General features: G+C 38.2%; 2 protein-coding genes across 3 annotated transcripts; both read left to right on the top strand.

Annotated features, from left to right (window-relative positions):
- Positions 1 to 22,224: 22,224 nt before the first annotated feature.
- On the top strand, positions 22,225 to 24,881 carry LOC127093370 (probable fructokinase-7). Its single transcript, XM_051032293.1, has 7 exons — positions 22,225 to 22,471; positions 23,034 to 23,242; positions 23,401 to 23,613; positions 23,713 to 23,910; positions 23,990 to 24,130; positions 24,227 to 24,343; positions 24,431 to 24,881. The coding sequence occupies exons 1-7, from the start codon at positions 22,450 to 22,452 to the stop codon at positions 24,554 to 24,556; spliced, it is 1,026 nt and encodes a 341-aa protein (XP_050888250.1). The 5' UTR covers positions 22,225 to 22,449; the 3' UTR covers positions 24,557 to 24,881.
- Positions 24,882 to 34,172: 9,291 nt separating this feature from the next.
- Positions 34,173 to 39,882, top strand: LOC127092013 (uncharacterized). Of its 2 annotated transcripts, none has more exons than XM_051030783.1 (7): positions 34,173 to 34,359; positions 34,447 to 34,478; positions 34,965 to 35,062; positions 35,162 to 35,244; positions 38,725 to 38,802; positions 38,881 to 38,973; positions 39,110 to 39,882. In XM_051030783.1, the coding sequence occupies exons 1-7, from the start codon at positions 34,273 to 34,275 to the stop codon at positions 39,377 to 39,379; spliced, it is 741 nt and encodes a 246-aa protein (XP_050886740.1). In that variant the 5' UTR covers positions 34,173 to 34,272; the 3' UTR covers positions 39,380 to 39,882. The 2 variants fall into 2 exon arrangements, with proteins under 2 accessions (XP_050886740.1, XP_050886739.1); XM_051030782.1 differs by having other exon boundaries at positions 34,229 to 34,368.
- The last annotated feature ends 32,207 nt before the right edge of the window (positions 39,883 to 72,089 follow it).

The following is a 72,089-nucleotide window of genomic DNA, read 5'->3' as shown; positions in this document are numbered from 1 at the left end:
TATTCTATTGTGACATCGTGATCCATGTATGCCACGTCCAACACTCTCTGCAAAGCTTTACGGTGTGGCTCGGAGTTCATCAATAAAGATAGCACAGATATCTTTGATGGAGTTTGAAGCAGCTGATCTACAACATTATACTCGCTCCTCTTGATGAGCCTCAGCATCTCATCACAGTCCTCTCTCAATGTGCCATTCTGGCCAACAGGGACAGGAGCTCTAGGAATAGTGCCAGGTTTGTTAACAACAAGTGTCGGATTCGGAGAAGTAGACGAAATCCCTACAAGACGGGCAACATTATCAACAACATTAGTTTTTCTGGTGTCAGCCTGGGGTTTCGGCGCCGCCGAGAAAACACGACCACTGTGGGTCAAATCACTAACATCAGAAATACTTGTAACAGAAGTGGAGGGCAAAGGCACCTCCTTCCCATCTTCTAATGCAACTGCATTATATCGATAGGGAACAGCCTTGTCTGAAGAGTATGGAACAGGGGCAACTGGCTTAATAACGAGAGTAGGAGAGGCCTTTTGCTTGCTGCCATCATATCTAACAACAATAGGCTCGAGTATTCTGAAGACGGGGGATATAACATTAACTTCATCCTCATCACGATTCTGAAGTATCTCGATCACACCCTGATCCAGCATTTCTTGGATGTCTTTCCTGACTTGACGACATCCCCTCTCATTGACAGAGCATACACGGAAATTGTCATGGTCATGCTCATAATGACTGTATCCACATAACAGTTTATGCATCTTGACCAAAGATTGTCTGATATGGCTGACATATCTGACCTTGTACTTGTCAGGACAACCCTGAACGATATTAACAGCAGATTTCCCATGCTCAGGCAATGGGTTCTTCTTCACATTAGGACCTACGTCCTCGAAAAACAAAATACCTCTTCTAACAAGGTCTTGAACCTTGGTCTTCAGAGGATAACAGTTCTCCACATCATGTCCGGGAGCACCGGAATGATAAACACAGTGAAGCACGGGCTTGTACCACCACTGAGGGTTGGTCGGTACAGCAGGTGGGTCACGTGGAGTAATCAACTTCCTTTCAATCAATAAAGGATATAGCTCTGCATAAGTCATTAGAATTGGATCGAAAGTGACCCTCTTCCTATCATAGCTAGTGCTGGTTTGATTGTTGTTTCGAGGCTGGTAGGCCTGCTGTTGCGGACGATGTTGTTGTTGTTGATACTGTTGATGTTGTTGTTGCTGGTTCTGATGCTGATAATGTTGATTTTCCCTGAAAGCAGGTGCTATATGAGCCACCTGGTGCTGGGTACTGGCCGGGCGCACAGTCTTCCTCTTCACATAGGGTCTTCTTTGTTTGACATGGGAGGACACGGCATGTGCCTCTCCATCTTTCTTCTTGGCAAACGCCCCATAACGTTTGGCAGAAGAGCCTTCTTCTCTGGTCAGACGTCCTTCCCTGACTCCCTCCTCTAGTCGTATCCCCATGTTCACCATCTCGGTGAAGTCAGAAGGAGCACTAGTGATCATCCGCTCGTAGTAGAAAGAGCTTAAAGTCTTGAGAAAGATCTTCGTAATTTCTTTCTCTTCGAGCGGGGGCACAATCTGTGCAGCCAACTCACGCCACCTCTGGGCGTACTCCTTGAATGTTTCTTTCTCCTTCTGGGACATGGCCCTCAGTTGGTCCCTATCGGGAGCCATATCAACGTTGTACTTGTACTTCTTGACGAAAGCTTCGCCAAGGTCGTTGAAGGAGCGGATGTTTGCACTATCCAGACCCATGTACCATCTCAATACGGCACCGGACAGGCTGTCCTGGAAATAGTGGATGAGGAGTTGATCATTGTCAGTTAGAGTTGACATCTTGCGTGCGTACATCACAAGATGGCTGAGCGGGCAAGTGTTTCCTTTGTACTTTTCAAAGTCAGGAACTTTGAATTTGATAGGAAGCTTGACATTTGGCACGAGGCACAGCTCAGCAGCAGATTTGCCAAGGAGGTCATTCCCTCTGAGAGTTTTAAGTTCCTTGCGCAGCTCAAGGAATTGATCATTCATAACGTTTATTTTATCGTACACATCTGGGCCCTCAGATGGCTCAGAGTGATAAATGGTGTCATCAACTCTCAGCAAAGTATGCACAACTGGAGGTGGCACAACAAGGACCAGGCTAGATGACGGCAGAGAAGTAAAAGTAGGGGCGAGACCCTCTGGAACAAAATTAGCGGGCATCCGCTAGGGAAACCCAGCTGGCATAGCAGACAGAGCAAAATGAGCAGTGGTGGCAGGCACTCTAGAGGAAGCTACCTCTGAAATGACTGTCCTCTAGGGAGGAGTTGAAGGCGTTGGAGAATACTGGCTTTGGGCGGCTAAGAATGACTCCATCAGGGCAGTCAATCTTGCCACTTCCTCCTTGAGTTCTCTGTTTTCTTGCTCGAGGTGATCCATTAGCTTTGAAGAGTTGGCTCTGGTGTAGTACCGGTGCGTCAGCTTGTCTTCAAAATAAATGAAGAACACAGAGTTAGACCACTGATCAAGAAGCCTGGAACAAAACCGGCTTATGCATATGATGCATGCAATGCTTGTGCATATGATTTATTTTTAATCAGAGGAACTTTAGAGTTCTATTTGCAAATATCTGGAAAATATTAATCATCTTAGACATATATGGAATAATCATATCAATAATATCTGGAAAAATTTTACACCAAAGAAGTACAGTCTTGGTAACCAAATACAATACAAGAGAGAAGGAAAATGAACATCCTATGGAACCCTAGAAACAATCGTCCAAAGCTCTCAAGACTGGAAGATAAGCTGCACGAAGCCTCTTCACCTCTCTCTCATAGGCTGCCTCCATATCTGCCTTCTCCTTGGTGAGTCGATCATACTTCCTCTTCCAAAACCTGGATGACTGAGGAAGAAGAGAAGTAACCACATCATCAGGCTCTTCGATAACCTGATGCCTTAGAAACTCTATCAAAGCATCCTTATCTCTGAGTTGCTGAAGTAACTCCTCTCGCTCATGAACCCAAGCACACGAACAGTCTTCATCTCTCAACTTCTCTACTCCTTGGTTAGGGAGGGTTGAAGTCCCAACCATAACCATAGGTGTAGGTCTCGGGTAATCATAGGGCATGCGGTACTCAGAAGCTCTCTTCCTAACCCACGAGGTATAGGGTTCTAAAGCAATACAATTCTTTGGACCAAGCTCCTTCCTTCCTTTCCTATGAATCTTGCGCCAAGCGCTGACCATCCTGCCCTTCAAGTTTTAGGGATCTTTAACCTCTTGAAAGAACACACCTTCTAACAAAATGTTATTAGGTTTATCCTTTAGGGGGAACCCAAGCTGACGACGTGCCAAAATAGGGTTGTAGTTAATCCCACCACATGTACCAAGAAGAGGCACATTAGAGAATTCACCGCAAGAGTCAATAATCTGCATACCATCATATACACGGTTGTACCAAAAGATATCATCATTAGTGAGAGACATAAGTCTCTTGGACCACCGTAGACATCCTTTGTTCTCCTTGAAGGCGAGCGTCTGTGGCAAGTGCGAAATAAACCACTTGTTCAACAGAGGCAAACAGCACACAATGATACCATCACCCTTTGCATTCCTCATATGCAAAGAGAAATAAGTGTCACCCAACAGAGTAGGAACGAGATTAAGAGTAGAGAAAATCCTAATGGCGTTCACATCCACAAAATTGTCGATGTTGGGGAATAACACTAGCCCATAGATGAGAAGTACAAATATGGCCTCAAAGGCGTCCTCACTCATGGCCTTCCCAAAATAAGTAGCTTGAGCAATGAGGAAATCAGATGGGAGACCTTGAATTCCACCTTTGGTAGTCATATGAGCACCAATAATAGATTCATCTATATGCAACAGATCAGCAATCTCTTGGGAAGAAGGGACTCTCTCCAAACCACTGAACGGCAGCTGATCTAGGATAGGTATACCCACAAGGTAGGCATACTCCTCAAGTGTAGGCAAAAGCTGGAAATCCGGAAAAGTGAAGCAACCGTACAGAGGATCATAGAACTGCACGAACACACTCATCAGACCTTCATCCACCTGAGTAGCAAGAATAGACAGAAGCTTCCCATGGCGAGCTTTGAACTCCAAGGGGTCTAATACATAAGATGTCAAACTCCTTAACTCTTTCAAGTCGGGTTGTCTGAAATTGTACTTCTTCGTATTCCTTCTTTGCTTATCCATGTCTGAAAATTTTGCAAATAGACCTCTTAAGTTCCTTGAAAATTTTCTCATTGTTGATGATATGGATGTGTATGAATGCATGGATGCAACAATCACACTCAAGGATCAAGCAAATCACACCACACAAAGGTCACGGGATGGATCAAGTCATCCTTAATATCAATCACCCATTTTGGTGGATTATGGTTTACACCTTATCAACACCCAAGTTCCATTGATATTAAAGATATGCGAGAACGGATCAACCGTGAATCAAGGGTTTCTTGCAAGTCACGAGCATGGAGTCTCGGTTAAGAACCACCCAAAGGGAGTGTACTATGGTTAAACCTGACAATCATGTTCTACAAGAGATTCCCATAGTCATCATCCCATCTTTCGGATATTATCGGATAAACGACTACTCGTATTCCAAAAATATTCTCAAGAGAGACTCTTATGAGAGTAGTATCGCGTAACAACCGTATCAAATCTTACACTTGAACGACCTTTGCATTACGTCCTAAAATAGGCCAAGATGGGTTGGGTATCTAAAGTCCTTGGCTTCTAAGGCATATATTGGAAAGAGTAATGCCTAACCACGACTACTCGTGTGACATTATTGATCCCAACATAACCTCCACCAAGTGAATAGGCTTGCAAGTCAACTTGCTAAGGAATAACTCCACGCAAGTCAACAAGACTATGCCATTCTTCTATGATAAGTGCACTCGAGTTCGGGTATAGAACTTATCTCACAAGAGACCATCAAGCACACAAGCAATTGATATATCAAGCAATTCATACATTACAAACAAAACAGTCATCCCAAATTTGCACAAAAATATGTCACAAGTAATATAAACATACAATACAACAAAGGCAAAAAGTAGGCTAAACCCACTAGGAAAATGAGAAAATCCCCAGCAGAGTCGCCACTTTTTTGTATCGGGGTATTCGTTACCTTTAGATTTATTGACTAAATCAAAAGTAAATCATACAAGTCGAGTCGCCACCGCACTTCTATTTATCCAAAGGAAAGGTTAGAAAGCGAACAAAAACTGAGAAGTTTTATCAAATCAAAAACTAATAAAAATGTCAAAGATCTGGGTAAGGGGGTTGGTTATGCAATGGGAAGGTTTTAAGCACCCAAAACACCCTCAATACTCTAAGGGAGCCCTTTTTACCAATGTTGTATGGTAGGTTGGTATTTGTGAAAATATTTGTGCAAAACATGATTGGGGAGATGAGAAAAGAATATAGAAGTTATTTACAATTTTGGTGTTTGAATGGATAAACCCATTGCCTACGTACCATCACAAAAGGTAGGATCAAAACCTCGTAGTTCGGGGTAAAAATCTCAAAATATGGGGGAATTGATTTGGTCAAAAGCCTTAAGGTCTTTTGTTATCAAAGGGAGAAAACTCAACCTAAACCACAAATCCACCATGTGAGGAGAGCTTCAACATACTAGTGAGGGATCCACCCTATAATAAATATGGAAGGCTTATAGTCCAATCACTAAGGATACATGTGAGGTTTATATCAACCGTTATGATAACTCAAACCTAATAGCTAATGTTTATGAAAAGCTTTGGCAAAAGTGGCCATTGGAACCACAAAAACAATTTGAATGAGTTGTATTTACAAATGAAACATATTCACAAAATAAAGTCAAAGTTGACTTCAGATTCAATTCAAAAATAAGTGTTATGAAAAGAGTTTGAAAAATCAAAGGCATAATGCCCAGGTTTCTAATTTTGAAAGCAATGTTAATGTTTACGCAAAATAAGTCTGGCTTGGGTTAGAGTGGAGAGAAGAAGAGAAGGGCTAGGTCCTAAACATGCAAAGATGAGGGAAGAGAAATAAAACCACTTGGAGTTCCCTTCTTGAGATCATAAAGATGATCTAAGTTGCTCCTTTCCTTTGGACTTAGCAAGCAATAAGCAATTAACTCAAGCAATCAAGCTCCTAGGATCCTCCAATTTGGATTTGTCTCTCTTGTCTTGAATGCTCATGACAATGGTCCTTCTAAATAGCTCAAGTTTGATATCCCTATCACAAGAACACACAAATCAAAAGGTTCCACAATGCAATAAAAAGAATGGACAAAAGTGAGTTTAGAATTAGGAGTCCTTTCAATTCATCTTTCAAGATTAAGCATTCTAAAGGCATGAGGCCTAGTTGCTCTTTAACATGTTTAGCATTCTAAAGGCATGAGGCCTAATTTCTCTTCAACATGTTTAGCATTCTAAAGGCATGAGGCCTAGTTGCTCTTGAAACTCCATTTAGCATAGGTAAGGTCCTAAATCTAAGTCTTTTCTCCATTTTTGCATTAGGTTCACACAAACAAAAACAAAACAAGCACAAGGCAATAGTATATACACAATAATATGCTCAAGTGAGCAAAAGGCAAATGGCATAAACATAAACATGGGCTCAAGTGAGCAAAGGGAAAAGACAAATGAATTAATGAGCAAGAAATTAAATTGCATTAAAGTAAATTGCAAGAATTAAATGCTTGAATTAAAAGTTAGTAATTAGTAGTTAGTGTCAGTGTGCCATAAGGCAATTTAGCGCTATGTTAAGCAATCGTAAATGGACTAATGTAGTATTCACACCTATCTGAGGCCGGTCAATAAAACTATATGCAAATAAACACAAGTTAGAGATCATGACTAGTAAGCCAAGCTCCTACAACTTGTCATGCCAAAAGAAAAGAAGAATGACCTTGTATGGATTTAGGTTTTTTTGCTTGACCAAGAAGCAACCTATCTTTAATGCAAAGCAATTCACTTGATCTTTGATCAAGATGAATTTGATTTGGATCAAAGAAGGTTAAGCCTCTCATATGTCAAGGCTAACCACCAATCATTAACTCATTGGTCAAAAGAAAAAAAGAAGAAGAAGATGGAAATGGAATGTACAAAATTAAAATATCAAATAACATAACCAACACATATTGATCAATCATGAATGGAATCAACATCAATCAATGGTAAACAGAAGTGAGATGAAGCTTAGAATTCAAGAAACAACAAAAATATTTTTGGTATTTTTTGGAATTAAAATAATACTTGAAATAAAATGAACAAATGAAGGTCAAACTTCAAATCCAATTCAAATCAACTTGGAAAAGTCCAATTGAATCATCATAAGTCTAACATGGTCAAACAAGGTTTGACAAAAAATTTCATCATTTCATCATTTTTTTGAAAACAGAAACTAATTTTAAACAATTAAAAATGAAGAAAAATAACATAATTGGACTAAAATCTCAAATCAATTAAGAAATTGATGAGAATATTTTTTATAGGTTCATCATTATCCAAAGATGTTAAGAAAATATTTTTGGCATTTTTGAATATCAAAAATATTTTAAATGAACTAAAAACAATCAAAAATGAAATAATTCACAAAAAATATTAAATGGAATCACAAAAATAATTAAAAATCATTTTTAGAAACTAGAATTTAAGAGAAATTTTTTGCAATTGGTCCCATATTTTTGTGATTCCAAATAAAGAAGTTGTGAATTTTTAAAATAAAATGGAATAAAAGAAAATTAAAACAGAAATTAAAAATAGCAAAAATTTTGAGGCGTCAAATCCACTTCATTAATTGTCGTGGCTGATCTGGTGGATGAGAAGCGCGTGCTCATGGTGATCCTTAGTCAATAGCGTGGCACATGGTATTAAATAAAGTCATAACAATGAAACGCTAGGATTAGATCTGGGAACATGGATCCAAGGGCTGAGGCTAGGACGCATGGGGACGGTGGTGGAAACCACCGTCTTCTCCGTTGAGAAGGCCAGTTCCGGCCACCTGTTGCAGGTTTTCAAACCTCAACCATAGCACGTAATCTATACATCATTCGAAAACTGGGGTGATGTACATCACCCCTGTAACCTTAATTTCCACTCAAGATCCCTATAGAGGAAGAAATATGAGATAGAAAAATGAGGTGTTCAATCTGAACTTGTTCAATTCACAAAATTAAGATCACAAATCGATTGCCTCTCACATGAGGACTTCAGAGATGCCAACCAATACAAAAAATGCTCAATATCCAAAGAAATTCGAAGGAAAACAGTTGGAGTGAAAACCTTTGAAGTGCAGTTTGTGTGAGCTTGATCCAATCTAAATCTTCAGTGCAGCTTGATCTTGAAGTAACAAGGAAGCAAGGCTATGGAATTTGGAAGCCAAAGATCAACCAATGAAGTTGAAATTTGAGCTTGAAAAATGGAGAAAAAATTCAGAATTTCTTTAATGGAGGGTTGGGGAATCAGTTGTGCAGAGCTTCAGGCGCCTTTAGGTTAGTTTTCAAATGAAGCAAGCATGTGTATTTATAGCAAGAGCTGATGTAATGCATGATCAAACTCGTGTGTGCATGAACTTGGGTCCTCCATGCATGGGCCTGTACAGGCGCATGTGAGGCCCAAAACCAATTGCATTTGAGTGCTGAACACTAATGAATGAAGTTTGGACGTGCAAATGGCAAGGCAATGTAGTATGCAAGAAGATTTCACATGTTATGCATAATTGAACCCAAAACTTCACCTCTTCGAAAATGCCATTTGGGAAATTGAAACATATGCATGTGGGTAATGGTTGGAAAGGTATTGACATAAGGAAAAAATGTTATGTTGAACAAAAATCCATTTGGAGTTGGGAAAATATTGACAACCGGCCATGAAGTTCAATGTACAAAACATGTATATGTAAATTTTGCCAAAATGGACCAACTTCAAGCCCTTCTGTTTCAATGATGCGAGACTCAAATGACAAAACCTCCAACATAAACGTTGTAAATATTTTCAAGACAATCAATTTGGACTTAAATTTTGCATCATTTGGATTTTTTATGAGAAAGTTAGGGGCACTTGAAGTTGGATTTTTTCACATTTCAATGACTTTGGTCCAAAGTGACCTATAATGTTTTGTATTATCACATGTATTTATTTTAGGATTATGAAATTTTTTCCAACATAACAATTGAAGTAGACATCTTAAACTTTCCAATTAACTTGGTCTCACCTCAAAATCATAAAACATGAAGGAGTTAGGTCCTTGGGTAGTTGACCCAAAATTAGGGTTTCAGTCAAAATGACCTATAATGTTTTGAAATGAATGATGACTTTCCAAGTTTCAAATGGATTTTTGATGAACATGAAAGTTGTTCATATGGTTCTTAAGAACATTTTTTATCCTGAGGTTATCTTCATTTTAAAAACACATCAAAAGTTAGGTCTCAGTGGATTTCAAAATAGTCAGATGATTTGACTGATCAACTTCTCAAAGCCAAACTTCAAATCTTGATGAATGAATGATTGAGGATACTCGCATAGGCTCACATATGCATAAAATGATGAATGAAAGAACTTCCCTTGATTGTATTTGATCATGGGTTGAGGTTGCTTCATGAGCAAGGCACAGTTAATGCATAGTTGAATTAGGGTTTCCTTGGGAAACAATCCTCAAGCCCTTTTGGTTTATCTTGATCAAATTGACAAATTGGGATATTTGGGAGGCATATATGATGATTTAGAGATTTGGGAACCATTGTCATGCTTGCTTTCACTTTCATCTGGCCACTTCAATGGGTATAGGAGCCACCCTAGGAGCCTTGGATCATATGACTGCTTGAGCTTCAAAACAAACAAAGTTAGTGACATATTTTTGTGCTTTTGGTTAGTAAACAAAATAAGAAAAGCAATAATATAAAATTCAAGCATGCTTGGTTGTCTCAAACCAACTCACACAAGTTCCAACCCAAGGGTTAAGGAGCCAAGATGTTATGATCCTTGAGGCAAATGCAAAATGACCAATGATATGATGTCATGAGGGATCTTAGGGTCAAAATTAGGGTCTTATAGGTCTCCCTAGACCCTATCTCCTACAATTTTCACCATATCAAAATGATTCCAAGATAAAACTTACTCTAAATAACATTCCAAGAAACTTTCATGTTGAGACCTAGAGCTAGTTTTTCTTGGAAAATCATTTTATGTGTTGAAACATTATAGGTCATTTTGTTCAAACCCTAATTTGAAAGTCAAATTCCCAAGGTCATAACTTGCTCAATTTTTATGAGATGAAATATTTACAAGTTTCACAATCAAATTCAAGAGATCTACTTAAACTTTTATGTTTGGAGTGTGAGCTAATTCAACTTTTATGAGCATGTGATATGAGGTTACATTATAGGTCACTTTTGACCTATACCATTGATCAAGTGAATTTTCCAAACTTCAAAAATGCATAACTCTATCATTTCAAATTCAAATGATATGAAATTGGTGACCATTTTGAATTTCTTTGAAAGAGCTACAACTTTTATGAATACACTTTTATCATTTGAAGCTCACATAAAAAGTTAAGCAAGGTGGAATATTGAGACATATGGCTTGACACTTAGAAAAATTTTCAATATGTTAAAATTTCCAAACTTCCACCTCAAAATTCTTCAAGTTCCAAGCTCCAAATGGAAAAGTGTTGAACATGAAAGTTGTTCCTATTGATCTAATCTTTCTAAAAAGCCCAAATTCATACATTTTGGACAAGAAATGAATAGGCTGCGCATAGCTTGAACATGGTATCATCATTTGGCAAGATTGAACTTCAAACATCCATGCACAATTGCCTAGCATTCCAACATGACTTCAGCCTTGCTTACACTCAATTATGGATCAAATGGAGTGATTTCATGGGCTTGCACACGCCCATGCACTCATGCATCACACATTGCTAATTTTGGAAGTTCATTTCAAGTGTGCAAATATCAACTGAATTGGCTATAAATAGAGCTCCATATGCTCAGAATTTCACACACATTCGCGCCAGCTTTGATCCCAAACCTCTAACCCTCTCATTCCAAAGGATAATCCTGGGAATTTCACTTGAAATTAAGTTTGAATTCTCATTGTTTTGAGATTCAAAACTCCAGGGATCCAAGACATTTTGAGCATTCAATTCATCTTCTGCAAGCATTTGGAGTGAGATCAAGCACGAGCCAAGGCAAGAACAGTTGAATCCAGACCTACATTGAAGGTATTTTCCAGAAATTTTAATCTCTTCGATTCTCTCTCAATCTTGCTTAATTCTCTTGATTCCTTGGTTGTCTGAAGTCCTACCAATGTAGGCAAGAAGATTGAGTTGCTTTTAGGCCAAATCGAAGTAACTCAATTCATGTACCTCAAATTTCAACTCCATGTATCTCTCAATATACTTGGAGTTAGGATAAATTGAGTACAGATTCGTGCTCAGTGCCATTTTTACTTTGAAATCATGTCCTTCTTTTTAATTTTGGTGATGGTTATGACTGAACCAGTCCGGCGAGGCTCGCCTGAGAAGGAGACCGGAGTTGTAGCTCCGGTGGTGAGTTGGCGTGTTCACAGCCACGTGATCCTTTTGAAATGAAATAATCTCGTGCGTTGGTTTGAATTACCTTTCCTGTGGCGCGCTGACTCAGGCGTATCGTGGATTGCGCGTTTGTGACCATTTGATCTGCCACCTCAATTAATGAGGGAGATCAAGTGGTCCACATTTTTTCTGATCATTTAATTTTAATTTTAATCCTTTTATTTTCATTAATTCATATTAATTTTAATATTGATCCAAAAAATATGAGAGTTTCACCAAAAAATTTCAAAAAATTTCCTCTTTCATATTCTGAATTAAAATTATTTTTTGGATCATTATTAATATTTTTCATGATTTAATTATTTTTTTCATTTGTTTTTAATTGTTTAAAAATACTTTTAAATGTCCAAAAATAATGAATTTTTTTCTGCAAGGTCTTTTGACCTGTTTGACCTATGATAAATCTCATGGCCATTTCTTTGGTGTTTTGATGAGGTTTTAGGAATTGGACAAACCATATTAAATTTAAATGCCTTATTTTAGTATTTTTAATTTGATTAAATGCCAAATAATTTTGTTGACCAATTGCGATGACTTGTGGGTGTTTGACTATTGTTGTTGGGCTTTGGTCAAGGTTGATTTGACTTTGTTGAGTTAATATCATTGGATTTAGGGGATTGATGGAATGTACATTCCATCTCCCAAAATGAATGAATGATATTAATTTGGTAAAAGTCCTCCTTTAATCAATTTGTGATTTCATCCATTCCCTTCCCTCTTCATCTTATTCCCCTTCTTCATTCATTCATTCCATTTGGCCTATGATATCTCAAAATCCTAAGGCTAGTTGTTTGAAAAATTAACATGAGTATGGATGAGATTAGGCCACACATTTTGCATATTCTTTTTGTGTGTGGTATGTTTCATGAGCATGGTTCATAATACTATGTCTCTAACATGCATTAACACCAAAATTCTATTGTCCGACCTCAAATAGTTGTGACTTCTACATAAGTCCAATTACGATTGCTTAACATAGCGCTAAATTTGTGACACAAAAAGCATAAGCATTCTAGTTAGTGAGATTGTAAGTCTCATCTCTTTCATGGTATTGTGTGGAAACTTGGCCTTTTTTCCTTTCTTTGGAAGATGTCTTGGTTCAAGGATCCATGCTTGTGATAAGTGGGTTGAGTGTTCTCCAAAGAGTGTCTTAAAATGAAAAGTAAAAGAAAAAGCAATACTAACTTCTAACCTATTAACTACTAACTTTTAATTTCAAGCCCTTTACTTTAATGCCATTTAATTTTAGCTTTTATACATTTGCCATTATTCATATCATTCTAATTGTTTATGTTAATGTAATTTTCACTTTGTCCACTTGGACCATATTATGTGATATATTTTGTTTGTGTATACTTTATTGGTTTGTGTGGTCTTTGACCATTAATGTACATAATAACAACAAAAACCTTAAAAAACTTTTGTGTGGACTGTTGGCTTGATCTTGGACAAATGGACTTAGAATCTAGGCAACCTTCCTATGCTAAAGGACTTGGCCAATGCCAACTTATTGAGAAACCAAGTGCTTGCAATTTGAAACTTCATCTTACACATCATTCAATATCTCTCTAAGTTCATATGCAACATGATCATTGTGAAGCTGTTATTTTGAACCTGTGACTTGTGGAATTCATCTGTTACATGGGCTACTTTGAGGAAGATCATGGAATGGATAAGCTTGGATGTGGCCATCTTTATTTGATGCCTTGCTCTTCAAGATAATATAATTGTGCATTTGTGTGTTGCTTGATTCTAAAAGTCCAAAGGGAATTCTGGGTTTCTATTGACATTGTTGTCTATTGGATTGCTACCCATTTGGTCAGATCTTTTCAACTCTAAACTTTTAATTTTGTACATAGGATAGTATCTTCATCTTTTCCCCACTTCTTTAATTCCAAAATCTCTCCCTCCTTTTTCAAAACCTTCTTTGATTGAACTTATTTTGTTCTAAACTTTGACCACTTTTGCAAAAAGATAGAAACTTTGGCCTTATGCCATTGCATTTTCAAACTTATTTTCTTAAATCAAACTTGTAAATAAACTTAACTATACTTGACTTAAACTTTCAAAAAGCCAAAATGAACTAACTCACTCAAACCATTTTAGGCCTTTGTGCCTTTCAAATTTAATTTTTGTTAAAAGCAATGCATCCACTTTGAAATTTATATCATGAACTACGAGGTTTTGATCCCTCATTTTTATGTTGGCACGTAGGCACAAGACCGAAGGTCTTGCCAAACATAAAAATATAATTAATGAATTCTTTTCTCATCCCTCCATTCTATTTGTTTGTAAACATCACTTTATACCAAGTACATATGCACACAAAAAGGGCCCCCTAGGAGTACCTAGGACACTTTGGGTGCTAACACCTTCCCTCTGTGTAACCAACCCCCTTACCTGTGATCTCTGACTTTTTATTAGTTTTGATTTGAAAACTTCTTTTTTTTTGGGTTTTGTTCGTACTTTTTCCCTTTTCCCTTGAAAACAATAAAAGCGTGGTGGCGACTCTTGTTATTTGATCTCTAGCTTATCCATAGCTTGACGATCATGAATTTACCGCTACAATAGCCATAGAAATAGGACTAGTACCGGGTACCAAGTCAATAGTAAACTCAATATATCGCTTTGGTGGTAAATCACTGATGTCTTCAAGAAACACTATCATAAATTCACATAATACAGGAAGATCACGAAGTACTCCATTGCCTTTGGCTTCCAACGAAGCTAACATCAGAACACGTGTGCCTCATCCTTCACGAACTATCTCACTTCCTTAGCAGATACAAACATCAACTCATCACCTCCATCTAACTCATATTCATGCTCTGGAGGCAAGTCACATATATCTTCAAGAAAACATCAGGAATCACACATCACTTGCATATTACTAGCTGTCACATTTCTCCTCACTCTTCGAGAAGAAAATCTTAACAATACCTGATTGTTCTCCCTCAAAGACATCCCAATTGTACCAGCAGACAGGAATCTCGAATCCACATCCTCTTTGGGTTCAAGAAACCGCATCGACTTATCAAAACAATTGGTAAACACTTGTTTTAACTCCAACCAATTCATTCCAAGAATAACATCAACTTGTTCCAATGAAAGATAAACCGTACACATCTTTATGAAACACGTCAGGATATTCAACACACCATTGAATAATCTCTAGCCAAAACATCGCCTCCCCCTTACAAAGAAGCAAACAACAAGAACACCTGGCCATTTTCCCTCAAGGATCACACACTTTTGCTAACCGACACCATCCTCGAACCCGACCTCTCTTCGGGTTTAGGAAAAACACAATATTCTCAAAACAATTGAACTAGCCAGCATCACACTCTCGCATGCAACAACATGACATCCAATCACTCTATAGTTGGAACATCCAAGAGAAACATACGTTTCTCCCCCCACTTGTTTCATTCCCAACCTGCAAATAGAAAACAAAACAAGCATCAACAGTGTTTTTACACACATGCCACATACCAGGGAACAAACATAATTAAACAATATGGTCACACAGACCGACCTACTCTGATATCACTATGTAACACCCAAAAAAATGGCGCGTAATTATAAAAGAATTTAATTAATGAAATAAAATCACTTAGGGTGTCATTCACAATAATCATAGCTTACTCCATAACACGGGTTACAATAAAACATTTTTCTGCATACATTTGCACTTAGGATGTTTACACGACATCCAACTCATCTGAGCATGCATTGTCTCTCAGGAAATTTCAACATAAGAAATAATTCGCTCCCCAGTGTTACATATCAGAGCATAACCAAAGCTAACATGGATAAACTAAAATAAATAGCTTCAGGAGCTAACTTCCACTCACAACAACGTCCATACTATTGAGTATATGCACGATGCCCATATAAAGATAACATTCAACCCTAAAACCATATATGAAATCATCACCAAAAATATTTTATGGTTTTAAATTCAGTCATAAATATACCTATATCAATCACTACTTATATTCATATAATCATGATCTATATACTATACAATCCCTAAAAACTTCAAATATTATCAATGATAAACATACATGAACACTTTAGAACATAAATTTTATTCAGCAAATATCAACATTCATCATCAATCCAAAAAGAATTAAACATTCCCCTACCCCTATATTCATATCCCTATTATTGAACCGAATTCCCACCCTTACCTTATAATTTTCCAAAAAAAATCAAGCTTTTGATTATGGCTTCTCTTCCCTATAGCTCTCCTTAAGTTTTCCTTACTTTTCTCTTTTATTGTCTCCTTTTCTCCAATTCCAAAAGTTTCACCTCATTTCTCTCCTCATAAATCAAAAACCTAATATCTATCTTTCTAATATTCCATTAAGACCCAACTTATTACTAACTTACATTATTTATTTTAATTCTCCATAATTCACACTTTCCACCCCAAATTCATTATTTCCTTTTATTTTATTATGTCATTTAAGTAATAACACTAAAACACTATTTAATCAATTAAATAATCCTAAATAAATCTACCAACCTCTAATTACTCGTCACACTCTCTACCAAAGGGTCACCCACCCTTGTTGCCTTAATGTAAGACCCCAATTTTGATCCTAAGATTTCTCATGTTATCTCATCATTAACATTAGCTTTGGAATCACACCTTGACATTCTCTTTACCCCTCATTCATTGGGTTTGCATGGAGAGAAATCACCAAACACTTTTGATTGTTTCATACTTTATTTTTCATTGTTTACTAACCAAAATACCAAAAATATATCTATATATAGATTTGTCTCTTTTGTAGGTAGTATGGGCATCCACATGTGCCCTATCAAGCTCACAACTAGGGTTTGAGACCCTCATGGAAAGAGATCAATCAATTAAAGGTTCACATTGGTTCTAAATATCATATATGGATCCCCATGTTCTTTATTTGTCATTTTGATCAGGAATTCATCAAGAGTTTGAAGCTTGTTTTCCTTGGAAGCCCTAATTCATCTGGGTATCTTGTGTGACTTCCTCAGCAAGTTTCTTCAACAATTGGTCAAATATTTCAAGGGATACTTCATTAAACATCATCTTATGCATATACGATCATCCATGATCCCCAAAGATCAAGAGAACTTCAAGTTTGCAAGTTGGTTCAAAGAGGTTGACCAGAAAAAATCAATTGGTTAAATCTGGGGTTTCCTAGACCCTATCTCCTACAGTTTTTGTCATATGAAAATGATTCCAAGAAAAAAGTTATTATTTATGGTGAAAGATTATAGGTCATTTTGTTTGTGCCCTAGTTAGGAGGTTAACTTCCAAGGACCATAACTTGCTCAATTTTTATGATATGAAGACCATCCAAGTTTCATGATCAATTTAAAGATGTCTTCTAAAACTTTAATTATTTGATAAATGTCAAATTCAACTTGCAAGGGCATGTTCCAAGAGGAAACATTATAGGTCATTTTGGGCCATTACCATTTAACAAGCAATTTTCCTCAACTTCTAAAAGCCATAACTCCCTCGTGAAAAATCCAAATGATATTAAATTGGTAACCACATTGAAGAGGAATGAAAGAGCTACAACTTTTGTGAAGAAACCATTTTCATTTGGAGCTCATAGAAAAAATTATTCAAGGTGGAAGAAGTGGTCATTTGACTTTGTACTTAGAAAATTTTCAACCATGTTTGATTTCTCCAACTTCCACCTCAAAATTCATTATGATCCAAGCTCCAAATGTAAAAGTGTTCAACATCAAAGTTGTTCCCATTGATGTCACCTTTCCAAATCATCCAAGATCACTTCACTTGGACAAGAATTGAGGGACTTTCATATGGTTCCTTTGTTGGGCTTGTTTTGGAAATTTTTGCCTTTCAAATGTTTATTTCCTTTTGCATGCTTCCATGTGATGACTTCAACATCAATTGTATACGGATTGGAAGTGGATTGCATCATTGGTTAGGCTTAATTCAATCCCCATGCATCCATGCACAACATTGATATTTTTAGTCAAATTTCAAATGGTGCAAAAGTAAATTCCATAGCCTATAAATACAAGAGCATTACTTCAGAAATGACACACATTGCCCAAGCCTTGCCAAGCAAACTCAGAACCCTACTCCATAGAATTCCTTGAAGATTTCTTTGAAATCAAGTTTGAATTTCCCCTTATATTTTGAGATTTAAACTACAAGGATTCATTTCTATTTTCATCCCAATTGATCACAGCAAGCAAGAGGAGGAAGAACCAAGTGGATTCACATTGAGATCAAGCCAAATCACTGCTACCCAAAGGTGATTTTTCCAAAACTTCAAGCATTCGATTCTATCTCAATTCTCCACTACTCTCTTTGTTTATTGGTTGTATGAAGACCTACCACTGTAGGCAACAAGGTTGAGTTGCTTCGAGGTCAAATCGAAGCAACTCAGATCGTGTACCTCAAAATTCAATTCCTCATATCTCTCAATATATTTGGAATTGGACAAAATTGAGGCTAGATTCGAGATCCTGAGCTTTTTCTCTTTAAAATAATATCATTACTTTTCATTTTTGTGATGGTTGAGGGTGGACCAGTCCGGTGAGGTCCACCGGTGATGTGTTGGCGTGTCTCCAGCCATCTGATCTGTTTGAAACATTTTAATCTCAACCCTTCCTTTTGATTACCAAGCGTACGTGTGCATTGACTAAGGACCAGCGTGGATGACATGCGCGTGGCCATCAGATCTACCATATCAATTAATGAGGAAGATCTGATGGGCCTTGTTTCTTTTGAATTTCTGATTTTATGTTTAATCCTTTTATTTTATTTTATTCATAGAAATTTCATTTTTAATCCAAAAAATATGGGACTTTCCCCAAAAATCTTTAAATATCTTTCGTTTCCATATTTTGAATTAAAATCATTTTTGGATTAATTTGGATATTTTTTATGAATGAAATGTTTTTTGACTTATTTTTAATTGTTTTAAAATACTTCTGACTTTCCAAAAATTATGAATTTTTTTGTCTAAGGTCCTTTGATCTTGTTTGACCTAGGATAAACCCCTTGGCCATTTATTTGGTGTTTTGAAGGGATTTTAGGTTTTGTCCATTTTAAAATGCATTTTAATTCATTTTTAATTTGATTTTAATTGATTAAATGTTTAAAAATCATGTTGAGCCATTTTTGTGGTCTTGTGATGTTTGACTTTCTGTTTGACCTTGGTCATGGTTGATTTGACTTTTGTTTGATCAATACCATTGGATTTAGGGGATTGATGAAATGTACATTTCATCTCCCAAAATGAATGGATGGTATTGATCAGATGAAATTCCTCTCATGATCAATTTGGATTTCTACTTTCCCTTCTCTCTTCATCTTCATCCCTATTATTTTTCTAATCCATCATTGACCAATGATTTATCTAATGTCTAAATGCTAGTTAATTCATCAATGACCTTGTGTCAGATGAATCAACACAAGTCTGACTGAGATAAGTCTTCCCCATTTCTTTTAGTGTGTGGTATGTTTTAGGAGTTTGGTTCTTTGTACAAAATCTCTAACATGCATCAACATCTATATTTTTATTGCCCGGTCTCAAATAGTTGTGACTTCTACATAAGTCCAATTACGATTGCTTAACAGAAAGCTAAATTTGTCCCTCAAGACATATCATTCTAGTAAGTGAGATTGTAAGTCTCCCATTCTTCATGGCATTGTGTGGGAACTTGACCTTTTTTCCATTCATGAGAGTTAGTGGCATACTTGTTGATTTATCCAAGTTGGAGCCCTTCTCATGGATGATATCTTGGTTCAAGGATTCATACTTGTGAATGAATGTTTGAGTGTTCTCCAAAGAATGACTTAACCAATTAAAACTCATCACTAACATTTGACTAACCATTTAACTAATTGATTAATATTGCTTTACTTTCAAGTCATTTACCTTATGCACTTTAAATTTCAGTACCTTTATCATTCATTGTCATTTACATTTGATGCAACTTATTTATGTTTCAAGTCCTTTTCACTTTGCTCATTTGAGCCATATCTTGTGACTGTATATATTGTTTGTTTATTTTTGTTTTGTTTGTGGTCTTAGGACCTTAAAATACTTAATAATAACAAAAACCCTAAAAAATATCTTGGTGGACTGTTGGATTTGAGCTAAACTTTTGGACTTAGAATTAGGCAACATTCCCTATGCTAAAGGACTTAGCCAATGCCATTATTTGAGACTAAGCTATCCTTGACCGCCTTTCATCTGATGCAAGACCTTGAGTGCCTTTGATTCACCTGTCACTCTGTCTATATGCTTAATTGTTATATTGTTATCATTGTTTATGTCTGATGATTGTTCTGAGTTGATCAAGGAATATTTTATCTAATACATTGGAAGATATTGAAGACTGTCAGCTATTGGATTGCTTGCTTGGATATTATGGCTATCTTTATTTTATGCCTTTGTCTTTATTTGGTTTTCTTGAATATTGCTTATTGCCTGTTGCTTGTCAAAGTCCAAAGGAAAATGAGTTTCTATATGACATTCTTGTCTGTTGGATTGCATCCCATTGGTCAGATCTTTTCAATTCTTAAATTTTAATTTTTGTCTAGGGCAGTCTCTTCATCTCTTCCCACTTCTTTAATTTCAAAATCTGTCTCTCTTTTCAAAAACCTTCTTTGTTTGTGATTTCAAACTTAGACATGTTTAATGATTAGAAACTTTGGCCTTATGCCATGGAATATTTTAAAACTTTTCCTTAATCAAACTTGTGAATAAACTTAACCATATTGACTTTAATTTCAAAAAAAAAAAAGAACTAACAATCACATTCAAATCTTTGGCCTTTTGTGCCCTTTTCTTATTAAACTTTTGTTAAAATCAATTTAGCAACTTCTTTGAAGTTTTTACCACGAACTACGGGGTTTTGATCCCTCATTTTTATGTTGGTATGTAGGCATAAGACCGAAGGTCTTGTAAAATACAAAAATATAATTAATGAATTCTTTCCTCATACCCTCACTCTATATTTTATCAAACATCATTTAGACAAAAAAAACATATGCACACAAAAAAGGGCTCCCTAGGAGTACCTAAGACACTTTGGGTGCTAACACTTTCCCTCTGTATAACCAACCCCCTTACCTGTAATCTCTGACATTTTATTAGTTTTGATTTGAAAACTTATTATTTTTGGGGTTTGTTCGTACTTTTCCCCTTTTCTTTGGAAACAATAAAAGCGTAGTGGCGACTCTGGTTTTATTAACGTTAAATTTATCCATAGCTTGATGATCATGAATTTACCGTTACACCTAACACATCTCAATTATCACACAAATAATAATTAGATACACGCATAAAATTATAATTAATTAATATAAATAATTTCTAGAAAAATAGGGTGTTACACACACAAAAGCCAACCACATACCATTACCAAACCCAACAACAATGTCAATCCACCTAAATCCAACGACCAACCTCACAACGTCACCATACTAGATACACTCAACCACCAAACACCTAACCACACAACCAATTTATGTCACACACCCAAACACAAAACCAAAAGCATGACCCATACCACCAACAACCATATGCCGCCACCATATTTTACTATAGTCCTGATGATTCATACGATTCCACCTCATCCCACCAATGTACGCCTAAACATCACATCGCCAAAGCACCAAACCACCACATGACTTTCTTACACCACAAGAACTATTGATTCGTTTCTAAAACGATTCAATGTCTCAATTCAACCAACCAGCTCATCCACATGTAACTTAACCATAACGACCAAAGTACGACAACGTGGGCACCAAACTCGGTTACGACAGCGCCATTGGTGACATCCCCGACTATTGGGGAGAAATGATTGAAAATTTGTTAAATATGTCAGGACCCTCGCACCAACCACTTTTTTCTTAGGCCAATACCAGGAGACCTCAAACACCTAAGAAAAATCGTGGAAGACCTCAAAGGTAAGCGAATGCGCCGGGATGTGGAATCATGAGGCGTTACGATCGAGCGAGTCATTGATTTTCTGTTCAATCAGCAATTTAATTTTATAAAATAATATTATAGTTTTTTATTTTCTATTTTATTTTTAAAAAAATAGTTAAAATAATTAAAAAAAACTCAAACAAAATAATAGATATTGTTATGGCGCATGCTCCTACAGGATGCATGCATGCGCTACATGTAAAAGTATGTTAGCTAAATATGTCCTATATTTGATGACACTTATGAATAATTTCTGAATGTGTCATGAAACATGACTACTCCTTTTGTCACAATTTTTTTAATGTTAATTATTTTAGTACTATTATCTAAAATATAAGTTATTTTAGAAAATTAATTGAAAATTATGGTTATTTAAAAAGGGGGGGGGGGGGGGGGGTGTTTTGTCTTTAGTGTTAAATTTAAAAAGGTGACTAAATTGACTAATAATTAATTTAAATAAACAAAACTACAATTTCATAAATTTGAAAGATTAAACATTCCACCGACGTAATAATTAATTTATTTTGTCTCAATTTATTCAGTCAATATAAGAATCTTCAAAACAAAAAAGTTTTTTTTTTCTATAATAAAAAAAAGGAGGGAGTATCCTAAAAAAATAAATAAAAATACTATCCAGCTTTTACGTTTCCAACTTCATCACATGGTGTAGAATCTTCCCCTTTCAAGACAAAATTACAAATTTCCATGCTCTGAAAATTATCTCATTTTTCTCTCACTCGCATTGTATAGCATTGCATGATCCTTTCCTTCTCCGTGTAAACTCTAAACTATTATACTACGTTTGCAATTTCAATTCGAGACTCTGTTTCTTGGTTCCAAATTCAATCCCTTTGCTCAAATGGCTCAATTTACCCCCTCAGGTTTTTCATCTTTCTTTTCAATATTCATTACTCATTATTGTTATTGGGTTTATGGACGTATATTCTTTATCTGGGTTGGTTGGAACTTGGTTTTTTGAGGTAAAGATTGCATCTTTGAGATTTTTCTGATATTGGGTCTTGTTCTTGAATGAAATTTGATTCATAGGTCTATGTACTGTTGCAAAATAATTTGGGAATGCCAAAAAAATGAGATCAAATTAATGGGTCTAAGTTAAGTACCACTATTAATTATTCTGAAAAAAATGATTTTGTATTGAGCTTGTTTGTTAGTTGATGAACAGAACATGTGAATGATAAAGTTTAATAAATGGGTCTAAGTTTTGAAATTTTAGTTGTGATCTAGATCAGAAACTGGTTTGTCTCATCACCAATTCCATGTGAAGGTCATCATAGTTGGTAGTGGTTTTCATGTGAAATGGTTTATTTTTCTAGGCATTTAATATTATTTTATGTATAAATCTGTCCTATTTAGTTTAGTTTTCTGCAGTAAAATTTTGGGGACTCTGAATTCATGTTGATCTAAGGCTTACTATGTTTGCAGGTAAATCTGATGATTGCGTGACGGAAGGATGCGATGAAACAAGTGGACTGGTTGTTTGTTTTGGTGAGTTGTTGATAGATTTCGTGCCAACGGTGGGTGGAGTGTCTCTAGCTGAAGCGCCTGCTTTCAAGAAAGCTCCTGGGGGTGCTCCTGCGAATGTTGCAGTTGGCATCTCTAGGTTGGGGGGTTCGTCTGCATTTATAGGCAAGGTGTGTATATCTGTGCCTGTTTATCTAAACGGTTATTTGGTTTTTCGTTACTATCTCTAGGACTTACATGTTTGATTTGTTTGAATCTTCGTATTTAAGAAATTAAGAAATCGGTAATGTGTTAGGTTATATGAAATTGTATACTGTTTTCGTTTTAGGTTGGAGCAGATGAATTTGGTTATATGTTAGCCGATATTTTAAAGCAAAATAAGGTTGATACATCTGGCATGCGGTATGATTCTGTTGCAAGAACTGCATTGGCTTTTGTTACACTTAGAGCTGACGGCGAGCGGGAGTTCTTGTTTTTCCGAAATCCCAGTGCTGATATGCTTCTGCGTGAGTCCGAGCTTGATTACAACCTCATTGAGAAGGTGTCTTGAATTTCTGTGTCTATATATATTAAGATTCTTTATTACGATCCTAAAGAACCGTTGGTTTACGTCTGTGTATACTTTTAATTTCGAGTGCAGGCTAAAATATTCCATTATGGTTCCATCAGTTTGATTGACGAGCCAATCAAATCAGCTCATCTTGCTGCCTTGAGAATTGCTAGAGACTCTGATTGCATTCTCTCGTATGACCCGAATTTGAGATTAGCACTATGGCCGTCAGCCGAGGCTGCTCGTGATGGTATAATGAGCATATGGGATCTAGCCGATGTCATAAAGGTAAATTTCATTTGGCTAGATTTTTATTTTTCTGTTTTGTTTTGAGAATAAACCTTCCAGCGTTTCCTACGTATTGCAGGTCAGCGAAGATGAGATTACTTTTTTGACTGGCAGTGATGATCCTTACGACGATAATGTTGTATTAAACAAGCTTTTTCATCCTAATCTCAAGCTTCTAATTGTTACCGAAGGGTCAGAGGGTTGTAGATATTACACCAAGGTAAGGAGGTTCTTCTAGGTTCAATATTTCACAATTTTATTTTGTCGCGCAAGTAACCAGCGTTCAACGAATAGTGATTGATAAATTTGTGTGCAGGATTTTAAGGGAAAAGTCGGAGGTGTAAAAGTTAAACCCGTTGACACAACTGGTGCTGGCGACGCGTTTGTTAGTGGGATTCTCTATAAGATAGCTTCTGACCCAAGTATTTTCAAGGTAATTCAGATTTCTTTAGACATTCCGGTTGTTGATTCTGAGAAAGTTGAGAATGTTTGGAGTTGATGAAGTTATTTTATGTGGCAGGACGAGAAACGTCTCCAAAAAGCGCTATATTTCGCCAATGTATGTGGGGCAATCACGGTGACAGATAGAGGGGCAATTCCTGCACTACCTACAAAAGATGCTGTCATGCAGTTCAATGCAAAATAGCAACACTATTAACAGTTCTTCTGTTATAAAATGTAGTGTTTGTTTTTTAAGCTATAGTTTGGGTAACGCTGAGCTTGTTTTGTATCATTGTTGTTGATGCTGTATTTTTTCTGTTATATAATAAGTTCAATTTGAGTTGCTGTCACAAGCTATGGCTTATAGTTATACATAGCAGCTGAGCACACAGATTAGGGTTCAGAATCAGATTAAGATCTGTGATAAATCAAATGTGTACAATATAGAAAATTGAAGAAATGATAAATATCTTTGTTCTTTTTTGTAAAATACACAGATTTGGATAATGATATGAAGTTCACATGAATCACATCACATGCATGTTACTTTTGACAGAACACTTTGTATAGTACCAATGCAAATATGACATGGATGGTTCAAGGATGTTGAACTTTTTTTTAATGTTAAAAGGCCAATTAAAATAAGTCCGTATTGTTTGAGATTCGAAGTTAAAGATATTTATATACAACACTTATACTCTTCAATCTAATAAGGCCTTTTTTCTAAAGGATAATGGCGCGACGATTTTTCACATATAAAGCGAACAATATTTTATAATCACCATGCAAATTCGAGATCAACTCGAACATTGACATCTTCTATGATAAGATAGACTCACATATTTGAGGATTGCACTCGGCCCTTTCTCTTCCCTTGACATCTTCTATGGTAAGGTAGACTCAAATTGCACTCTGCCTCTTCCCTTCCTTGTGCTCACACTCTATTCCTTAGTCGATATTAATTTGTGTGTTATACTATGCCACTTCTTACGATTTTGTTTTTACGATTTTGTTTTACTCCTTCAATTTACACATTTGCAATTTAAATGTTATTATAATTTTTGTCACAATTTTTTAAAAAAATAATTATTTAGCCCGTAATTGGATTAGATAATTTCTTCTGTGACATATTTCTAAAATTGTAAAACAATACTAATTTTTTATTTATACATGATTTTTTTTTTAATTCAGTATCTAACCTAAAGATTGAGAATCAATCCCACTAATAAAGGTTCAATTGAAGTATGAGTTAATCCAAAAAAAAAAGTTATTAGTAAAGACTTGAATTCAAACTAAAAACTAAAAATCTAAAGAACAACACTCTTTTAAGATTCAAACATTTACCATAAGGAAATGTTTTACAAAAATAATCTTGTTTTTCAAGAAAATTCCCAAAATAATCCTGTTTTAAAAAAAAACCCAAAGTATCTCACTTTTAGGAGGAGACGCCAATCCAATTGACGACTCCTCTTAAAACGCCAATTGGATTGACTAGGGCACATGGTGCAGCCAATCCAATTGGTGCCCATGTGTATCAGTTGAAAGGAGGCGCCAATTGGATTGACACCTCAGTGTAAAATGCATTTTTTTTGTTAAAAGGTCTACGCGATACATAATTTTGAAATAGGACCAATTGATATTAATAAAAAATCCCGTTTACACAAAAAAGTCTAATAGCGATGACCAGGATCACCTAACTGACCTCAGGGCCCACATCCCCTAGCTACCCGACTCTAACCCGCGTTGATGATTCATCACTGGTGTTTGAGCATCTGAGGGTCCAGGAGCATCACTACCAACTACAGGAGATGACCTGTTGAGATAGTCAGACAAATCGACATAGTCTTCAGTATGCATAGAAGGTGTACCGTCATATCTGAGTTCATGACCCATGCCAAAGTAGTTGGGTTGCGTTTGACTCATTGGTGGGCGACCGGGACGGTTGAAGGGAGACATGGGTGTGAATGATGCGTCGAGGAAAAGTTGGAAAGATTGTTGGGGTGTTTGGTAGAGATAGGGTTGTTGGAGGTTTTGGTTTTGTGAGGTTTGGGCTTCTTGGCTATGGTAGGAGAAAGGGCGGTTAGTGTTGAATGATCGTTGGGTGTTTTGGCTAAGACGACTTTGGTAGGGTGATGTGTTGGGTGCGAAGCGATGTTGAGTCTCTGGTTGATGATCAATTTGTTGGTGGTGGTATGAGGTATGCTCTTGGTATTAGGGTTGGGTGTATGACATGTTTGGGTTGTATGTTTGTGTGTTTATGGAACGAAAAGTTTGACAGACAGGGGGTTGTGTGTATTCGGTCTAACAATGTTATTGGGGTTAGATGTTGAGGTGTCTGATGTGTAAGTTTGTTGGGGTGGGTCATGCAAGTTCATATCCTCGGCGATGAACTGAAAACCAACCGATCTGTACCAAGCCATATAAGTACGACTTGGTTTTTCTTCATTTGGCATCACTGCGTCAGTTAAGACATGGTCATGGTGGTGCTTCCATTTGCGACACTCAGATCCTGCGAAGCTTTGCCATGGATTGAAGTTTCATTGGTCGTTAACTTTGCGCATATGCCATTTTCCTAGGCTTGCTGGGGGATCTGGGATGTTTTGGGGCATACCGAACTGAAACTTCACACGATCACTGTTGTGCATCTCCACAGTTGTGAATCTTATTATCGGTGTGCATGCAGTACATACGGCTGCGTCTTCAGCGTTGACTTCATGGTCATGATCCAAATTTAGGTATGGACGCCAAATGAACTGAAATGTGAAAGTAACTTGGATTATAAACTTGGTAGAAGAAGTTAACAAATTATAACGAAATAATGAGGTTATTATCCTTACGTCTGTCGGTCGAAGGTGATCCAACAGATTGCGATACTGGGTAATATAATGTCTAGGACATCTGTTATAACTCATACCACGTGCCAACCATCTGCACCAAAAAGGTAAAAATATTAGTTAGAGATAATAATCGTTAAAGAAGTAAGTAAATATATAGAAATTTAAATAACCTACTTTTGTGCATACGAGAATGTGAAATGGTTGTTGTTGATGAGTGCTAGGGACGGTAGTCTTGACCAACCTCATGCTTGGAGCAAAAAAACACATCCAGAAAAGGTAGATGTATCTTTTTGTGAGTTTTTACACAAAGAGCTATAAAGATAGGTCAGACAAGTGGATCCCCAAATGTAACTTCCTATTCTATCTACATGTCTTAGTAAAGGTAAATACATAATATGCATACTAGAACCACTATCTTTGGGAAATAAAAAAGAACCAATTAAAAGCATAATGTAACACCTAGTTTTTATTATTCAAGCATCTTCGGTAGAATGCTCATCTAAGTGTAAACTGTTATAATATGACTTAAGGCGTGAAAGGAGTATACCTTGACCTCTTGAGTTATCATCTAACAAATCAGTCTCCAATAGGTCCATGCAAATTGAATTTGCATAGTTGGTTTTACCATTTATAGCCTTGCCTTCAATGGGCAGTCCCAAAAGCATGTAGATGTCTTCTAACGTCACGGTACACTCACCGATTGGGAACCAGAGTGTGTGTGTTGTAACACCCTTCTACCCCAAACGACATATTTAAATAGATTATCAGAGTACAACATGTAGAAGAGTTTACATTTCTTAAAACATAACACTTATCGCATCACAACATAAATATTATTATTTATTTTATTAAAACTTCGCAGCGGACAACAACATAAATATTATAAAAATGTTTCAACATTATCTCAACAAATTAGTCATCATAAACAACGTAAATAATAATAATAATTTAGCTATCGAATCCCATAATCCCCGGTGTCACATGACCAGAGCATTTGACTCGACTCTGTAGAATAACTCTACACTTATTCCTGGAACCTCAACAATATCTACTCCGCTTTATCTGCACATTGATCATCATAGATGAACATAAACACATGCAGAAGGGGTGAGAATTACATTATTAAATAATAATATAACGACAGAAATATAAACATAAATATATTTCACATATGCCAACACAATTCATCATAATCATCATAATCCATAAACTCATGAACATCAACAACACAACACATCAAATGCAATGCACACACCCATGCATGACTCAACACGACTCGGTATACCCATTTTGTGACCAACTACAGGATCACCACTCCCAGATTCATCACCATAGAATCCGAGTTCCCCGTAAGGAACCAAGCCTCTCAACAAGCCCGGAGTCAACAACATCACTGGAACTCAGTCCGTTCATCACTAGGCATCGGCCTTTCATGAATGCATGCACACCAAGCATGCATCATAATCAACATAGCAACAACAGCATCATATAGTCATTTTATCATCATCATTAACACATTCTATCACAAAGCATATCACATCATGCCACATAATCAAACACAGTATTATCACACTCTACTAATACCTATACTATTCTAAACAACGGGAAATGAACCCCACAACATCATACCTCAGCTAAGCACATCCCTCAGCCTAAACAACCAAAAACTGCACGACCACTGTTAAGGAAAATCACAATTCTGCCCATACGCGTACTGCCTATGCCCATACGCGTATTGCCCAAACCTGGCCAAGTCCATACGCGTAATGCCCAAATCCATACGTGTATGCTACGCGTACCACACCTTCGTACGCGTACCAACAGAGACACTTTCACGTTCAAAACCTCATCTCTTTCGCTCATACGCGTATGACATACACCATACGCGTACCACATCCAGGGATACGCGTATCACACGCGTATGGCGCGTACCAGCGCCAAAACTCCCTTTCCTAAGCCCTCCCATACGCGTATCGCCTAGTGCCATACGCGTATGACCAGAATCCAGTTTTCCAGATCTGCTATGGGTTTTCTCTACTACGAACCTGTCCAATTCAACCGTTCACAGTCCCAATTTCACACCAAATCACTCATATCACCTAACACGAAACATCCCCTATTCGATTTCACAAATCCTAACATCATTACATATAATTTCTACGAATTCCTTCGATTAAAATCCCAATTTCGTTCATCTAACATTTCACCAATTTCAGCATATTATTAGTTAATAAGGTTCAGACCCCTTACCTCTTTGGATTGAAGGAAGCTCCGAGTAATCTTTGGCCTTTTCCTCTTCCTTCTCTTTCTCTTCAGCGTTTCCCTTTTCCTCTGACTCTGAGACACAATACGTGAAAAACCAACTCTGAGTTCTCCTTTTGGACCTTTTTCTATCCAATTTCCACTTTTACCCTTCCACTCTTCATATTCCACTTATTTTATTTATTTAATTATTATTAAAATAAATAACATCTATAATAATAATAAAAATAATCCAATAATTCAACCTTATTTAATTAAATTAATAAAATAATTATTAACTCAATTAAACAATTCTCTTATTTAAATCGGGGTGTTACATGTGTCTCGAGACGCCATCTTTCGCATAAAGCAAGAATGAATTTATTATCTACCGACCAAGACATAATTTTGCTTATATGTCCAAAACTGGCGAGTTCAACATAAGATTGAATCATCGGGTCCATGTGGGCATATTCGTGGACCCGAGTACGGAACCTTGAAACATCCTATAAAAGAAAGAACAAAAAAATTTACTAAATTGATATGTTATTAAAAGGTACTCTATTAAAATAAATAACAAAACAATAAAACGCTTACATAAGTTGTTATATTTGCAACTGTTCCTCTGTGCGATTCGCCCATTGTGAGGATAGACATCTTGTCGGAGATGAAAGCGGTTGGTGCAGATGAAAGCGGTTATTGCAAATGAAAGGTTTGATATTGTAGAAGAAGTAGTGAGTGATGGTGTGGAAGAAGTGTTGATGGTGGGGATGAATTTATAGGCAAAAGTTTGGAGCATGGAAAATTGTGTTTGCATGTGGTAGCCAAATGAATTGGCGCCCATGTGCATTTTGTACATGGTGTCGCCATTCAAATTGGCGCCTCCATAGATACATGCATGACACACCTAGGCCTAAATGCTTGGTTACGATGTTTGCATGCATGCAAGACATGGTGTCGCCAAATGGATTGGCGCCCATGTGAAAGGATTGTAAGGAGGCGCCAATTCATTTGGAGTGTGTGCTTGCATGTGTGACACGTGGCTTTCCCCTTTCTTGCATGCTGGACATGTCACTTCAGACTAGCTTGCATGTTTGACACATCATTTCAGACTAGCTTGCATGTGTGACACATCACTTCGAACTAGCTTGCATGTAAGACAAATCACTTACCTATTTAAGTGTCTTACTATCAACATCCAACACTCAACACACATTCATCTGCACCAGAAATATTACAATGTCATCTTCACCGAAATATAGTGTCAATGTTCACTAGAATGGTTAAACATACGAGTCTGAGTTATACAAATTTTGTTTTCGAAATATCGATATTATTTGACTTACGATCAAGAGAAATGCAACCTTCTTGCATTTGAAAAAAAGAATACAATCTTATATATGATCGGGTATTGTGTCAAAGATCACGTATCAAAATCCAATATTTTTTGAGAATAATCAATGCAAGTTTTTCCCGCTTAAGGTACGAGATGATGAAGATGTTGAATACATGTTTGTTAGTCATGAACATTCTGGATGCAATTATATTGAGTTGTATATTACTCTTCAACCATGTATACCACCTCAGCAGTCTCAAATAATCAATCAGGATGAATCTGGTGAGTTTGATCCACAATGCTCAAATGACGTCAACCCAGAAGCAGGAGAAGAAGTGAACGTCGTTTATGAAGAAGAAAAGGAGACCGAGATACATGTCGATCATATGTTGAACAACGACATTGAAGATGATGATCAACCACCGCCAATACCTCCTAGTCATGTCTACAATCTGCCTTAACATATGACAAACATGCATCTGCATGACGGTGAAATATCCAACAGTGTTTTCTATAACCTGTATCCACGATCAGAAGGCGAGTTAAAGGTGGGAGACATGTTCCGCACCAAAGAAGAATGTGTGCGAGCTATCAAAAAATTCCACATGAACAACTCTGCTGATTTTACAGTGAAATGCACTGATTCGAGAAGATATGTCATCGAATGTCGTAACATCCTTTATAAGTTTCAGTTGGTTGCGTCTTATAAAAAGAAAAACGACTGTTGGGAGATAGCTTCAATAAACCCACCTCATAGTTGCATTGCAACTAACGTTGAACAAGATCACCATAAATTGAGCATTGCATTGATATGTCAAGACATTCTGCCGTTGGTTAATAAAGACCCATCAATGAAGGTGGGTATAATTATAGCCCATATCAGAACAAGATATAATTATACTCCATCTTACAAGAAAGCCTAGATTGCGAGGACAAAGGTTGTTGAACAGGTATTTGACAATTGGGAGGATTCATACAAAGAATTGCCACGGTTTTTATGGGCACTAAAAACATATGTCCCAGGAACTGTGGCAATTATGGAGACATTGCCAACAATGATGCCAGACGGAACCTATGTTACAGGTAATAGAATCTTTCACCGTCTCTTTTGGGCGTTTGACCCATGCATCAAAGGTTTCACATTCTACAAACCTATTATTCAAATTGATGGCACTTGGTTATACGGCAAATACAAGGGTATTTTGCTTATGGCGGTTGCACAAGACGGCAACAAAAATGTCTTTCCCATTGCCTTTGCTCTAGTTGAAGGTGAAACAGATGGTGGATGAGGTTTCTTTCTTCGACATCTCAGAACGCATATGGCTCCACAAACCAATCTCTGTTTGATTTCTGATAAACATGCTGCCATTGAGAGTGCCTACAACAACCATGACAATGAATGACATGATCCTCCTTCTATCCATGTCTATTGCATTAGACATATTGCACAAAACTTCATGCGTGCAATAAAAGATAAGAATCTTCGCAAGAAGGTGGTGAATGCTGGGTATGCTCTAACTCAATCGTCATTTCAATATTATCATGATGAAATTAGACTGTCTAATGAAGACGCATGAAGATGGCTGAATAACATACCAGTATAGCAGTGGACAAGGGCATTTGACGAAGGTTGTCGATGGGGCCACATGACAACGAACCTTGTGGAATGCATGAACGGGGTATTCAAAGGAATTAGAAATCTGCCAATAACCGCCTTGGTAAGATCGACATATTATAGGTTGGCTTCTACTTTCGCAACCAGAGGTGAAAGATGGAGTGCGATGTTAATGTTTGGGCAAGTATTTAGTGAGTGTTGCATGAAAGTCATGAAAGAGGAGAGCATCAAAGCTAGCACACACGCTGTAACAATCTTTGACCGTCATAAGCAAAATTTCAGCGTCCAGGAAACAGTGGACCATAGCGAGGGGAGATCAAATTTAGCCTATGCTGTTAGACTAAACAGAAGTTGGTGCATATGTGGAAAATTTCAGACCTTCCGCATTCCTTGCTCCCATGTCATTGCAGCATGCACATATACTCGTCAAGACGCTTACAACAATTTATCTGATGTGTACAAGGCCGTCACCGTCATGAATGTATATAATAAAAGCTTGTCGGTGCTACAAATGGAGGAATACTGGTCTCCATACGAAGGTGATATAGTTTGGCACAACGACGAGATGCGTAGAAAGAAAAAGGAAGGCCAAACAACACACGTATCAGGACAGAAATGGATTCGACAGATAAAATTCTAAGATTATGTAGTATCTGTCGTCAACTAGGATACAACAAGAACAATTGTCCCAATCGAGGAGCATCATCTGGGTCATAAGCTTTTTGTAACATTGTATTTCTGTAACCTTCAATTATTATATATCATAAAGTTTTTGTTACAACAAGGTTCACAACAAACATCAGTACAAAATAAGCTAACTGAAAACAGAAATATTTCTAACTGATTATAACAATCAAAGTGATGTCGTCTCGACCGAACATCATTTCCCTAACATTCTTATCAGTTTTCATTCGCACCCAACCAAAGATACTGTCGAGTCTCTCAATACTTCTAATTTTTTCCCCTTCTGGTATTTTTCCATCTAACCAACGAATCAGCTTCCTCTTCAGTTGATCGAACATAGTGATGTTCCAGAAGAGCATCAGCATCTGAGGTTTGTCTCTCGCATAAATCACCTTTCCGTATCGGCGACGAACACCAAACATGATTGCCAAATGATGAAATGAGATGTGGAAAAATGATTCACACAACACATCTATTTATAACAAAAAAAATTGCATTTTACATTGAGGTGCCAATCCAATTGACGTCTCCTTTGTAAAAATATACATGAGCGCCAATTGATTTTGGCTGCGCCAATTGGATTGACTGCACCATGTGCCCTAGCCAATCCAATTGGCGCCTCCACTCTATTTTTAAGAGGAGTCGCCAATTGGATTGACGCCTCCTCCTAAAAGTGAGGTACTTTGAGATTTTTTTTAAAATCAGGGTTATTTTGAAAATTTTCTTGAAAAATTCGATCATTTTAATAAATAAGATCATTATTCCCTAGAGAATTTTTTCAAAAGATATTTGTTATTAAAAAAGAAAAATCATGCATTATTTTAAAGCCATAGATTTTTTAAAATAAAAATATTAGGCGAGGAGAATGTTGTGTGTATACTAATACAAAACTCATTTTTCATAATTGATAATAGTAGTTAGCATAAAACAAGAAAAATGCAAAATCGTGTATGATTTTCTATTCTTGCTGCGTAACGTGTGTGCAAGTGCAAAACGAGAGAAGGACTAAATCGTCCATTACAATAACTAATTCAACACTGCAACGCCATCTTCTCACACTCCGTTTTCCCTTTCGGTTCGGATCTTCAAATCAAACCGCTCCTTTTCGAACCGGACGTCGGTGAACACGGTCGAACCGGGTTCCTACCGCGACGGCACTGACGGTGGCACGCGACGGAGTTCTGTAATGCTATTGATCTAGTTCCTTAATGGCTTCTAACAACCCTTCGCTTCGCCCTGAGATCGGACCTGATGGTCTCGCTAGAGAAGCTTCCGTCATCGGCTATACCGAGAGGGTTCTCTTTGTCTCTCTCTTCTCACATCTCGTTTTCGAATCTGTAACTGTATAGTTGTTCATTGATTTTCTTCTGATTTTGTTGCAGATCTTCGAAGAGGAGCAGCTTCAATTGCATAAGTAACTTCTCTGTCTGTTTCTGTTCAATCAACTTGTGCTGCATTATCAACTTTTTAAATGTGCCTGCACTTATTCACATTGTTTCAATTTAGGTCATTTTATTATAATGTTGAAATCAAATGTAATGATATATATGGAGTTTTGTATGCACTACAAGGTTTCTACCGGTAGAATGTATGCCATGGAATTTAGAAAGCGGTTGTAATTTAGTATAAAATATGTAGATCATGGAGCGAGAGCTCAGTTAGTTAGTTTACATATACAGAACTAGTGTCTATTTTGGGGATTCAGTTTTTTAAAGTCTGAGCAATTATTCTTATGAATTATAGAGACAAGTAAAAGTAGATGCTTTTTTTGTAGTATTGTTAATATAGAATGATGAGACACCTTTATTTATTGCCCCTGAAAACCCTTTGTAGCCAATCAAGTAACTATACTAAATCACCTTAGTCTCTTTTGTAATTATTGTCTTATTATTATTTACAGATATATTCAAGAAAACTATTCAAAAATCCGCAATGTGGAGCGTGAGCTTGCGAATCTCACGCTTGAGATGAAACTTACAGCCGGGCCCAAAAAATCAGGTTTCTGAAAGTTATTGTTGCTCCTTCCATTATAAGTTTAAAAATGTTGTTATAGTGAAATGACTTTTCTTTTCTTTTCTACATGGTGCATATTTTAAGCACTTGAACATTTGAGGAAGAAAATAGAACAATCAACAGAGAAAATCCGTCTAGCCAAGTTAAAAGAAGAACAGGCCCGGAAGGTATTTACCTTAATGTTCTCCATGTTTCTCCTGCTATTTTCGTGTTAACATTTAAATGGTGTTGTGTACTGCATTATGACAGCAACACTACCCTCTGTTAGAAGAATTCTCAATATCACCCATGATTCTCTTGGATTCTATGTGAAATATTCTGTTATTGATTGAATTAGTCATTACAACTGAGTTGAATCTATTTATAGATCTTTCCGACAACTTGTTGTAGTAGGTCATGATCTAGCACTGACTCACACATGTCAGTCAGTTTGTTGGGTTGCTTATAATTGTTTCTATATATGGTAGACAGTTAATTACAAGGTACTACATTTTGGTGATGAGTATGTGGGGTATATAGGGTGATGTAGGATACCCTGCTGATTCCGGAATTGAGTAAAAGGTTTAAAGGTTTGAATTCTCCACCCAGTCAGTTTGAAGGGGGAGTTGAGTTGCAACCATTGTTTTGAATTGTTGAAATGTGGTGAGAGCATCTGACTTTCTTTTTATTTGGTAAATCCATGTAAATCTGGTGTGTACATCGATGAAGGTGATATAATAGGAGAATCAATGATGGATGTGAAAGGTGCAAGCCCCATATATCACTATAGACTAGTTCAAAAATTTGTGTAAATGGTGATAGAAGAGTGAGATAGTATCTATGAGATTTACCTAGACAACAAGAAGTGCAAAAATCATTTGTGCTTTTATTATTGAAGGGAATATTGCAAGATTTGAGTTCAAGGTGTTGAACATCCACACTTGGATGTCCAAGCCTAGAATGCCAGGTGGAAAAAGAAATAGCATTTTCTGTTGATGCATTTATAACAAGACTGGTAGAAGAAGAAATTCTAGTCCAGTTTGACTGAGCAGGCTAGGAAATTGTAGAGGCCATCCCTTTCAAGCCATCCTTTGAGAAGAATCTCATTGGAAGTCTGACATTTAACAAAACATTGATTAGGATGGAATTCAAAGTAGACTTAATTGTTTTTGGTAAACTGACTAACACTTAGTAGATTTTTGGTGAGAGTTGGAACGTGTAATAGATTATTTCAAACTAACTGAAATTTGGAGTTTAAAGAAGAATTGAATTTTGTGGAACCAGTTGAAAGGACAGACAAACCTTGGCCATGTGCCTATGATTAATCTCATTAGGACCTCTAAAAGGTGACAATTGTTGGATGTTCGTTGAAGGTGACATGGTGAGATGCATCTGAATCAAGGTACCAATTCACTGCACTTGCAGAATCAGAGTTGGCCATCGTTGCCTCTGGCTTGCTTTTGGGGGCACCACTCATAAAAGGCATCATGGGAAATTGAGGGAAATTAGGGTTGATTTTTGAGGAACCAGTTGAAAGGACAGACAAACCTTGGCCATTGCTTGTGATAATCTCATTAGGACCTTCAAAAGGTGACGATTGTTGGATGTTCATTGGAGGTGACTGGTGAGATGCACCTGAATCAAAGTACCAATTCACTGAACTTGCAGAATCAGAGTTGGCCATCATTGCCTCTGGCCTGGGTTAGGGGGCACTAGTAATAGAAGGCATCATGGGAAATTGAGGGGAATTAGCGAAGGTAGGCATGGAGAATAGCTGGCTAACATGGCATAGATGAATGTCGATAGATACTACCAGTGGATGGAGTTTGTGTGCTAGCAGAAGACCAAGGAGAGCTATAGGAGTTAGGGTTATAGGAATTACCCTGTGAGCTTTGAGCTAGAGGTGCATGTGGCATGTAATCTCTTTTGAAGTGATTGAAACAAATGGAAGCATCATGACCAAATTTATGGCAAACCTGGTATTGAATGGAACAACGACTACCACGTCCTCTGCCACCATGACCACCATGATGAGACTTGCTACCTCTCATTAATGAACTAAGTAGAATGTCATCAGAGTTTCTGACTTGGATGTCATCAAAATCAGAGATGGAATTTGCATTGTGATCAAAAGCAGGACTAGTAGATGATGCAAGTTTTACTTAAGGCAGAGATAGTTTCTTGAACCTTTCAGGGCGTGTTTAATGTCCAAGGAGAGTTTCTACTTCTTCTATGGAGATGGAGCCAAAATTTCCACTAATCAGGGATATAGGGGATTCAAAATCATGAGGAAGTCCTTCAAGTATAACATCTAAGTGTTCACGAGGTGAGATTGACTCACCAATTGCGTGAATGGAGCTTATGATTGAATCGATTTTGAGCAACCTTCAAGCCTTTAGTGTCTGAGTTCAGAGCACAGTTGGCATAATTTTGCATTAACATGCTGTTGGAAATATGCATGTATTTTATCCTAGAGTCGCCGCGAGTGTTTGTATCGTAGGACGTGACATATCTTTGGAGATTGTAGATTGAAGCCAAAGGAGTTGATCCTATTGCTCCCAGACTTTGAATTCTTTGGATATTGAGTTTGATTCTGCATCTGCAATCGGTGCAAGCTTGATAGGAATCTTAGGGTTAACAAGGTAGTCATGAAGCTTGTGAGCTTGGATCACTAGCTCGACTTGTTGACACTTTAGGAGGCAGCAGAAAACAAAGTGGGCAAAGACGAAGAATGCAATGTCAGCAATGGCGCCGGCAGTGACGTGGTTGTGAGCACTGTATCGAGATTCTGAGAAGAGATCATTGTGAGGCTCAACTGATACCATGTTAGAATTCTCAATATTGCTCATGATTCTCGAATCAGGTCACGGGCTAGCACTGACCGACACATCTCAGTCAGTTTGCTAGGCTGGCTATAACTGTTTCTAACTGTGTTAGACAGTTAGTTACAAGGTACGACTACTATGCATTAGGTCTGCAGTAAGCTCTCATGAGCTTGCTGCTGTTAGTTAGACTTGATCTATTCCTCTAATACCTTCTACCATGACTTCAGATCTTTTCACTATATGTTAATAAACTCCTGGATGATTGTTAAGTGCTCAAGGCATTGATCTGTTTTCGTGTTGATATAAGTAGTATGCATTTTGACTGGCATGTTCTGCACATTTGTCATTCATATTTACCGAGTAAAGCTAGACGGTGCATCAAGATATATTCTTACTCAGTAATGATCACATCAATAGGAGAGAACATTTTTAAACACATTAGTGATCAGTCCTGATAACTCAGTGCAAGTTTTATGAAATTTACATAAGTAGTTTCCCTCATCCTGTTTTTTTTTTTTATTTGTTGAATGAGGAATACTATATTCATTAAAATAAGATCTCTAAATCATTATTTGTGTGAATAACAAATAAATTGACTGGCTATTTGTTTTCTTTTTCATTTGCTTTTTTCACAGTCCTATGTTCCCATTATTAAGGTGAGCACAAGATATTGGTGTGGTACTGTACTAAATACCATCTAGAACACAAGATCTCTGAATCATTTGTTTTTTTCAATCTTATGCTCCCGTTCGTAGTGTGAGAGATTTGATCCACTAAAATATCAATGAGTATTGCCAAATACCTTTTAAAATATAATTGATGTCTTGAGTGCTTGTGCTGCAGGCATTGGAATCAGCTGAGCAAGCAGTTAAGGATGAGGAAGCGATAAAGGAGAAGCTATGTGAAGATTTGAGCAATTTGGTAAATTGATTGTTGAATAAAGATATAATAATATGCCTACTTTTAAGCTGGTTGTTTGATACTAACAATCTTATATAGGTTCAAGAGAGCAGTCAGTCTCAGTTTTCTCGGCTGGCGGAATTAAAAAGACGATTGGAAGCTTTGAATCCAAGTCACATAACAACTAATCATGTATGTTTTTCTCGCTTTATAAGCATTATTACAGCTGTATAGTTATTGGTGTTTTTCTAAGCTATGCACCTAATTTGTCCAGTCATATTTCGTATTAGACAAGTAAATGTTAAATCATGCACTTGTATTGTGTTAGGATGGGAGATCAGAAAGTACTTCTCAGGATAGTTCCTCTAATCCCAACGCCAGGGAATCAAGTGGGGGATCAGCAGCAAGTGTTAATACTGATCAAAGTAATGGTCAAAAAGTTGCAGTGACAGATAGACCTAATCAGCAACCTCCTAATGAAGGCGAAGGTAGAAATAAAAAGAAAGTCAACTTCCAATTAAAAGGAAAGGGAATCGGTGCTGTGTCCAAGGGTAGATCTTCTGCTCATGGCTGGACTGGTGCCGGCTTTGACGCATGAATTTGGTATGTGGCAGAATAATAGAAGATATCACTGCTACATATATTTTGGGTGTGAAGTCAATTCTTTCTGTACCGGGTATATCATCCTGTCCTCCATTCTTCTTGCTAAATTGGAAATGTTGTCTTCCCTCAATTAGCCAATTGTATTATTTTTCGCCGCAGTTGGTTGACATAGTGATTGACCTTGTGGCTTGGGTTTGATAAATTTGTGAAATCCTCTGCTACAACTTTCAGGCAAGAAAATATCAATATGTTGAGTTGGATTTGCCTTTAGTTATGCAAGCTAACACACATATGTTTTACCCGATAAGTCTTCTGTTATCTTCCTTGTGGTTATATCTGATGAAACAACTGTTGCTGCTTCAAAGACAATGAAGTCAGATCAACTGTGTTTGGATAAGGAGAATCTAGAGTGAAAAAACCGTTGTGTGTGATAGAATTCTACTATGGGATTGTACATTTTTCATTCATTTCAATCTTTATCGTTTACGGGTTTCTCTATACAGTGATGGGGAGGGAGATACACAAAATATGTTCATATTTGACGATGATGAAGGTGGGTTTCAGCAAATGGGAGTGACTTTAATGATATATTTTGTTTACTCCTAAAGAGGAAACTGTAAAAAACTAGTCACTGTTTTTTTTTTCAAAGAGGAGAGAAATAATTTAAAAGCTATTTTTTATATGAAAGGAAATTATATGAAGAAACAAAACGAGGCGAGTTTGCTCATCTTACATCACCATCTATAAGAGAAATTTTCAAGCTCGCGAATAATAATCATCAAAGCCCCGTAGAAGTAATAAAGTTAATTGGTTACCCACAAAGAAAAGAAAAGAATGTCTGAAAATGATGTGCCTCTAAAAGACCAAATTGTATCTTTCATAGTTCATATACTGAATTACCATTCTTAGTAATCGTTAAGTTCCACTCAAGCCACTGCAAAATTTGCTCCAAACATATGGGAATATTTGATCCTTCCAAAAAAGTCTTCACTTTATCGGTCTCTAACCACGTGAATGTAAGTTTCATGATATAAAAATCAAACTTAGTATAAAGATTATCACTAGACAATATAAAAGTCAAACACAGTGATTAATTCCAAAATATTTCTCTTCTAGTCCCCTTTATTTTTCTTCAACCAAAAGCTATCTTATGTAAAAAAAGCACTCCTATAATTAGCTATGGATTTCAAATGAGAAATGGGAAAATGAATCCACAATATCATATTTATGTTAACGATTTGAAGTACTCAATTATACTTATGATGTGAATCCTACTTATGAAGGAGGGAACAAGAGGGCTTTATGGTGCGGAATGAGTGAAAAGTGAATGCCTTATCAACTTTAAGGGTTGAAATACTTATAGCCACGATTCACGGGTTAAGTTGTTGGTGAAAAACCGATTCCAACCCAACTGTTTGACCAAGAACATGGAGATATGGAGACTTAGCCTCCCCTCCTTCATAGGAAGAGAGGTTCCTCCTTGAAGTTATAACAATGACGTTTTTTTTCCTCCTATGATGTAGCAAGACTCGTCTTTGTGTACCCTCAGCTAGGCTCATACCACATTGGGTCAGGTGACCCATGCCCCAGGAGAAATGGTATTGGGCCGACGACCTATGCCCTAGGAGAAATGGTATTGGTTAGACGACCCACGCCTCCTAAGGTTGCCCTAACTTTCCTTATGCTCTCTTATGCCATTTTAAGGTCGAACATGACATGTATCGGTCTCTTCCAAGACTAATCAAAGTTATCTCAGTCCATATTCTCTGAAGCAGAAGACCTAAGAAGAGTGAAGTGATATAAACTAGATAAACAAGAATCCCTTTCTAGAGGGGCGAGTCCCTCAAGCGAAACTTTAAGGGTGAGTCTCTCAAGCAAGATTTGGAGGACAAGTGCCTAAAGTGTGAGAGAAACATGAAGCATTTAATGCTTTGTTATGATGAGTTTGTTTTGGAAGACGCAAATGATGCGAGACATTGGTCAAATTGCTGCGTGAATCTGGGTCGTGGGATGTTCTGCCACCCACTAGTAGGCGTAAACCTAATGCTTGGTAATAAAGGCCTACTCGGCATATGTGCATGGGTTTATAAATAGGCGAGTCTCAACGTTCTTTCCACTTCCTTCTCTACACCTAATATTCCTTCCATTAAGAAGTTGTCTTCTTCACGTTCATCCCTACCATTATCATCAATTGACATACTCAGGTATTGAATCTTTTCTTCTCATTTAACTTTTCCTTTTTCTGGGAATGACGATTATTAGAGAGTTAGATAAAAATAACATCATAAAACCTATTACCCGCAACAGAGTTTTGGAGAAGTTAAGACACTATGTAGAGAATGCGAGGCAGCTTAATGGGATGGTTGACTATAACCTTGTAAAGTTAAGAATGCTTGGCAGTTACGATATAATTTATGATTATAGTAGTAATAATGATAATATTTTTCCATATTCTTTCTTAGGACAAACAATACCACTAATGACATCAAGTTCTTCAAAACGCCCGGGCGCCGAGGATTTTCGAACTTTTTCTACAATTGAGGATAAGATGATTTCCTTTCGTAGGAACATAAATCTATCTAGTTTGAGCGATGACGAAGATATTGTACTAGAATTCCATTCCGAAGAGGAGAAGGTTAATATGACGCCCCCCATTAACTCTAAGGGAAATGTCTTATATATGTATATCCCCATTACTTTATGACTTAGGGGTACTGATTCTCTTTACCGTGTTTAAGTCCGAGATCCTTTGGACCAGTAATGTCACCCTATCTCAAATATTTTGAAACGGATAGGCATTTATAGGGTGTTTTAGATTCTCAGTAACCATCTAGAAGTCGCGCCTATGGTAGGCATCTTTTTCTTGTTCAATGAAACTAAGACTGCAAGCAATGGTGGTTGGGTGACCTTAGTTTCCCTTCTCGGGAGGGTTCTCTTCACCCTTACTTTGAAAAAATACAAGTAATGTAAAAATAGGTTTATGAGAGTAAATATGCGAGATAATCGTTCCATGGCGATGATTGAGAAGATCCGTGAAAAATAATTTCCACTATATTGGACGGATGACCCTGTGTCAATGAAAGAAATTCAACCACGTCTTCTTGAGCGAGACAGAGAAGTAATGTTGAAGGACTCACAGAAGATGCACTCACCCAAACCTAGAAATCATTGAAGTCCACTATTGAAAAGCGTGATAATGCGATGCTGAAGGAGTCGTTGAAGAGTTAAGATGAATCCTCCAAGAAGCTTGGAGAAGAGCTTGCCTAAGTAAAAGACAAGCTTGAAATGTTGAAAGAGTCCACCCAAATAAACTTTATTTTCAAGAAAAAGTTGGAAGAGGATTTGGTCGATGTTAAGGGCGAGGTAGTCGACACTGCTGATAAGGCTATTGAGAGGGTCAAGGCGCAAATAGCTCACCTCTACCCAGACCTGTATTGGAGTGAGCTTGACTTATTCAAAATTGTTAAGGATAGTTAGCTGGTGGATGAGAAAGATGTACTTGATCAATAGTCTACTCCATTAAGAAGGAGAATATCAATACCCCAAAGACCGATAATATCAATAAGTAAGGGCTCATTCACAAAGAAGGTGAGTCCATCCCACCCAACTCTAGGCCTTTGCTTTGTTGTTGTAATTTAGTCCCTAGAAAATCCTTATGTATTTTCGTAACTTACTTATACTGTTTCCCTATGTAGGTGTTTTTGTATTATTGCCTTTTGTGGTTTTCAAGTAAAATTATTTATGCCTTTGGGCAATATGCTTATCAAGTTTTAGTTTTATTGCTTTTCTATTATTCATAGGTTAAAGGCACTCAATATGGCATAGTCCTGAGGGGAAATGACAACTTTCATTATGTTGAGATTTCCTCTTAGAGTGGCCTTAACTCCTCATAAAAAATCCAATAAAATATCATGTTAAGGCAACAACGATTCCTCATCAGAATTCGAGCATAATAACCTAATAAAGAGGTAATGGTTCCTTATGGGAATCAACAAAAGTGCACTAATAAGGCGACAATGATTCCTCATTGGAAATCAAGCGAAATAGTTTATTGAGGTGGAAATAAACTTATATTTGGGCCGGTATTCCCACCATTGCTGATGTTACTAAGGTGACCCGTAGTGGACGTGTGTTTGGGCCGGTATTCCCAAAGAATGTGGAGGATATATCTGTTAACAAGAAGATGGAATTGCCTGTAGTAGAATCTGTTAGTGCTCCAAGGTGTCAGTCTGATGAATCCAGCGGCTTGAAGCTTAATGATGATGATGAGGTACTTAGACTGATCAAGAAGAGTGAGTTCAACGTGGTGGAGCAACTGCTCCAAACCCCCTCGAAGATCTCAATAATGTCTCTGTTGATGAATTCAGAAGCACATAGAGAAGCACTGCAGAGAGTTCTAGAGCAAGCTTTCGTGGAACATGATGTTACGGTGGATCAGTTTGATCATATTGTGGCTAACATCACTTCCTGTAATAATCTCGGTTTCTGTGATGAAGAACTCCCTGAGGAGGATAGGAATCATAACTTGGCTCTACATATCTCCATGAATTGCAAAGATGACGCTTTGACCAATGTACTAGTTGGCACCAGATCTTCGTCGAATGTGCTGCCAAAGTCAACATTGTTGAAGCTATCATATCAAGGAGCGCCTATGAGATATAGCAGCGTAATCATCAAGGATTTTGATGGTTCACGCAAGACAGTGATTGGTGAAGTGGACCTTCCAGTGAAGATAGGTCTAAGTGACTTCTAAATTACTTTTCAAGTAATGGATATCCACCCGACCTACAGTTGTCTGTTGGGAAGGCCATGGATCCACAAGGTAGGAGCTGTTACCTCCATGTTGCATCAGAAACTCAAGTTTGTCAAAAATGGGAAGCTAGTTATTGTTGGCGGGGAGAAGGCACTGCTAGTCAGCCACCTGTCATCTTTCTCTTATGTTGAAGCTGAGGATGAGGTTGGAACTTCATTCCAAGCCTTATCTATTTCTGTTGAAATGAAAGTTGGGGCACCCATGTCCTCATTTAAAGATGCAAGGAGGATTGTGGAAGAAGGAAATGTTGATCAGTGGGGGCGAATGGTAGAGGTCTCCGATAACAAGAACAAATCCAGTTTGGGTTTCCAACAAGGTTCGACAACTGTTAGATCAGAGGATACGCAACTCAGTTTCCGTAGCGGAGGGTTCATTCATGGAAATGAACAACACTTAGCTATTGTGCTAGGGGATGATGAAGAGGAAGATTGCACCAATTTTATGACGCATGGAAAGGCTTGCAACAATTGGACTGCTGTTGATATTCCTGTTATTATGCATCAATCTAAGTAATTGCTTTTATTTGTTTTTGAAAATCCTTCTCCTATGCCTAAGGGAGAAGTGAGCATAGTTTGGGAATTTCAAATTGGTCATTAATAAAATATAATTTTATTCATCCATATCTATGATGTTTTGTTTTTACTTTTCGCTTTATTATGAAAATGGTAATCACAAAAAAACATAAATAAACAATATAATTGTCCATCTGCATAATATTTGGTCACAAATTAATAAAAATATCAAATTATTATGCAGGTTGGTTTCTAACCCCATTGAATACAATGATCCTTCTCCTTATCCAAAATTTGAATTCCCTGTGTTTGAGGATGATGAGGAAAGTGATGAAGAAGTGAGTGATGATTTGTCTCGTCTTCTTGAGCATGAAGGAAAAGCCATTCAGCCATTCGAAGAGTAGATTGAGCTAGTCAACTTGGGTTCCGAAGATGAGGTGAAGGAAGTCAAGATTGGGTCTCGACTGTGTCCAGATGTTAAGAAGGGGTTGATTGATCTTCTATGAGAATATTCAGATGTGTTTGCTTGCTCCTATCAAGACATGTCTGGTTTGGATTCTGAGATTATGGAGCATATATTACCGTTGAAGCTAGAATATCCGCCAGTCAAGCAGAAATTGAGGAGAACGCATCCTGATATGGCAGTGAAGATCCAAGAAGAAGGGCAAAAGCAGATTGATGCCGGTTTCCTTGTGAGTGCCGAGTATCCACAATGGGTGGCCAATATTGTGCTTGTGTCGAAGAAAGATGGAAAAGTCCGCATGTGCGTCTATTATAGAGATTTGAATAAAGCCAGTCTGAAAGATGATTTCCCTCTGCCACACATTGATATGTTGGTAGACAATACAACTAAATTCAAAGTCTTTTCGTTTATGGATGGATTTTCCGGATATAATCAGATCAAGATGGCACCCAAAGATATGGAGAAGACCATATTCATTACACCTTGGGGAACATTTTGTTATAGAGTGATGCCTTTCGGTTTGAAGAATGCTGGTGCAACTTACAATAGGGCAATGACTACTCTTTTTCATGATATGATGCAGAAAGAGATCGAAGTTTATGTTGACAACATGATTGCTAAATCCATTGATGAAGAGGAACATGTTGAGAATTTGTTGAAGCTATTCCAACGTTTGAGGAAGTATAAACTCCGCTTGAATCCCAATAAGTGTACTTTTGGTGTTCGTTCTGGTAAGTTGCTGGGCTTTATTATCAGCGAAAAGGGTATTGATGTTGATCCTGCCAAGGTCAAATAAATACAAGAGATGCTTGCACCCAAAACTGAGAAGCAAGTCAGAGGTTTTCTCGACTGCTTGAATTATATCTCAAGATTCATTTCACACATGACTGCCACATGTGCGCCTATATTCAAGCTTATTCGGAAAGATCAGTCTTGTGATTGGACCGAAGATTGCCAGAAAGCTTTTGACAGTATCAAAGAATATCTGCTTGAGCCTCCAATTTTGTCTCCACCTATTGAAGGAAGACCGTTGATCATGTATTTGACTGTGCTTGAAGATAGGATGGGTTGTGTTCTTGGTCAGCAAGATGAAACTGGAAAGAGAGAATTTGAAATTTACTACCTCAGTAAGAAATTCACCGATCGTGAGACTCGGTATTCTATGCTAGAGAAGACTTGTTGCGCATTGGCTTGGGCTGCTAAGCGTCTGCGTCAATATATGCTGAATCGTACCACTTGGTTGATATCAAAAATAGATCCGATCAAGTATATATTTGAGAAGCCTGCTTTAACTGGGAGGATTGCCCGTTGGCAAATATTGTTATCAGAGTATGATATCGAATATCGATCTCAGAAAGCGATCAAAAGTAGTGTCTTGGCTGACCATTTGGCTCACCAACCAATTGAAGATTACCAGTCAGTGCAGTTTGATTTTCCTGATGAAGAGATCTTGTACCTGAAAATGAAAGATTGTGATGAACCATTGCTTGAAGAAGGGCCAGAACCTGGTTCCCGTTGGGGAATGGTATTTGATGGAGCTGTTAATCAGTATGGTAATGACATTGGGGCAGTGATTATTACTCCTCAAGGCACGCATTTTCCATTTACATCTAGATCGGCTTTCAAGTGTACAAATAATATGGCAGAATATGAAGCTTGCATTATGAGGCTTGAAGAGGCCATTGATCTCAGAATCAAGTATTTAGATGTCTATGGAGATTCAGCTTTGGTCGTGGATTAGATCAAAGGTGAATGGGATACGAACCAACCCGGTTTGACACCATATAGAGATTACGCAAGGAGGATGTCGCATCTCGAAAAATACGATCCCTCGTGATGGACGCGAAAAATATTTATGTTCGAACAGAGTCGCCACCGAACTTTATTTATCCCAGTGAAGGAATAGGAAAATATCAATAAAACCTTTAGGAAATAGAATAATGGTCGTCGCAACCATATTCGGCTTCGGGAGTGGATTACGTAAGGGGAAGGTATTAGCACCCCTTACGTCCGTTGTACTCAACGGGAACCTTTTAGTTCTAATTTGCGTTTCGAGTGTTAATTTATGTTTGTTTGTTATCTTTGGGTTATAAAATATTAAAAATAAAAGTGGATGAGAACCTCAGAAAGGGAAAAGGGAGGTTTTTTATTAGTGTGCTCGCGAAGATACAGTAATCTCCTGCATACGTATCCTTATGGTGTAATAAGGAAGTCAGAGCATTCGTAGTTCGGGGAACTATGGTTTGTTGGTGTCTTTTAATGAATGACTGTTTAGATCGCATCCTAAAGGCTAAACGTTGGCTTGTCTACTCTCGGCGGAGGCTTAAGCATTTGTTTGTTGTGCGCATCAGAAAGGATTAAATAGTGTTCTTTTTGAAAAGAGTTTTGATCACACGAGGGTGACAAGTGGGATTAATATGTTGGATGTTTTGATTGGTTGATATGTTTTTGGTTGGATGACGATCACTCAGATAGTCGAGTAAGACAACTCGTATCCTAACAGTCGGGAAAGGGAATAAAAGACTCTAGACCACTTTCTTTTTCATCCTTAATTATAGAAAGGATTTGATAATAATTAAGGTGTTTTAAATGGATGACGAATACTCGGATAATCGAGTAAGACAACTCGTATCCTAATAATCGGGAAAGGGAATAAAAGACTCTAGATTGCTTTCTTTTTTCATCTGAGTGATTACGAAAATAAGTTTGCGTATGGTTGATGTATTTTAGCATGAACGACAAATACTTGAATGACTGAGTAAAACAACTCATATCCAACATTTGAAAAGAGGAGTTGAAAACTCAAGACCATCTCCTTTTTCGTATCGTTTGTTAAGAAAATGATTTGATTAGGTTGTATGTTTGCGGAAAAATGACAATAGTTCGACTAACTGAGTAAGAGAACTCGTATTCAACCTATTGAGGAGAGAAGTTGAAGACTCAAAGTCATCTCCCTTTTCATTTAGCTTACTGTGAAAATAATTTGATTTAGTCGGGTTTGAAAGTTGGTATAGGAACGACAATTATTTGACTTACGGTATAAGTTGGTGAAAAATGACAATTGTTCGACTGACCGAGTAAGAGAACTCGTATTCAAACAATTGAGGAGAGAAGTTGAAGACTCAAAGTCATCTCCTTTTTCATTTAGCTTATTATGAAAATAATTTGATTTAATCGGGTTTAGAAGTTTGTAGAGGAACGACAATTATTTGAATAACCAAGTAAGAGAACTTGTATTCAAATAGTCATGGAGAAAAAATTGAAGACTCAAAGTTATCTCCCTTTTAGTTTCTTGTTATAAAAGGATTTGATTTGTTTGTGCTTAAATGGATTAGAAATGACGACCATTTGACTAACCGAGTAAAAAAACTCGTATTCAAATAATCGAGGAGAGGAGTTGAAAACTCAAAACCATCCCCCTTTTCATTTTCAAATGAAGTGTCGTTTAGATGTGATTAAGTATTTTAATTTAACTTTCGATGTCGGATCGAGGTTTTAAAAATTGCATTCTTGTGAATGAATTGAATTTATTTAGTGAATGGTCCATTTAATCGATTAATTAAAACCGAGTAGGTCTTATTGTAAGAAAGCCCAAGAGTACGCCATGTGAGGTTGATGGCGATGCTTTTACAAGCGATCGACTTACATAGGTGTTTTGAAAAACGGGCTCGACTTTGAATCGAGAGGTTTTATTTGAAATCGGCTCGGATTATTTTAAAATCGATGAAAGCGACGTGATTTTGTCACAATTATAACATATTATTTTGTGTACGCTCAAGGTTCAATATAAACAAATAGATAAAGAATAATCATGCACATACACTCCTTAAGATAAATAAACATCTAAATTATGAAGGTCATTTGTGATTCTATAGTCAATTAATTAATTGGATGTTTAACTAATTATTTTATTTTAATTAAATAATAAGTAGTAACAAAAAAAAAAGAATATAACCAAATAATTAAATATTAATAATGATAACAACCATATAATTGTGTATTTATTTTTTAATAATAATAATAGTAATATAATTACATATTTACCATATATATATATAAAAAAATATTAACAATGGTATAATTATAATTTCGAAAATAAAATAAAATAATATTAACAATAGTATAATTATAATTTCGAGAATAAAATAAAATAATATTAACAATAGTATAATTATAATTTCAAAAATAAAATAAAATAATATTAACAATAGTATAATTATAATTTCAAAAATAAAATAAAATAATATCAACATTAGTATAATTATAATTTCGAAAATAAAATAAAATAATATCAACAATAGTATAATTATAATTTCGAAAATAAAATAAAGTAATATTAACAATAGTATTTGTTCTATTCTAAGCTATGGGGGTGTGAACAATCGGGGAACATGGGCCTAAGAGCAAAGGAACAACCCATGAAGGGTCTGGTCAAACTTGTTGACCTAGGAGGCTTCTTTTTCTGAACGGTGACAAGTATCCAGGGTTGGTGACACACCTCACCGCCACCTCACCAATATCAAACACGGTTAAAAAAGAAAATAGGAAAATAAAACGTCATTTATTCAAAAGCTTTTCTCTCTCTTCGTACCAAACTCGAACGAAAGGGCTCTGTACAGAGCGCCTCCTTTCACGAACCCTAAATTTCTTCTCTCTTGGAGAAGACGATCGGAGGCGGCGGCTCACGGCGGAGCCTCCGCTCTTCTCCGTCGCTTCACTCTCTCTCTTCCCTAACTCTGTTTCATGAACCACTTCCCTCTTTCTCCTTCTCATAAGTTCGAGCCACACGACATAAAATCATACGAAAACAAACTCAACCGAAAAATCTACAAAAAGGGAACCCATGGAGGAAGATAGAGGTGAATCATTTACCAAATCGGAAGTTCTGAAAATCTTCGGGTTCGGTGAGATCCTCCGGATGCCGGCAACGGTTCTCTTCGGCGAGCGACTCTTCAGTGAGGTGAACTACCTTCCTCTTGCTTTTCCGTAAGTTTTTAGTTTTTTTTTTGAGAAATTTCTTGTTGTTGTGTTCTTTATGGTTTTTGAAAGAAAACTCTGTTTGTGTTTAGGTTGTTCTTGATTTTGGGTTTTGAAGAAAAATAACTTTGGTGTGTTTATGTTGTTCTTGATTTTGGGTTTTTGAAGAAAAATAACTTTGATGTGTTTATGACTGTGTTTGCTGTTATGTTTAGAGTTTCTTTTTTGAAAAATCTCTTACTGTCATCTGTTGTTCTTAACGCCTCATCCACGTTTTATGAAGAATTTTATCAGTTTTAAAAAACTCTTTTCTTTTTCAATTTGTCATCCCAGATAATGTGGGATTTGATTTGTTCTTATTTAAGCCATTGTTGCAATGCCTTTTCAGATGTTCCAATTAATCCTCTGGATAAAGCTTTGAACTTAGTAATTTGATTAGTCGTTTTTTCAGTTTTTTAAGTGCTTTTAAAAAGTGCTTTTTAAATAAGCTATTTTTCTCTGCAGGTTTCAGCTCTGAGGTGGCTTTGATGGAATGGGAAGAAAAAAATAGGTTGTAGGACAGTACACTTGGAGGCGTGCTAGTCTTGGCCATTAGTATTACGGACCTTTTTGCAGCAAATTCTACTTAGTTAAAATATAACTATTTAGTTTAGTTTTTTTTTAAGGACAAAATGTGTATTTGGACTTATGTAACTTATTGAATTAAAAGTCTAATGACCATTAATAATTATGTATTCAACCTTTTAATCTTTCAAAATTTAACTCAATATTTATTTATGCTAATCAATTTCAACTTTTAAAAACAACAAATTTCTAACTTAAGTATAATGACTTAATTTAAAAACAAATTTCTAATTTAAGTATAATGACTTAATTTTAAAAACAAATTTCTAAGTTAAGTATAATGACTTAATTTAAAAACAAATTTCTAATTTAAGTATAATGACTTAATTTTAAAAACAAATTTCTAATTTAAGTATAATGACTTAATTTAAAAACAAATTTCTAATTTAAGTATAATGACTTAATTAAAAAACAAATTTTTAATTTAAGTATAATAACTTAATTTAAAAACAAATTTCTAATTTAAGTATAATGACTTAATTAAAAAACAAATTTCTAATTTAAATATAATGACTTAATTTAAAAACAAATTTCTAATTTAAGTATATTGACTTAATTTTAAAAACAAATTTCTATTTTAAATATAAAAATCTAAATATGGGACTTTTAATTTAAAAACAACACAATTCTATTTTATATACAAAAATCTAAATATGGGACTTTAAAAAACAACACAATTCTATTTTAAATACAAAAAATCTAAATATGAAACTTTTAATTTAAAAACGACACATACATGTTTCTAAAAAAAATGCAAATTTCATTTTGGGAACCTATGAAGAACTTAGAACTTGGTATAAATATTTGGGATGTGTAAACGGACTAGTAAATAATGATCATAGAAATAATAACGTGGCTCTTAATACTTACTAATAGAAAAAATAGGTTTTGGATTAGTAATGTAAAAAGATTCAAACCACATTTTAGATTATGAACACACTTATGCAAATGGTCCTTTGAAATAAAAAGATCTCATGGGTAAACCACAAACGACCGGACAAAATTGGGGCATGACAGAGGATTTCAACTTTCTTTACAAAGGTTGAGTTTCATCATATCCCTCGAGATGAAAACCAGATGGCAGATACTCTTACAACGTTGTCATCAATGATTATGGTAAAATATTGGAATGAAGTTCCCACCTTGATTGTGATGCGTCTTGATAGGCCAACTCATGTGTTTGCTGTTGAAGAGATCAGAGACGAAAAGCCGTGGTATTATGACATCAAGTGTTTCCTCCAAAGTCAGATTTACCCGCCTGAGGCATCTTTGAAGGATAAAAGGACTTTGAGAAGATTAGCCGGAAATTTCTACCTAAATGGTGATGTGCTTTACAAGAGAAACTTCGACATGGTTCTGCTCAGATGTTAAGATAGACACGAAGCAAACCTGTTGATGACTGAAGTCCATGAAGGTTCCTTTGGTACTCATTCCAATGGACATGCAATGGCGAAGAAGATGTTGCGAGCAGGTTACTATTGACTGACAATGGAATCTGACTGTTGCAAGTTTGTGAAGAAATGCCACAAGTGTCGAATATATGCAGATAAGATTCATGTTCCTCCGACACTATTGAACGTCATTTCCTCCCCATGGCCCTTCTCTATGTGGGGAATCAATATGATTGGCATGCTTGAGCCCAGAGCTTCGAATGGATATCGTTTCATTTTGGTGGCCATTGACTACTTCACAAAATGGGTTGAAGTGGCATCATATGCAAATGTAACCAAGCAAGTTGTTGTAAGGTTTATCAAGAATCATATTATATGCCATTATGGTGTGCCAAGTAAGATCATTACTGCTAATGGATCGAACTTGAATAATAACATGGTGGAAGTTCTTTGTAAAGACTTCAAGATTGCACATCATAATTCTTCTCCCTACAGACCTAAGATGAATGGGGCTGTTGAAGCTGCAAACAAGAACATCAAGAAGATTATTCAGAAGATGGTTGTAACATATAAGGATTGGCATGAGATGCTCCCATTTGCTCTGCACGGGTATCGTACATCCATCCGCACTTCAACAAGGGCAACCCCTTTCTCTCTTGTATATGGCATGGAAGCAGATCTCCTAGTAGAGGTAGAGATCCCCTCATTGCGTATGCTCATGGAAGCCAAGTTGACTGATGCTGAATGGTGTCAGACCAGGTTTGATCAGTTGAATTTGATTGAAGAGAAGAGGTTGACTGCCATGTGTCATGGTCAGTTTTATCAGCAGAGAATGAAGAAAGCTTTTGATAAAAAGGTCATACCTCGTGTTTTCAAAGAAGGTGACCTTGTGCTCAAGAAGATTCTATCTTTTAAGCCATATTCTAGGGGCAAAAGGACTCCTAATTATGAAGGCCCATACGTTGTTAAGAGAGTCTTTTCAGGCGGTGTTTTGATTCTTACAACTATGGATGGTGAAGAGTTGACTCGTCCTGTGAATGCAGATGTAGTCAAGAAATACTTCGCCTAAAAAAGAAAAGAACAACTCGCTAAGTTGAAAACCCGAAAGGGCGGCTTAGGCAAAAATGAGCGTCTCGGTGGATTGAAAACCCGAAAGGGCGGTCCAGGCAAAAGTTAGAGACATAAAACAGAAAAGAATTATCTAGATAAATTGAGTACCCCACCTTGGGGCAATTTATGCAAAAATTAGGGATTATGGTAAGTAACTGCATCTTGTTGATCTTCAGTTTCAAAAACATTCTTGAGCACAACGGTCGATGTCGATCCATTGTCCCTAGCAACCATCAAGAGCACAATGGATATCAAGAGTTGGTGGAAGGATTAGTGATCATTATATTCGATATACCCATTTTCCATGTAAATTACCATTTTCAACTTTGTAAAGATCTATGGAGTCTTGTCATTTACAGACTATCATTCTATTAAATAAAGTTGGGCTTTTATCCAATTGTTTCTACTCTTATTTATTTCAGTCAAATAGATTTAAATTTTATTATGATCACTTTTTGAAATTAAATTTTTAAAAAAATCAAAATCATTTTTCTTAAACATATAAAAGCATGAACTTTAAGCAATCAATTTCATTTAAAAGGAATATCAACAATGGTTCGAAAGAAGTAAGCCCTAAGTATGGAGCATTGTTGGTTCTCCCTAAGTAGTAGGCGCATTTTCTCTTTCATTCCCGACAACATTATTGAACACTCAATGTTTGTTGATTTCTCCGGACGATTTTTGTTCACCATTCCCCGGTGAAGTAGCCGGCTGAGATGGTTGATTTGTCCCTTGCGGAGTGTTTATTCCCCAACTGATTTTGGTCTCTAATGGAGTAAGAGCAGGTTTCCTCAGCAGTTCGCGTGGTTGCAACAGAAATTTTGGTTTTCCTTGCCAATCGCCATCAGATTCGCTCCCAGTCGGGGTTTCCTCCTGGTTTCTGAGCAGCTATTCGTGTTTATCCCCTGCATGATTGTCTCCCATTTGATATGGTGTTGACCTAAAATTCCCTGCAGACTCGATAACAGTTTTCCTCAGCAGATCTCCTCCTTCCCCAGCTAGGGTTAAGCCTTTGGGATGTTGATCTCTCTTTTTCCAACAGTTGTCTCCGTCTTTTGTGGATTGACCGAGAATTGTATCGATGATTCAAATCTGCGGCACCTTTGTATCCTTTGCGATCGTTTTGTCAGCATAATCATCATATATACATATGCATATACATATACATATACACTCACATAATTTCATTACTGCATCATCACACTTGTTGATTCATTCTTGTGATTTTGATTCTCTATTATGGTGGTACTTCATCCGCATACAAGTTTGGTGTGTGTCCTCCTCCAATAGTAGAGTGTCATCCCCTTAAGCAGAAAAACTTTAACCTTTCTCCTTTCCCCACCGAGTTACTTCCTTGTGAATGATTTTTGTTTCAGCTTCCTCCATAGTTGATTATCTGGATGGAACCACTCCCCTTGAGTTATATCCTCATCGAGTTGAGTCTTGATTGACCGCTTCTTTCTAGATCTTACCTAGATAGACGCTTTAGGTCCCCTAAGAGTTTATTACCCAGTAACTGGTAATATTCTTCTTAGTTTGCAGTTTCTTACTTCTTGCCCAATACCCGGCAGAAGCAACCTTTTTCTCCCCAGTGGATTCACTTTCATGAATCCCCAAGGAAGTATATCCTTGATATGTTCATCCTAACCGGTGACAGATATTTTCTTCTCGTGTTTATCCTTGATATGTTCATCTTAACCGATGACGGATATTCTCATTTTTGGTATTTTACCCAGTAAAAAGGTAGTTGTAATCCCTATTTTTATTCCCTAGAGAGTTAATCCTTGATATGATCTTCCTAACCGATGACGGGTTTCCTTCTCTTTGCGGTCTTCTGCCCAGTAACCGGTAGTTGTAAATCCTGCTTCTTCCCCTTGCAGAGTTTATCCTTGATATATTCAGTCTAACTGGTGACGGATATCCTTTTTGTGGTCTTCTATCCAGTGACTGATAAATGTAATCCCTATTTCTCTCCTCGGAGTCTATCCTTGATACGTTCATCCTAACCGATGACGAGTATTCTCTTTCTGGTATTCTATCCAGCATTCGATAGATATAATTCATACTTTTTGTTTAGGCAGTTTATCCTTGATATGTTCATCTTAATCGATGACGAATATCTTCCTTAACATCCCCAGGCAAGTCTATCCTTGATATGTTCATCTTAACCGATGACAGGTTTTCTTTTATTTGAGTCTATCCTTGATATGTTCACTTTAACTAGTGACGAATATTCTCTCCCTTCGGTCTTCTGCCCGGTAACCGGTAGTTGTAAATCCATTTCTACAGTTTTTCCCCAACGAGGCTATTCTTACCCAGTAACCGGTAATGAATACACCCTCCTGGTGGCCCTCAGTGATTCATCCTTGATATGTTCATCCTAACCGATGACGGGTGTCCTCTATGTCGGATCTTTATTATCTCCTTACCCAGTAACAGGTAGTGGATAATAGATTTTTGCTCCGCCCGTGTTGAAGTTTATTTCTTCCCTAGTTGATTTGAGTGCGTATTTCTTTAGTTAAATAATTTTTCCTGCATGATTCGAGTACTTCCGTTTTATTCTAATTTATTTGTTTCCCCTACGGAGTTTCTTTTGTTTCCCCGGCCGAGTCTTTCCATTTTCTATGGAATTCCTCTAGTCCCCCAGCAATTCTAAGTCGTAGCCTGACCTACGCACAACCTTTTTTTATCCCCTCAGAGTCTCTGTCTCCCCAGTGAGTTTCCCTTATGGAATGCATTGTGCTCCTTCGGACCTTCGGTCCCTCTGATTTCTTTTTCTTTGTGACAAAATTTCCCCACAGAGAATTTGCTTTTACATTCATATCATATGCATCATGAGGTCTCTTAGGGACCAAAATTTGTTTCTATATGTTGTTATTTCAGCCCATCCGACTGAGTCAATATGAAGATTTTAACCTTCACATCCTCAGTTAGAATGTCCTTAAATAGGGGCAGCTGTAAGTGAAGGAGAATTGCCATCCAAGGCGCAGCGGAATTTAAAAATTTCTCCTTTAATGATCCTTACAAATGGGCATGATCAGTGATAGAATCGTTACCTCTTGTGGCGATTCAAACCTTTGGTGTAGATCTCTTGTAACGATCAAAACCTTTGATACAGATCCACAGAGTGATCACGAACGTTGAATGATGACAACGTCTCTACTCAGTCCACACGAATGGATTCCTTCAATCTCAGTGCTAGCTGGTACGAATGAAGGCTTTGAGTGTGAGAGAGAGAGAGAAATGAAATTCCAACTCTTCACTTGAGTTGAGTCTCTGTGGAGTGACAATGCTTCTACCCAAGGGGTTCTATTTATAGAACCACTTGTGTGGGCTTCAAGCTAAAAAGCCCACTTAAGTGTATTTTGGCCCATATCTCATAATATGCCAAAATCACTTAAGTATTTGGTACCTTACCATATTTCGTCTCCCACTTAAGTGCACCGTACCTTATGGTGTTCCTTAGTTACTCTATTTCTCATCAATCCGTCCTTTGTGTGTGACCTTGTAGGTTTTCGCGACGTTGGCAATTATATTAAATCACGCATTTAACATAATAAACAGTGAGCGGTATCTAGCAACACATCACTGCCACCCAAGACACGAAAATGTCATGTGATCTGACAAAACCTCTTGTGATAATAATTATGTGTATAATTACCCCTTTGCCCTTATGTCTATATTGAACACAAGGTATAGACCGTGTCACCCTTGTCCAGTTCAATATTGGGCCCATAGACATTTATCCTGTTACGCAGGATGGGGAAATTCCATCTTGGACTCTCATGTCCCTCAGCATGCTTTGTGGAGTACCCATCAACTGTCTTTATGGTTATCCAGTTACGGACAACGTTGGATCAGCAATAAAGCACTCGACTCTACATCTAGGATCCATAGTGGTTTCAGGTCGAAGAGTGGTATACACTATTATCACCATGAGAATAACTTATGACACTTTGCATAACTTTCTATATAGTATTCTCATAGCGGGTCAATCCGATATAAATATTACTCATAATATTCATACCTATGTTTAAGACTTGATAACTCTTTATCCATGATCCATGAGATGTGATCATCAGTCTACAAACATAATAGGCTTAATGCTTTAATGTTATCCCACTTCACACTAAAGCTCGACTACGGATACTTTAAGAATATTGTCCTTATGTTTAATGTGTTCTCATGATTAAGTCACAATTAATACATTAAACGGACTATCTATTCCAGGGACTTTATTAATCAACCATAATAAAGAAAAATGCCTTTTATTATTAATAAATAATTCGATACAAGTACCAAAAGTATTGGCCTCTAGGGCTTACACCAACAATCTCCCACTAGCACTAGAGCCAATCAGGCATACCCCTTATGCCCATTGATCTAGTATGGCCATCATGCTTCTGCTGCGCAAGAGGCTTTATCAGTGGGTTAGCAATATTGTCAAGTGTAGGTACTTTACATATTTTCACATCTTCTCTATCTATTATCTCTCGAATGAGATGATAACGCCTAAGTACGTGTTTGGATCATTGGTGAGATCTAGGCTCCTTAGCTTGTGCGATAGCACCATTGTTATCATAATAGAGACCAATGGGATCCACAATGCCAGGACTATGTCAAGTTCACTAATGAACTTTTTTTTGATCCAAACAACTTCCTTTGCTGCACTTGAGGCAACAATATACTCGACCTCGGTTGTAGAATCAACAACTGTATCTTGCTTTGAACTTTTCAAGCTTACAACGCCACCATTTAAGCAAAACACATAACCAGATTGCGATCTAAAGTCATCCTTATCTGTCTGGAAGCTAGCATCAGTGTAACCAATTACAACCAATTCTTCCTGACCTCCATATATCAAGAATGATTCCTTAGTCCTTCTCAAGTACTTAAGGATATTCTTAACAGCTACCCAATGGCCATCACCAGGATCAGATTGGTACCTACTCGTTGCACTTAAAGCATACGAGACATCTAGTCGAGTACATAACATGGCATACATGATAGATCCTATTGCAGATGCATATTGTCGCATCCGCGAAAAACAACCGACAGGCTAAAACAAAACAACACAGATCCGCCACCGCGCGTTATTTATCCCAAAAGAGGGAAAGGAAACGCTTAGAGTAAACCTGGGAAAAGCATGGTCTCGCGACCAAAGAGAATGGGATCGGGAGTCGGTTACGCAAGGGGAAGGTATTAGCACCCCTCACGTCCGTCGTACTCGACGGGATCCACGCTCAAAAGATAGAAAAAAGGTTGGTAAAACAAACATCACACACACACACACACACACACTGAAGACAACACAGGTGGGAAAAGGGGGAAGAGGGCTCGCTAGGACATCGCGTCCTATGCCTACGTATCTCGTCTGGAACGAGAATCAGAGCTACCGTAGTTCGGCTCACGCACGCCGAAACAAACACACGCACAAAAAGGCAAACATGGAACCCGAACGCCAATAGCTGGACTTACATCAGCTTCCGAACCAAACAACCCACACTGGAAACCAGATGCCACTTGATGGACTTATACCGGACTCCAAGCACACAACAAGAGGATACGGAATGCCAATGGTTGGGCTTACATCCATCTCCTACACACACAAGAAGAAACAAACAACAAGCTACTAAGGAGTCGGGAACTCGAGCCTAGCAACTGTCAAGCAAACACACACAAAAAGAAAAAAAAGTGCCCGGAGAGACCTCGCACGACCTCCTGCCTACGTACCTCATCTGGTATGAGGATCAGGGCAACGTAGTTCCCCTCAACAGGGGAGAAAGACTAGCCTATCCAGATAACAGAGGGAGACACAACTAGGGAGACTAACTCGAGCCTAGATGTTATCATGCATCATTGCCCTATGTTATGGTTTCTATCTACTTGCACAACAACAAGCTAATCCTAACCAGGAAAAAGCAAAGCATGCAAGCATAATCAAAATAAAGCAAACATTCACAAGTAGCACACACTATATCCAGTCAAGTGAGGCTCAAACAAAGGTGAGGCTGCAAGAGCAAGCCAACTGTACAGGGTAGTGTTCGCTCTTAACCCTGACATTGAGAGTCAGGGTGAAGCAGATGAAAGGTGAGTGAAGATGAGACTTCACAGCTCTTATCCCTGGCCAGGGAGAGCTTCAGACAAAGGAGTGTGGGTTCAGAAAGTGGGAACCCTTCTACACTCAAGACTCTGACTCAACTGATCTTGGGTTAATGTCCCAATGCATCAACACAATGGTGTGAGCAGAGGGACGACTCAACAAGAATAGCAGGGGATGGATTGCACATCCCTTGGGTTCTGCCAATTGCCTTAATCAAGGTCTTTTCCTGCTTGGGGACAAAGTTAAACAATCACAAACATCGCCTCTTAAGGAGGACTTCAGACAGTTGCCTGGCCAAGTAACAGGCCAGGTCTTCCAGACTACATGGAGACAAGAGAGTCTACCTCAATTGGTTTAAACAACCAAGCAACAGCAAGCATGTTCTCAAAGAACTATTAGCAACTAATGTACCTGAAATCAATAAAATACAATCAGTATACCAATCACAAAGTCACAACAGACAGTATAGAACCAACAGTCAATGTATAATCAGACAATGCACTATGCAAAGCACAATCAACTCAAGTGAGCCAAGCATCCTACAAAATAAACCAAGTTAGTTCACAACAATTAACCAAATCAAACTCAATTAACTTGAAGCAATCTCCTTAAGGCATTTGCATCTCAACCTGAAAAGCCAAACTCAAATATGAGAAACAAGACCACTAGGACAAGCCTAGGGTCAAAAGGAGATCAAAAATCCAAAACAGCAAGTGAAAATTATCCAAAATCACAATCAATCAATTAAAAACCAAAACCAATTGGTCCCATGCTCATATCATTCACCATTATCATTTCATGAAAGAAAAGGCACAAAACATGCAATTTTCAACCTCAAAGGACCAAATAGAATGACTCATCAATCACATCAAAATCAAAACATTTCAATAAATTCCACAAAAATTCCAGCCTAAACAGAACACATATCATGTCAAGCATACCAAATTTCATGGCAATTGGATAAGTGGAAGTAGGTCAATGAAAATCAGAAAGTCAACACAAATTCAAACAAGCCAACACAAGGCATCAAAACAAGCATTAACTTCCATCAATCATAAAACAGTGACAAAACATGATAAATGAATGGGATCAAAACCACAATGACCTATAATGTGTCTAGAAGTCACATGTCAAATTTCACATCCATCCAATTAATAACCAGCATTTCTCAAATCAAATACAAACATGTGTCACAAAAAAATCAACAAATGACCAAACAGGGGATAAAATTCCAATCAAATAGGAAATGTCACCAAAAATTCCATAAAAATTCACATGTCCTCTCAACATCCATATGTTCAATCATGCAAAAATTCAACTCAATCCAATGTCCCTAAGCACATCAAATAAAATCATGAAATTGCACTAAGCATGGTGTGACACAAATTGTCACACCTCTAATCAAAAAATCATATCTCATCAACCAGGGATCCAAAAATTGCAAACCACATATCAAAATCACCAGAAAAGAGTCTAGAACATGCACAAAAAATTTCAAGCATTTCTATGGAAGCATCAAGATTTCACAAGCAAAATGGCATGGTATACACAAATTGGACACATTCAATCAAACCCTAGGCAATTTTATTTTTCCATACGTGCACAAAAATATTAAAAATCATCATAAGAAACTACACATCACAAGGAGAATGGTGCAAAAAACCTCATCAAATTTGGACAAGAAATGAATGATTTATGGATTTTTGAAGATCATTGATCAAAATGAAATGAAATTGGAAAAAGAAAAAGAAATGAAATGAAATGAAATGATTTAATATGTCACAGTGGCAAACTTGTAATTATTGAGCAACGAAACCAAAACGCATCGTTTTATTAAAAGTGCTGGCAGCACGCTACTGGTTCAAACACGCGGTAAACAACAAATTCAAACGCAGGCAAGGCAATTACGGATCAAACACATCTCCAAGCGTGTTCTTCATCAAGAACAACAACAACAATTCCAGAAAATCATCAAGAACATTTTTCAACCAAAATCAACAAATGATACATCATTCAATTCGTCTCGTCACGTACAACAATAATCCTAACACACTTTTCCCTAATTCAAGCTAACCAGTCCAGATCGAGCAAGAAAAGATTGGAACATCAAACTTAAAATCACAATATCTCATTCAATAATCAACGAAAATTCATGATTCAAGTTGCTGTGCACTCTACAATAGAGGATCTATACAAGCCATGTCATAGTTTGAGTAATTAAGGAATTCGAAAATTTACCTTATGATGATGGCAGTGATGAATTTGTAAGCTTCAAGGTCCAAAGTACCAAAACAGAAGCAGTTTGATGATGTGTAAGATGATTGGAATGGTCGCCTTAGCTCAACTATGCTCCAATTTGAAGAATCAACAAAATGCCATGGATGAGCTTGGATGTAACAGTTCCAATTCTTCACTCTTTTGCCACGATTTTGTTGAAACAGATCCTCAATGATACATGTAGATGATGGATCCAACAAGAAACAGCCAAAAGATTGATGAATTCAATGAGAAATGATGAAAAAAGTGTGAAATTTTTTGGAGAGAATTGAGAGGTTTTGGAGGGAAAGTTTGTTAGATCTGAAATTGTGAAATGTTGATTATGATTTTCTGTTATAATTATCCTTTTATACCATGACTTAATCCACTTGCTAATCACAATTAACAAAATCAAATGAAATTAGTGAAATGTAGTTTTCATGTGAAATGGCCAATATGTCCTTTTGCAAAATCAGCCAATGCAACAGTCCAAAATTAGTTCAAGCAAGTTCTAAATGTCATTTGGAATGTGTTGAAATGGTTTGGTATGCAAAATCCATGTATTTCACAAAATCACCTTTTTTCCCACCAATTTTCAAATTGAATCACTTGAAAAATGACTTTTTGCTATGATGATTTTTGATGAAATGTAATAATGCATCATGAAAGTTCATGTCAAATGTGGTTTGCTCAAAGAAAGATCACCCAATTTGGCCATTCCATGTGAAAGTTATGCCACTTTGAAAATCAACATTTTTGGAAAATGATTTGATCATAACTTGCCAACCACACATGAGAAATTCATGTTCTTGGACTTTTTGGAAAGGTGAGAGCAAGATCTACAACTTTCATGTTGAACAAAATTTCATTTCAAGCATTTTTGGACATGTAATTTTGAGATGAAAAACTTTCCATTTTTGGAAACTTTCAATTATAGGTCACTTTCTATTTTTGGAAAGTTTCCATCTGACTTTATTTTCTTCATTCTTGATGTTTGAAATGTCAAATGAAACTTGTTTAGACATGAATGAAGTGTATCCAACCCTCTCCCACCTCCAAATCCATCAATTCAGGCCCAGTTGACCACAGTTGACTTTTCTGATTGATAGATGAATTTGGCTGTGCACTGATCAAGTTGAACCTCAAACTCCTGATGAAATGGCTCAATGATGAAACCCTAGCTTCCATAAGCTCAATGTAATCACATGATGATCCCCATATCCATTGTAGACCCCATCTCCTTCACAAGCCCTGATTGGCCCAATACAACTGATTAGACTGATTAGAGTTGACCAGTGGTCAAAACCCTAATCCCAAGGTATCTGATCAATCTCTTGGATGATATCAAGACCATGATGATGATGATGTATCATTGCAACCAAGATCAAGCTCAATCTCCTTGAGAATCAAGAAACCCTAATTTGAATCACACACCCTCAGATGATTAGTGATTAATTCAGTCAATGAAACCCTCAGCTTGCATCTCAACCTCTTTTATCTTCTGATCAAGACTTAGGAGGATGACTTGCTCAATGTTGCCATATGATATGCAATATGCAATGACTAATGACCTACAAATGATATGCAATATGCTCAACTAGTCCCAAGAGAGGAGGGCAAATTTTGAGGTGTTACAGCTGCCCCTATTCAATCCACTGTGAACCTGTCGATATGAATAGCCTCGGCTTTCAGATGATCAGGATGAAGAGTGATTGAATACCAAGAACAGACGAACAATTTGCACTCTGATGGGAAAATAATTAACAATGCCTGTCCGAATCGGCAAAGAAACAATCTTAAAAGAAAAATCCGTCTGGAACGGAGAAAGTCGGCCTGAATATTGAAACAGAAGCGTCGACCTGGATACCAAAATAAATGGTAACGCAGGGATAACCATGGCCTGAACACCACATATCCGCTGGGGATTATCATCTCTTTCTAATGCTTTTTCTTGAACCCCGAAATTTTCTTCGCGCAAATGATCCCGGATCACTGCATTTGAACCCCGATATTTTTTTTCGCACAAGTGATTCCGGATCACTGCATTTGAACCCCAACATCTCGTTTGCCAAAATAATGAACCCCGTTCTCCATTTGAACCCCAGTCGCCTGACGATAACTTGTGATCGCCATTGTGAACCCCGTTCTCCAGAAAATGCCGCAACATTTCCCTTTTTCCATTTGAACCCCGCTCTCCAGAAAATGCCTCAACATTTCCCTTTCTCCATTTGAACCCCGCTCTCCAGAAAATGCCTCAACATTTCCCTTTCTCCATTTGGACCCCGATCTCCAATTTCTCGTGATAATTCCGCTGGCAACATCGGAAATAACACCAAACACCACTCTGAGGGCGACATATCAGAGGGTACACCTTCACAAAAGGAAGGTAACATGTGCATCTCTTCCTCAGAAGACACCCATAACGACCTCTATTGGCCTCAGCCAAAGTCTAAGGTGACACATGAACAGAAGATAATCCTGAGGACCTCATCCCGAATACAATCTTCAACTCCAATCTCCATTTGAACCCCGTTCTCCAGAAAATGTCACAACATTTCCTTTTCTCCAATTGAACCCCGATATCCAGAAAATGCCTCAACATTTCCTTTTCTCCGATTGAACCCCGCTCTCCAGAAAATGCCTCAACATTTCCTTTTCTCCGATTGAACCCCGATAGTCGCGCTGATCGCGTAACGTCCTTTGGCTCCACTCCCATCTCCGCTCGACGGAAAAGATCTCCCCCAGTATCACACTACTGTGGAACACTGCTGATCTGACCTCATGATGCTAAACTCCTCAGAGTAACATCTCCCAATTTCTGTCTCGCACGACAGGAATCTCCTCCAGTATCGCACTACTGGGGAATATGGTTGATACAGTACCAAACTCCTCGGAGTAACATCTACCAATTGCTGTCTCGCACGACAGAAACTTCCTCCAGTATCGCACTACTGGGGAACACCTTCGATTAGAAACTATGATGCTAGACTCCTCGGAGTAACACCTTCACCCTTGAGCAAAGCCACCTCTCAAACAGTAACCACGATTCGAGACTAGCCTATGCTTGCAATATGATGCATGATTGATTTTTCTGCGTAATGCTCCATAATTATGGAAATGCTACGCGATTTATTATGCAACATGCTATGCTATTTTTCATGATGAATGTATAAAAAAAGTATTCCCCTCAAGGGATTCTCCTGAGGAGCTCGAGACACTCTGCTGAGGAACTCGCCATCGCTCCGATTCCGCCCTGCTGGGGAATATCGCTGCTGCTGGGAAAAGGCAACCCTTGCTGGGGAAAAACCTCCTTTGCACCCGATCCGCTCGAGGAATTGCTGGGGATAAGAACCACCAACGCTCTGTGTGGGGGAAACAACAGTCTTTGACTTGCTGGGGATATACATCCCGACTCTTCTTTGGGAAACCCTCACAGATACCTCCGCTGGGAAATAGCCACCTTCAGGCCTGGCGACTGGGGAAATATCGATCTGAAACCTGCTGGGGATAACCATCCTGACCCTGCTAGGGAAACCACAGACCTTGAATCTACTGGGGAATTAGTCCTCACGACTCTGCTTGGGGAGGAGGACAGTCTGGTACTGAACACCCGACGACTCGTCGAACCACGGCATTCATATCCAACTCCCATGTCAGCTTTCCAATTTCGAGAACTCCCAGACTCGTCTGGACCTTTTCTGCTCCATCATCTTGTATTCCCAACCGCTCCGCACTCGACGGAGAGCAAACTCCTGGGATTTATACATTCCTTTCAATCTTCAGACTTTGAAGAGTCTTCTTGATTAATATCAAGGATCGTCGTACGTCTTGCCGTCTTTTCATCGTTCTTCCATTCATTCGCTCGTCCCTGATCGGACTCCATGGGGATTTGTTTTGTCAATAGCTTCCACATCACAACCTGCAAGTGAGTGAAGAGATCTAACAGTACCTGCAAAACAGATCGTTAGATAAAACCGGGCCCCAGGCGTGTCAAGATTTCAACACTTGGGTCACTCAACCTTCCGAATAAGATTTCAAACTCTCAATCTTATAAACATGCATTGGAAGGGACCTGTACGTCTAAAAATGCAAAATTCTTTATCACAACAATTAGATGTTTTTGCAATCAAAGCGGTAATGAAAAAAACAAAAACAAAATTATTTGACTGAATATGCATTTTATTGATTTGAAAAATGTGGCTCAAATGAGCAATACAAAGGAAGCAATTCCTGAAAAGAGGTAATTGCGCACAAAAGGAAAAATCTATCCTAATGGCAATGTGAAACCCGTGATCTCATCGAGTTCCAACTCGGTTACACCCCATATGTCCTCAGACTCTCCGTACTCTCTGCCTTCTGAACAAGACGTTTCCGATTGATCCCTACCAGGTATTATCCATGAGGCTTTAACCAAAGCGCAAACGATCATGCCAGACGCAGTTGTCCGTTTCAATCCCTCTTTTGCTTGGACCGCCCTTTCGGGTTTTCAGTCCACCGGGATACCCTTTTTTGCCCAAGTCGCCTTTTCAGGTTTTCGACTTGCCGGGTGTACAATTTTTCCATTTATATCCCTAATTTTTGCCCGAACCTTTTTTCTGTTTTTCGGTTCGCCGGGATGCCCATTTTTGCCTGGACTATTTTATTCTTTTCGTCCAGCGGGTCTATTTATACGAAGTATTTTTTAACTGCGTCCGCATTCATAGGGGATGGAAAATCCTCGCCATCCATGGTCGTTAACAACAAGGCTCCGCCAGAGAAAACCTTCTTGACCACGAATGGACCTTCATAATTGGGTGTCCATTTGCCCCTTCGATCGTTTTGAGGAGGAAGGATCCTTTTCAGCACCATATCACCTACGTGATATACCCGAGGTCGTACCTTTCTGTCAAAAGCACGCTTTATTCGCTGCTGGTACAATTGCCCATGACAGATGGCCGCCAGCCTCTTTTCCTCGATCAGGCTCAACTCTTCGTACCGAGTCCTCACCCATTCAGCCTCTTGCAATTTCACGTCCATCAGGACTCTCAAAGAGGGAATCTGAACCTCAACCGGTAATACAGCCTCCATCCCATATACCAACGAGAAAGGAGTTGCCCCAGTAGACGTACGCACCGATGTTCGATACCCATGCAATGCAAACGACAACATCTCATGCCAGTCCTTGTAGGTTACCACCATTTTCTGCACAATCTTCTTTATATTCTTATTGGCTGCCTCAACCGCCCCATTCATCTTCGGACGATAGGGAGAAGAATTGTGATGCTCAATCTTGAATTCCCGGCACAACTCTGCCATCATCTTGTTATTCAAATTAGAACCATTATCAGTAATGATCCTCTCGGGAACCCCATATCGGCAAATGATGTCTCTCTTGAGAAATCTGGCAACGACCTGCTTCGTCACGTTCGTATAAGAGGCTGCTTCCACCCACTTGGTGAAGTAATCAATAGCCACTAATATGAATCTATGCCCATTCGAAGCCGTAGGCTCGATCTTTCCGATCATATCAATGCCCCACATAGCAAACGGCCATGGAGACGACATCAAACTCAATGGATTTGGAGGCACGTGCACCTTGTCAGCATAAATCTGGCATTTATGACACTTCCACACGAAATTAAAACATTGGGCCTCCATTGTCATCCAATAATAGCCTGCCCTCAGCAGCTTTTTCACCATTGCATTCCCACTGGCATGGGTACCGAACGATCCTTCGTGAACCTCTTTCATCAATTGGCTTGCTTCTTTATCATCAACACATCTGAGCAAGACCCAATCAAAATTTCTCTTGTACAAAACCCCATCCTTATTCAGGTAAAACACCATGGCCAACCTCCGCAGAGTCTTTCGGTCCTTCTTAGATGCTCCCTTAGGATACTCTTGAGTCTCTAGATAGCGCTTGATATCGTAATACCACGGCTTCTCATCATCAGGCGCTGTATCAATAGCAAACACATAAGCCGGTCTATCCAGACGACCTACTTCCACATTGGGGAACTGATTCCACCATTGCACCTTGATCAAGGCAGCCAAAGTAGCCAAAGCATCTGCCAAAGGATTCTCTTCTCTAGGCACATGATGCATTTTCACCTTGGTGAAAAACGTCAACAATCTCCTCGTATAATCCCGGTATGGAATTAAATGAGATTGATGTGTATACCATTTTCCGTTAACTTGATTTACAACCAGAGCTGAATCTCCATATATGACAAGGTTCTTGATTCTCAAATCAATCGCCTCTTCAATCCCCAATATGCAAGCTTCATATTCAGCTACGTTGTTGGTGCACTCAAATGTTAGCCGGGCAGCAAAAGGAATGTGGGATCCTTTCGGCGTAACCAAAACAGCACCAACACCTCTTCCATTCACGTTAACGACCCCATCAAACATCAGAATCCATTCGGATTCAGGGTCAGGCCCCTCCTCCGGGATCGGTTCCTCACAATCTTTCGATTTGAGAAACATGATGTCCTCATCAGGGAATTCAAACTTCATCGGTTGATAATCATCAATGGGTTGCTGGGCGAGGTAATCAGACAATACACTCCCCTTGATCGCTTTCTGAGAGGTATACTGTATATCATATTCAGTCAAAATCATTTGCCACCTCGCAACCCGTCCGGTCAATGCTGGCTTTTCAAAAATGTACTTGATTGGATCCATCTTGGAAATCAACAAAGTGGTATGAACCAGCATATACTGTCTTAGTCGGCGAGCAGCCCAGACCAAAGCACAACAAGTTTTCTCGAGCAGTGAATATCTTGTTTCACAGTCGGTAAACTTTTTGCTAAGGTAGTATATGGCATGCTCTTTTCGACCAGACTCGTCATGCTGCCCCAATACACACCCCATGGACCCCTCGAGGACCGTCAAGTACAGAATTAACGGTCTTCCCTCCACAGGAGGCATCAGAATCGGAGGCTCCTGCAAATATTCTTTTATCTTTTCAAATGCCGCTTGGCAATCATTATTCCACCTGACCGTTTGATCTTTTCTTAACAATTTGAATATCGGTTCACACGTGGCTGTTAGGTGAGATATGAACCGTGAAATGTAGTTCAATCTACCTAAAAAACCACGAACCTCTTTCTCTGTTCTCGGCTCAGGCATTTCTCTTATCGCTTTTACTTTAGCAAGATCAACCTCGATTCCTTTCTCACTTACAATGAACCCCAGCAATTTACCGGACCGCACTCCGAAAGTGCACTTATTCGGATTCAACCTCAGTCTGAACTGTCTCAGCCGGTCGAACAACTTGGCCAGATCTACCAAATGCCCCTCTTCTGTTTGGGACTTTGCTATCATGTCATCAACATAGCATTCAATTTCATGATGAATCATATCATGAAACAAAGTCACCATGGCCCTCTGATAAGTAGCACCGGCGTTCTTGAGACCGAACGACATCACCTTGTAACAAAAAGTGCCCCATGGTGTGATGAACGTTGTTTTCTCCATATCATCTGGCGACACTTTAATTTGATTATAGCCAGAAAAGCCATCCATGAAGGAAAACACCGAGAATTGAGCTGTATTGTCTACCAACACATCGATGTGAGGTAACAGAAAATCATCTTTCGGACTAGCTCTATTCAGATCCCGGTAGTCCACACACATTCTCACTTTCCCATCTTTCTTCGGGACTGGCACAATGTTCGCGACCCATGGCGGATAATTAGTGACAGCAAGGAAACCAGCATCCCACTGCTTCTGCACCTCTTCTTTAATTTTCATTGCCATGTCAGGTCGAGTTCTGCGCAACTTCTGCTTCACTGGAGGACAATCTGTTCTCAACGGTAGCTTGTGCACAACGATATCGATATCCAACCCTGGCATATCTTGATAAGACCAGGCAAAGATGTCGACATACTCTTTCAACAATACTACCAATCTGCTCTTGACACTTTCCTCCAAAGCAGCCCCGATTTTCACTTCTTTCTTGACCTCGGCAGTACCCAAATTCACAACCTCAATCTACTCTTCGTGCGGCTGAATCACCTTCTCCTCTTGTTTCAACAACCTGGCTAACTCCCCTGGCAGTTCACAATCTTCTTCGTCTTCTTCTTCAGCATGATAGATTGGATTGTCGAAGTCATATGAGGGTGTAACAGGATTGTTATCAACGAGATCCGGAGAATGATCGCATCTGCATGAATGTGGATTCATGCATTGCTTTAGAACCGGAACGAGTCAAATTGAAAAGAAAAATGAAAACATTGCCATTTTTATTTTGTTTACTTTTTAAACTGCAAAAATAAATGAAAAACAGGGAACACCGCTTTTAACTGAAAAACATCCTTTTATTAATGATGCAAATTTGCAAATTTTAAACATGAGGTGGCCCTTACAATGAACCATTACGTGTCGGGCAACACGTAAGGCTTTCATGCATATAAAATCAAAACAGGAAAAATATTACTCTTCCAGCAGAGTGACCCGGATGATCTTTTCAACCTTCCAGTTCTGGATTCCCATCCCTGGCGCGCACGGCTTTATCCACCGGTCCATCTCACAGTCGCTATCAGTTTCATCACCCATCATGCAGATGTGATCCGGATCCAGCATTCCGGCACTAGTGAAGGTGACTGACGTACGACGCCCTCTGCCTTGTCCCACCGAGCCTCTGCCTGGCTGATACCCCACTCCGAAGCGGTCTTTCTTTGCGGAGATATCCATCATCCTTCCCCAACCAGGAGCCTCTCCATTCTTCACCACCTCAGCGGCCTGCTTATACGAAGATATGGACGGTTTCTCTTCCTCTTTGGCAAAAAGAGCATTCTCCACCTTAACGGTTTCGAACGCTTGACTCGGTGTCTCCCATATTTCGCCGTCCATCTCCACATATTTGAATGACGAAAGGTGGCTGACAAAGATGTCCTCTTCTCCGCACACAGTGACAACCTGTCCTTCCCAGATGTATTTCAGCTTTTGGTGCAAAGTCGAGGTCACTGCCCCAGCAGCATGAATCCATGGGCGACCCAACAGGCAACTGTATGCCGGCTGAATATCCATGACATAGAAAGTCGACTTAAACACCTCTGGGCCTATCTTCACCGGCAGCTCAACCTCTCCGAATACGGCCCGCTTCGACCCATCAAACGCCCGCACTATCAAATCAGTGGGAGTCTGAATCAGCCCGTCACAATTCAGCTTAGCCAGAGCTTTCTTTGGCAACACATTCAAAGAGGAGCCAGTATCAACCAGCACATGCGAAAGCACGGCTCCTTTACACTCCATTGCGATGTGTAATGCCCGATTGTGATTCCTCCCATCCACAGTCAAGTCCATGTCTGTAAAACCCAGCCCGTGGCTGGCATGCACGTTAGACACGACCGTCTCCAACTGGTTAATGGTAATCTCCTGAGGAACATAGGCCTTCTTCAAAATCTTCAACAGAGCCTCTCTATGCCCCTCAGAGCTTAACAGCAAAGATAAAATGGATATTTTGGAGGGAGTTTGCTGCAGATGGTCCACCAGCTTGTACTCAGACTTTTTGATGATTCTTAGAAATTCCTCTGCATCATCATCAAGCTTCTTTTCCGACCCAACCGGCATCGGTGTCACTACTAGAGTACCATCACTCACCACTGCTTTCCCTTTCGCCCTGGCTAAAGCCTCGACCTTTTCTTTTTTCTCTTTTTCTCCTTCTTCCCTCCTCAAGGCATCTGGAGCAAACAATCTTCCACTACGAGTGAAACCACTGGTACCGGCATTATCCACCTTTGAAACGGTGGTTTCACTAGCAGTCTGGTCCTCTACCTTCTCACCATTACAGTACACTTCTCCACCATAATGCCAAGGCACGGCATCATCTTTGTCATACGGAATTGGTCCAGATACCGTGATGGTAACTGGAGCCGCCTCAGCTAGATTTGACAAATCCACCGGATCAAAATAAATTGTTATGGTGGAGACTTCATCTTTTCCCATATCAACCTTCTCAATCAGTATACTTCCATTGTCCATCAGTCCCTGGACAGTCTCTCTCAATAATTCACATCCATTGATAGAAATAGTGCACACAGCACAATCAACACCGCAGCCCGGATGAACCCCATTCAACAACAACTGCCGTTTAACCTCAGCCAACGGAGTCTTCAGTTGATCAACAGACAACAGCCCCACTCTGTTCTCCTCCGAGATAGCATTCACCCCCCTTTGTCCATGCGCGGGCATGGGATTAGCATTGACGTTGGGAGATGGTGCGAAGTTGATTGCTTTCGAATCCACCAGGTCTTGAACTACGTGCTTAAAAGCTTTGCAGTTCTCTATATTGTGTCCGGGCGCACCTGAGTGAAATTCACATTTAGCATTCTCATCATAACTGGCCGGCCTCTGATCAGGTCTCAAAGGCGCCAAAGTTCTTAACTGTACCAACCCCAAGTCTTGCAATTTCTTCAACAAAAAGGAGTAGGTCACAGGCGGCCTGTCAAACTGCCTATCATTCATCCTTCCC

The sequence above is a fragment of the Lathyrus oleraceus genome, chromosome 6 (genome assembly GCF_024323335.1).
Source record: "Lathyrus oleraceus cultivar Zhongwan6 chromosome 6, CAAS_Psat_ZW6_1.0, whole genome shotgun sequence".
In the NCBI taxonomy this organism is placed as follows: Eukaryota; Viridiplantae; Streptophyta; class Magnoliopsida; order Fabales; family Fabaceae; genus Lathyrus; species Lathyrus oleraceus.
The sequence above is the reverse complement of the archived record's forward strand: the minus strand, read 5'-3'. Positions and strand labels throughout refer to the sequence as shown.

What these genes read in the sequence shown, in the direction of transcription:
- LOC127093370 (XM_051032293.1), top strand. Translation starts at nt 22,450, where the DNA reads ATGGCTCAATTTACCCCCTCAG. An exon ending in ATTACAACCTCATTGAGAAG is followed by an intron (nt 23,614 to 23,712) that starts GTGTCTTGAATT and finishes TTTCGAGTGCAG; the next exon opens with GCTAAAATATTCCATTATGG. An exon ending in CTGACCCAAGTATTTTCAAG is followed by an intron (nt 24,344 to 24,430) that starts GTAATTCAGATT and finishes TTTATGTGGCAG; the next exon opens with GACGAGAAACGTCTCCAAAA.
- LOC127092013 (XM_051030782.1), top strand. Translation starts at nt 34,273, where the DNA reads ATGGCTTCTAACAACCCTTCGCTTCGCCCTGAGATCGGACCTGATGGT. An exon ending in ATACCGAGAGGGTTCTCTTT is followed by an intron (nt 34,369 to 34,446) that starts GTCTCTCTCTTC and finishes ATTTTGTTGCAG; the next exon opens with ATCTTCGAAGAGGAGCAGCT. An exon ending in GTCACATAACAACTAATCAT is followed by an intron (nt 38,974 to 39,109) that starts GTATGTTTTTCT and finishes GTATTGTGTTAG; the next exon opens with GATGGGAGATCAGAAAGTAC.